The 72,089-nt window shown below is 43.0% G+C and overlaps 1 protein-coding gene across 1 annotated transcript; it reads left to right on the top strand.

Moving 5' to 3' along the window:
* Nucleotides 1-16,463: 16,463 nt before the first annotated feature.
* On the top strand, nt 16,464-70,315 carry DMC1 (DNA meiotic recombinase 1). The gene is made up of 14 exons (XM_033189605.1): nt 16,464-16,549; nt 18,356-18,439; nt 19,361-19,405; nt 20,249-20,395; nt 24,575-24,657; nt 32,669-32,721; nt 35,641-35,682; nt 38,015-38,087; nt 48,781-48,872; nt 49,899-49,972; nt 50,102-50,216; nt 51,199-51,259; nt 64,658-64,774; nt 69,563-70,315. Exons 2-14 carry the CDS (start codon nt 18,389-18,391, stop codon nt 69,630-69,632), a joined length of 1,023 nt encoding a protein of 340 aa, XP_033045496.1. The 5' UTR covers nt 16,464-16,549; nt 18,356-18,388; the 3' UTR covers nt 69,633-70,315.
* Nucleotides 70,316-72,089: the final 1,774 nt, after the last annotated feature.

Below are 72,089 nucleotides of genomic sequence, written 5' to 3'. Positions count from 1 at the left end.
ACAGTTCATCTCCAAATTATCCACTGGTTATATAAATCTCCCAGTTCATGCAGACACTTGACATAGTCTGTCAATTTCACCTTCATTTCTCAGCCTTCTCACCTGCTTCACCTGAGTGAATTTCTAAACTGTTCACATAATCCTGGGGATTCCCTTTTTCATTCTCTTGATCATAACTGGCTTTTTAATCTGTTTCTGTTGGTGTCTTTATGGTTCATCCACAGAGAGGCAGAGATCACTAAGATGTCAAAAGCAACACAGAAAAAGGAGGTATTCATCCTTAACGTCTCACCTTCCAGCTCATTTGAGTGAATCTTTGTCCAAGAATTGAGAGAAACTTTATAGGTAAAGCATGCACATGTTGTCTTATTTAATCTAAAATAGAAACAAGAAAACAAAAAAATAATACTGCAACTAGGGACACATTTTGTCAGTCCCAGTTCATGGGACAAGGAATATTAAAGTTCATTCCTACCATGGCCAAAGTCAGGATTTAAATGTAAATTAATTTTTTTAATTTAAAAAATTTATATTAGGCCAGGCACGGTGGCTCACACCTGTAATCCCAGCACTTTGGGAGGCTGAGGTGGGCAGGAGTTTGAAACCAGCCTAGCCAACATGGTGAAACCTTGTCTCTACACTAAAAATACAAAAATTAGCTGGGCGTTGTGGCAGGCGCCTGTAATCCCAGCTACTCGAGAGGCTAAGGCAGGAGAATTGTTTGAACCCAGGTGGCAGAGGTTGCAGTGAGCCAAGACTGTGCCATTGCTCTCTAGCCTGGGCAATAAGAGTGAAACTCCATCTCAAAAAAAATTTTTTTTAAATTAATTTTAACTAACTTAAAATTAATTTTTTCAGAGGCAGAATCTCAGTCTGTTGTCCAGGCTGGAATGTAGTGGCACAGTCATAGCTCACTGCAACCTCAAATTCCTGGGCTGAAGTGATCCTCCCACTGCAGCCTCCCAAGTAGCTAGGGCTACAGGTATGCCACCATGTCTGGCTAATTTTTTAAGAAATGTTTTGTACAGATGGGATCTCACTGTGTTGCCCAGGCTGGTCTCAAACTCCTGGCTTCAAGTAATCCTCCTGTCTTGTCCTTCCAAAGCACTGGGATTATAAGTGTGCCACCACACCTGGGCTTATTATTATTATTGTATAACATAATAATATAATAGTAATCATAGGTGATATCATTTATTGAGTACTTACTATGTGCTGAATGCTTTGCTAAGCCTGGTTTAGACATTATCTCAGTTAACCTCACTGGTGTCCCCGCAAGATGGATATTGTTACCCCCGTTTTCTCCTAGGAAGAAACTGGGGCATGGTGGGGATGATTAGGTATTTGCTAGATGTCTATTCTGTACCATCCCTGTGCTAGGCCCTGTGAATACGGAGATAAATACACAGTCCCTGACCTTATGGGGCTCACAATCTGGAAGAAAGAGAAGGATGTGTAAACCAGTAAATGCATTAATGCTCTGATAGAGATCTGCATGGAATCTGAGAAAAACCAAGACAGGTGAAGCCAGTGTGCCAGCAGCCCTTTGGGACAGAAGATATTTCACTGAGGGGCACAGGCACAGGGGTTGGTTTGCCAAAGGACCAGCAGCTGGGCTGAGGGGCTTAGGTTTTATCATTTGAGCTTCAAGGCACAAGGCAGTGACCTGGTCTGTGCTAGAACAGTTCACCTGTCACAGCCAAGAGGAAAGAAATGGTGCAGATGGCCGTTGGCCCAAACCAAGCAGCAGATAAGCAGATCTTGGGACATATAGCCCATCCCTCAGATACACATCTTCACTTGAATCCTGAGTAGAACTCTAGGTGACCCCCGTGGAGGCTATTACCCATGTAAAAGGGGATGAAGGAAAGGTAAGAGGGAAGGAGCTCAGGCTTTGGCATGAGAAAATTTGGGCCTTTGAATCCCTGCCCTGCTTCACCATATGGATGTGTGACTCAGCATAGTAGCTATGCAACTTGACCTTTCTGAACGTGCTTTCTTGACTGCAGAAAGGGAACGCCTATCTAGGAGGGTTGTTGTGAGGATTAGATGAGATAATTTAGGCAAAGTTCTTGGCACAGTACTTTTCATTTTGTAATTGCCACAAGCTGTTATTGTTATTGTTGTTATTGTTGTTATAAAGTGTACTCTTCTTGGCCGGGTGCGGTAGCTCACGCCTGTAATCCCAGCACTTTGGGAGGCGGTGTTCACAAAGAACCCTCAGGAGTTCAAGACCAGCCTGGCCAACGTGGCGAAACTCCATCTCTACTAAAATTACAAAAAAATTAGCCAGACGTGGTGGCAGGTGCCTGTAATCCCAGCTACTCGGGAGGCTGAGGCAGGAGAATCGCTTGAACCTGGGAGGTGGAGGATGCAGTGAGCTGAGATTGTACCATCGCACTCTAGCCTGGGTAACAAGAGTGAAACTCCGTCTCAAAAAAAAAAAAAAAAGTATAGTTTTCTGAAACCAGAACATGTTGAACATCTGCCAAGTACAAGGCACCATGTGGGACAGATAAGCAGAGCACTCTCTTGCCTTCCCTTTACTACCCCAGTCATCGTCAACTCTTCATTTGCAGTTTCTCTAGGAACCACACTTTCCTATTTCTGGACCTTTTGTCTGTGGCTGCTTCTGGACCTGAAAATGCCTTCTCCTCCCTCCTCTTTGTTAACTGCCAACATCACTAATTCCTGCTCTTCCTCCAGGACCCCGCTTAAATGTCCCCTCCTCTTGGGAGCCTTCCCTAATATACCAGGAGCAAGGCAGGCACAAGTGCTCCACTGCGTTATGCTCCAACAGCATTCTGTGCCATCCCATTATGGCATCAGTTACCATAGTAGATTGTAATTGTCTGTTTACCTATCCACTGCTACCATTAGCCCCCACACAGCAAGAAAGTCTCCTTGTTTGCTAAGCCCAGGGCAAACTGCATTTCTGTGTCTCAGGACCATTTGTTGCATAATTCTTCCCCATAATTTTCCGTTCTAATATTTACAAAGAGCACAGACAGGTTTTTTCATCTTTAACATCCTGAGAGGCCTACAGTTCTGAGTCCTCAGTAATTTCTGGAAAGGGTCCATGCAGGGATGATCTTGGACTGGGATTACAGGCTTGAGCCACCGCGCCCGGCCATGTGTGCAATTTCTCATATGTCAATTATACCTCAATAAAGCTTTGTTAAAAAACCAACAAGCCAGGCATGGTGGCTCACACCTGTAATCCCAGCACTTTGGGAGACCAAGGCAAGAGGATTGCTTGAGGCCAGGAGTTTGAGACCAAACAGGGCATGAGACCTTGCCTCTGCAAAAAATAATTCATCGGTTGTGGTAGTGCACATCTATAGTCCCAGCTACTAGGGAGGCTGAGGTGGGAGGATCGCTTGAGCCTGGAAGCTCAAGGCTGCCATGAGCTATGATTGTGCTACTGGACTCAGCCTGGGTGACAGAGCAAGACCATGTATGGGAAAAAAAAAAAAAAAAAAAACCTGGGCCAGGTGCAGTGGCTCACACCTGTAATCCCAGCACTTTGGGAGGCCAAGGCAAGGTGGGTGAGTTGCCTGAGACCAGGAGTTTGAGACCAGCCTGGCCAACATGGCGAAATCCTGTCTACCCAAAATACAAAAATTAGCCAAGCGTGGTGGTGCACACCTGGAATCCTAGCTATTCGGGAGGCTGAGACACGAGAATCACTTGAACTTGGGAGGCGGAGGTTACAGTGAGCTGAGATCGCACCACTGCACTCCTGCCTAGGTGACGGAGTGAGACTGTCTCAAAAAAAAAAAAAAAAAAAAGGGAAAGGAAAGGGGAAAGGAAGAAACTAATTGGATACTAGGGAACCACCTCATTATTTTGAAAACTGGTAAGTAAATTTAATAAGCATTTATCTTGCCATTCCCATATGAACTGTATTACCAGGTAACCAAGTAGTAGAGGAAGAGAAGCTTGTCTTTAGAAACAATCCGCCTAATAAATTCAGAAATAATGATAGACTTAAATTATCACCATTTTGCAACCCGCAATGAATTAATGGATGGATCTAGGTTGATCATCCATGGCTGCTTACATCACAAAAGACAAACAGCTATTAAATGCTTTCTGATGTTAGACCGTAAGACCACCTATCAAATAGTCTTACAAATAAGTAAACCTGAATGTGATCTGAACTCTAGATCCAACTACCATAACAGGAAATACAGAGGATGGGGACAGCATGGTAAATGGTAAATGACACCTAGGGGTACAATCAGCAAAATCCAGGCTATGGAAAACTCCAGGGCAAATGGCTTCATCTTTTTCAACAAATAAGTTTCAAAGGAAAAAGAGAGAGGAAATATATAGATTAAAAGACACTTGGCCGGGCACGGTGGCTCAAGCCTGTAATCCCAGCACTTTGGGAGGCCGAGACGGGTGGATCATGAGGTCAGGAGATCAAGACCATCCTGGTCTACACGGTGAAACCCCATCTCTACTAAAAAATACAAAAAACTAGCCGGGCGAGATGGCGGGCGCATGTAGTCCCAGCTACTCGGGAGGCTGAGGCAGGAGAATGGCATAAACCCAGGAAGGCGGAGCTTGCAGTGAGCCGAGATCGCGCCACTGCACTCCAGCCTGGGCGACAGAGCTAGACTCCGTCTCAAAAAAAAAAAAAGACACTTAAGGCGGGCGCGGTGGCTCAAGCCTATAATCCCAGCACTTTGGGAGGCCGAGACGGGCGGATCACGAGGTCAGGAGATCGAGACCATCCTGGCTAATACGATGAAAACCCGTCTCTACTAAAAAATACAAAAAACTAGCCGGGCGAGGTGGCGGGCGCCTGTAGTCCCAGCTACTTGGGAGGCTGAGGCAGGAGAATGGCGTAAACCCAGGGGGCGGAGCTTGCAGTGAGCTGAGATCCGGCCACTGCACTCCAGCCTGGGCGACAGAGCCAGACTCCGTCTCAAAAAAAAAAAAGAGACTTAAAAGAAGTAATCAGTTGCCAAGCATGATGGCCCATGCCTGTAATCCCAGCACTTTGGGAGGCCAAGGTGGAAGAACTCCTAGAGCCCAGGAGGTGAGACCAACCTGGGAAACATAGTGGGACCTCATCTCTACAAAAATAAAAAATAAAAATTAGCAGGGCAAGGTGGCATACGCCTGTAGTCCTAGCTACTTGGGAGGCTGAGGTGGGAGAATTGCCTGAGCCTGGGAGTTGGAGGGTTCAGTGAGCTATGATCATGCCACTGCACACTCCAGCCTAGGTGACAGAATGAGACCACATCTCTAAAAAAGAAGAAGAAGAAGACATCGATCAATTGCAACATGTGGACATTGTTTGGATCCCACTGAAACAAACTTACAATGTGGCATTTGAGCCTGCCACGGTGGCTCACGCCTGTAATCCAGCACTTTGGGAGGCCGAGACGGGTGGATCATGAGGTCAGGAGATCAAGACCATCCTGGTCTACACGGTGAAACCCCATCTCTACTAAAAAATACAAAAAACTAGCCGGGCGAGATGGCGGGCGCATGTAGTCCCAGCTACTCGGGAGGCTGAGGCAGGAGAATGGCATAAACCCAGGAAGGCGGAGCTTGCAGTGAGCCGAGATCGCGCCACTGCACTCCAGCCTGGGCGACAGAGCTAGACTCCGTCTCAAAAAAAAAAAAAGACACTTAAGGCCGGGCGCGGTGGCTCAAGCCTATAATCCCAGCACTTTGGGAGGCCGAGACGGGCGGATCACGAGGTCAGGAGATCGAGACCATCCTGGCTAATACGATGAAACCCCGTCTCTACTAAAAAATACAAAAAACTAGCCGGGCGAGGTGGCGGGCGCCTGTAGTCCCAGCTACTTGGGAGGCTGAGGCAGGAGAATGGCGTAAACCCAGGGGGCGGAGCTTGCAGTGAGCTGAGATCCGGCCACTGCACTCCAGCCTGGGCGACAGAGCCAGACTCCGTCTCAAAAAAAAAAAGAGACTTAAAAGAAGTCATCAGTTGCCAAGCATGATGGCCCATGCCTGTAATCCCAGCACTTTGGGAGGCCAAGGTGGAAGAACTCCTAGAGCCCAGGAGGTGAGACCAACCTGGGAAACATAGTGGGACCTCATCTCTACAAAAATAAAAAATAAAAATTAGCAGGGCAAGGTGGCATACGCCTGTAGTCCTAGCTACTTGGGAGGCTGAGGTGGGAGAATTGCCTGAGCCTGGGAGTTGGAGGGTTCAGTGAGCTATGATCATGCCACTGCACACTCCAGCCTAGGTGACAGAATGAGACCACATCTCTAAAAAAGAAGAAGAAGAAGACATCGATCAATTGCAACATGTGGACATTGTTTGGATCCCACTGAAACAAACTTACAATGTGGCATTTGAGCCTGCCACGGTGGCTCACGCCTGTAATCCCAGCACTTTGGGAGGCCGAGGTAGGTGGATCACGAGGTCAGGAGATCGGGACTATCCTGGCTAATCCAGTGAAACTTCGTCTCTACTAAAAAAAAAAAAAAAATTAGCTGGGCATGGTAGCAGGCACCTGTAGTCCCAGCTACTTAGGAGGCTGAGGCAGGAGTATGGCGTGAACCTGGGAGGTGGAGCTTGCAGTGAGCGGAGATTGTGCCACTGCACTCCAGCCTGGGTGACACAATGAGACTCCATCTCAAAAAAAATAAAATAAAATAAAATGTGGCATTTATGAGACAAATGGATATTTGAATCCTAAATATTTTATATATAAAGTTATTTTCGGTGTGATAATGGCATTATGGTTATATTTTTTAAAGAGTTATTACATTTCAGAGATATATACTGAAATATTCACAGATGGAATTATAAGATTGATGGAATTTGTACTCAGATAATATGAGAGAGAGAAAGTGGATGGAGGTATAGGTGAAACAAGATTGACCATATGGTGAAAATTGTTGAAGATGGGTGATGGGAATATTATACTGTTTTACTTTTGTGTATATTTGATATTATCCATAATTTTTAAAATTAAAGGCATTTACCATGGACACTTCTAAGCATATTTTACACACTGTTTTATTCTCGTCTCACTAAAGCCCTGTGAATGAGGTACAATTTACCCCATTTTCAAATTGAGGGTCTTCTTGTTTAAAGCACCATTACTCCTGGCTTGGGACTTCTGTTACACAATATTCTCCTAGTATTCTCTTTGCCCTCTCTCTTGCCCCTCCAATTAATTCTCCACACAGGAGCCCACATACTTCATGTGTATTAATCCATTTAATTCTCACAACTCAGTGTCAATACTATTCTTGGTTTTCAGATGATGAAACTAAGGCACAGAGAGGTTAGATAATATTTCCAAGACCACACAGCTAGTGAATGGCTGAAGTGTGCTGTACGTCTGGCTTAGTTGCTGCTCCTATGTGTACTTATGACAGGAAAATAAAGTCAAGATATGAATATACAGGCCTGCCATATAGTGGTTTAGCATGTCGGTTAAAAGCATGGACACTGGTGCCAGACTGTGAGCCTTGGGCAAGTTACTTAACCTCCTGGTGCCCCGGTTCCATCATGTAAATAGGGGTGATAATTGTTCCTGCCTCATGGTATCTGTGTGTGGAGTGGATGCATGAATCTGTGGGAGGCACTTAGAACAGTGCCTGACACATGGTAAGTGCAGCAGTTGTTGGCTATCGTGATCATTATTGGGTGTTCAACAAATACTCATTCTTTTTGGCCTCTCTCCTTTAATTTTGAAATTAAAATTCTCCAGCAGAACCACTTGCAGTTCCCCAAATAAGCCTCTGTGTTCCTTCTGCCTTTCCCGCCCTGCCCAATTGACAAATCCTCTCTGATCCAGCCCCAAATCCAGGGCCACCATCCCTGCAATCCCAGAGGGAGCTCTACTTGGTTCCCAGCTGCATGTCTAACCCCTTTTATCCTGCCTTGTGTGGGGATTATCTGTTTCTGCATTATCTTCTCTACTAGACTCATGGCTCCTTGAGGGCAGGTACCTGTCCTTATATCCATCAGAGTCATGGAACTGAGCAGTGTTGAATAATGCTGGTAAAATAAACTGTCATAGCAAGCCTCTCTTGGACAGGTATGTGCTAAAGTTAAAAAGTTTTTCAAATTTGGACTGAAAAACTGAGAAAGCCCAAAATGACTGTTATATATACATGTATATATGTGTATACATACTACATACAATCATGTGCCACGTAACAATGTTTCAGTCAACAGCTGATTTCAGTCAACAGCTGACTGAATATACCACGGTAGTCCCATAAGGTTATAATGGAGCTAAAAAATTCCTATCACCTAGCAACTCTTAGCCTTCATAATGTCATAGCATAACGCATTACTCACGTGTTTGTGGTGATGTTGGTGTGAACAAACGTACTGTGTTGCCTGCCAATCATATAAAATACAGTACACAATACTGGTGTAATGGTAATAAATGACTATTACTGGTTTATATTTTATTTAATTATTTAATTTTCAGTGTTCTTTGGGTATGGTTTATGTATTTACTATCTTACAGTTTTTATCATTATTTTAGAGCGTACTCCCACTTATTTAAAAAAAATGTTAACTGTAAAACAGCCTCAGGTAGGTCCTTCAGGAGGTATTACAGAAGAAGGCATTGTTATCATAGGTGATGACAGCTGCATGCATGTGATTACCCTAGAGACATTCCAGTGGGACAAAGATGTGGAGGTGGAAGACAGTGATATTGATGATCCTGACCCTGTGTAGGCCTAGGCTACTGTGTGTGTTTGTGTCTTCATCTTTAACTAAATAAATTTTAGGTTAAAAAAAAAAAAATTGGCCGGGCACAGTGGCTCATGTCTATAATCCCAGCACTTTGGAAGGCCAAGGCAGGTGGATCACTTGAGGTCAGAAGTTCAAGACCAGCCTGGCCAACATGGTGAAACCCTGTCTCTACTAAAAATACAAAAATTGGCCGGGCGTGGTAGCACACACCTGTAATCCCGGCTACTCGGGAGGCTGAAGCAGGAGAATTGCATGAAGTTGGGAGGTGGAGGTTGCAGTGAGCCGAGATAGTGCCACTGCACTCCAGCCTAGGTGACAAAGCAAGACTCCATCTCAAAAAAAAAAAAAAAAAGCCGGGCATGGTGACTCATGCCTATAATCCCAGCACTTTGGGAGGCTGAGGTGTGCAGATCACAAGGTCAGAAGATTGAGACCATCCTGGCTAACACGGTGAAACCCCGTCTCTACCAAAAATGCAAAAATTAGCTGGGCGTAGTGGCACACGCCTGTAATTCCAGCTACTCAGGAGGCTGAAGCAGGAGAATCACTTGAACCCAGGAGGCGGAGGTTGCAGTGAGCCGAGATGGCGCCACTGGATTCCAGCTTGGGCAAGAAGAGCGAAACTCCGTCTCAAAAAAAAAAAAAAGAAAAGAAAAAAAAAGAAACATTTTTAAAATAGAAAAAACTCAAAGAAAGAAAATATTGTTGTATAGTTGTACAATGTGTTTGTGTTTTAAGCTACTCCAAAAGAGTTTAAAAGAATTACAGTTTATAAAATAAAAAAGTTATAATAAGCTAAGGTTAATTTATTATTAAAGAAAAATATTTTGGTATAAATTTAGTGTAGCCTAAATGTACAATGCTTATAAAGTCTACAGTAGTGTATAGTAATGTCCTAGGTCTTCACACTCACTCACTGACTCACCCAGAGCAATTTCCAACTCCATTTATTATAAATGCCCATTTATTATAAGCTCCATTTATTGTAAGTGCCCTATGTAGTTGTACTGTTTTTATCTTTTATACTATGTTTATACTGTACCTTGTGTATGTTTAGATATGTTCAGATACACAAATATTTACCATAGTGTGATAGTTGCCTACATTATTCAGTACAGCAACATGCTCTACAGGCTTATAGCCTAGGAGCAATAGGCTATCCCATGTAGCCTAGGCCTGTAGTCAGGTATAGCACAGAGTATACTAGGTCTGTGTAAGTACACTCTATACTGTTCACACGATGACCAAGTCGCCCAGTAATGCATTTCTCAGAGCATATCCCCATTGTTAAGTGACACGTGACTGTGTGTGTATATATGTGTGTAAATATACACACATAATATATAGTATTTAATATGTAAAACTATATTTAACTTTTATGTGTATAACCCATAAAATATGTATAATACACATACATGTTTATATTTATGTATATATAAAATCCTTTTGGGTTTTGTCATTTGTTGTCTATCTTATACATGTATGTTATATATCAGTATATTAAAAGTTTATATAAATGGTTATTTATAAAAGAAGTTTAAGCTAAACCAGAAATTCATTTGTGCCTAGATATTTGTACTTCTTTAAATCTTGTTCCAGGTAATGTGTTCCTTTAAAGCCTGTATGTAAATGAAAATATTTACTATTTAATTTCTTTTTTTTTTTTTGAGATGGAGTCTCACTCTCTCGCCAATCTGGAGTGCAGTGGTGCGATCTTGGCTCACTGCAACCTCCCCCTCACGGGTTCAAGTGATTCTCCTGCCCCAGCCTCCTGAGTAGCTGGGACTGCAAATGCATGCCATTGCACCCAACAAGAAGTCAAGTTTTTGCCCTGACATTTCATTTATGTAGAACCTGGATAGATTTTTCTAGAACTTGCATGGAGTCTAATTTTTTCTCAGAACAGTACTCAAGTAGGTGAACAGAAATTGGTAGCATGTGAGCAAAAACAGGACATTTAGCCACCTGGCTGTGGTATATTGGATTATGGTTAAATAAACTATATTTATGAAATTTAAAAGGTGCAAGGGAAGAAAACATGATAAAAAAAAAAAAAGGGACAGACTAAGACTGAAGTGAGTATCTACTGTTAATCACGACACTTAGGTTAGAATGACCTGTTTATGCCTTTTTCTTCCGTACGTACAACAGAAAGCAAGATAGGTCACCAGCAGCTCTACTGGAGCCACCCATGAAAATTTGACCAGTGTTCGTGCTCTTGTCATGTCTGCTCAAACCAGCAAGGTCTGATTCAGAAATACGGCCTTAGCCAGGTACGGTGACTCACACCTGTAATCCCAGCACTTTGGGAGGCTGAGGCAGGCGGATTACTTGAGGTCGAGAGTTCCAAACCAGCCTGGCTAACATGGCAAAACCCTGTCTCTACTAAAAATACAGAAATTAGCTGGCATGGTGGCAGGCCCCTGTAATCCCAGCTACTCAGGAGGCTGAGGCAGGAGAATCACTTGAACCCAGAAGGCGGAGGTTGCAGTGAGCAGAAATGGCGCCACTGCACTCCAGCCTGGGTGACAGAGCAAGACTCCATCTCAAAAAAAAAAGAAAAGAAAAGAAAAGAAAAGAAAACGAAAAGAAAAGAAAAAGAAAAAAAATGGCCTTAATGTGTGCTTGTCATGTCTGCTCAAGTTGGACTAAGTTATCTTCCTTGAATAGATTATCCAAGGCATCCACTCAATGAAAGAAAAAAACTCTTTTTACATAAAATAAAAATTTAATTTTTTGGTTTTTTGTTTTTGTTTTTGAGATGGAGTCTCCCTCTGCTGCCAGGCTGGAGTACAGTAGCACGATCTCGGCTCACTGCAATCTCTGACTCCCTGGTTCAAGCAATTCTCCTGCCTCAGCCTCCCGAGTAGCTGGGATTACAGGCACGCTCCACCACACCCAGCTAATTTTTGTATTTTTAGTAAAGACGGGGTTTCACCATGTTTGCCAGGATGGTCTCGATCTCCTGACCTCATGATCCGCCTGCCCTGGCCTCCTAAAGTGCTGGGATTACATGCGTGAGCCACTGCAACTGGCCTAAAAAAAATTTTTTTAAAGGAATGACCTGTTTATGGGTCTGCCTCTCCCAAGCACTGTTGCTTTCCACAGCAGAGACTTAGTCACCTTTCTATCTGTGTGCTTAGCACAGTGCACACTATTTTTCCTTTAATGTATTTTTCACAATTCTGCTTATATAGTTCTTTGTATAAAATCTATCTTTCCTACTAGACTGTGAGGTCTGTGACAGCTGTGAAATAACCAATTCTTTCTTTGCCAGGACATGGAAACTAGTACAACCAAATATTTCCATGAGCTTTAAATATTTATCAATAGCCTTTAAATTGTCCTTTCAATCAATGATTATACATCCAGAAATCTACCCTAAGAAAAGGGATCCTCAGCCAGGTGCAGTGGCTCGTGCCTGTAATCCCAGCACTTTGGAAGGCCAATGTGAGAGGATTGCTTGAGCCCAGGAGTTCAAGACCAGCCTTGGCAACATAGTGAGACCCCATCTCTATTTTTTTATTATAAATAAATAAAAGTAATCCTAAAAAATAAATTATGCAAAAAGATGCTGACACTAATTAGTAATGTCCAATAATAGGGAAATTGTTAATAATACATTCAGTGAAATATTATGCAACCATTTAAAATTATGCTTAAGACATGGAAAAATGCTTACTAGGCAACTGAAAAAGTAGGATTAGAAATTACCTGCTCACACCTTTAATCCCAGCACTTTGGGAGGCCGAGGAGGGCAGATCATGAGGTCAGGAGATCGAGACCATCCTGGCCAACATGGTGAAACCCCATCTCTACTAAAAATACAAAAATTAGCTGGGCGTGGTGGCACGTGCCTGTAATCCCAGCTACTCAGGAGGCTGAGGCAGGAGAATCGCTTGAACTAGGGAGTCAGAGGTTGCAGTGAGCTGAGATCATGCCACTGCACTCCAGGCTGGTGACAGAGTGAGATTCCATCTCAAAAAAAAAAAAAAGTAGATATTCAAAAATACATACAACTTTTGCCTTTTATTTTGCTAATTGATGCATTGATGCTTCAAATAAAGATGGGAACTTTGGGTTTTGATTTTTTGGTTCATAATCTTACAGATTTTTTTTTTCTTTCTGCTTTTCTGGTTTTTTCTGTAAACCTATAGTAAGCCCCTTTAGGTTAATGCAAAATCCACACACTGCAGAATTAGTATCTTTCAGAATATTCCCTCTGCTGAGGCAAGAAACACAATATTTGAAATGTCTATGTAAACTAGAAGTGTAAGAAAAAACAGCATGACAAGATTGATAGAACTAGAATACTGAGGAAAAAAAGAGAAAGTTTGGCGAATGTAAGAGGTGTTTTACTAGTCAGTCATTCTACAAATAAGCATTGAGCTCCAGCTAAATGCACTCTCTTAAGTTAGTACTTGTTCCTTCTTATTACCTGACTAATGAATTACTCATGGGTGTCAGCCTCTAATGCCATGTTCCCCAGTTACCCACAAACTGAATAAGATGTCCCTCCCATGTGTTCCTATGGCACCCCATATGCCTTCTTGTAACTGGAGGTGAATAATGTAAGGCCCTAGGTTAAAATTTTAATTGACTCTTTACAAACAGCAGTCATTTTAAGCCTTTGTGTAGCCAGGGGAAGAGCCACTAAGAGGTACATGTCTCAGCAATAGGCTACAAGTACCTTATTCTTACAGGCAAATTATTTGAAAATGGAGATAAAGAAATGGAACACTGCTGGACACAGTGGCTCATGCCTGTAAGCCCAGCACTCTGGGAGGCTAAGACGGGAGGATCACTTGAGCCCAGAAGTTTGAGACCAGGGCAACATGGTGAAACCACATCTCTACAAAAAAAAAAAATACCAAAAAATTAGCTGGATATGGTGGCTTGTGCCTGTAGTGCCAGCTATTTGGGAGGCTGAGATGGGAGGATCGCTTGAGCCTGGGAGATTGAGGCTGCTGTGAGAGCCAAGATCTTACCACTGTACTCTAGCCTGGGTGACAGAGGCAGACCTTGACTCAAAAACAAAAAGCAAAACAAACAAATGTGTTTAAGGGGAATTCTACCCAGTGAAATTTGTACGTGATGAGCCTTCATTCTTTAGTTCTCTACTAGAGCATTTCTCAAATTCAAGCTCTTGAAATTTCAAGAATATGTATCAGCAAGCATCACTTTGTAGAAGCCCAACTATATGTGCTGGAATCCTGTGCCTCTATTTGGTTATAAGGTGACTGTCCACGGAGGGGCAGTAAAGTGTAATAGTTTAAAATTCAGGTCTTAACTATAATCCCACTGCCTATTTCTTTCTTAAAATATTATAAAAATGACACAAAATTTTAAAATTGTATAGAGAAATTGTGGACTTCCTGAAGGATTTGAAAAATTAGGCAAGCTATGTTATCCAGTTAATAATTGACACAAAAGCTCTGGTTTGCCATGGTCTATATTGTGGATAGGAAAGTACCATTTTGCCATGCAGGATATTTTTTTAAAAATATAAGCATACTTATCAATTTTTCTTTTCCTTTTTTTTTTTTTTTGAGACATCTCACTCTGTCTCCCAGGCTAGAGTGCAGTGGCACGATCTTGGCTCACTACAACCTCTGCCTCCGGGGTTCAAGCAGTTCTCCTGCCTTAGCCTCCCAAGTAGCTGGGATTACAGGTGTGTGCTACCATGCCCAGCTAATTTTTGTATTTTTAGTAGAGACAGAGATTCACCATCATGGCCAGGCTGGCCTCAAACTCCTGACCTCGTGATCCACCTGCCTTGGACTCCCAAAGTGCTGGGATTACAGGCGTGAGCCTCCGCACCCAGCCACTTACCAGTCTTTCATGGCTTCTGAGTTTTGTATCATACTTAAAAAGATGTTCCTTATTACAAAGTAATTTTGAATGTCCCATATTTTCTTCTAGTACTTTTATTATTTTATTGTTCAGATTTAATTTTTTGATCTGTCTGGAATTTATTTTGGTATAATGTGTAAAGTGTGGTTCCAATTTTATTTTTCTTCCAGATGGTTACCTAGTTGTTCTAACACTATTCACTGAATTCATCATTTCTCCACTGATTTGAAATGCCACCTTCATGATATTCAGAGTTTTTGTATGATATGAAAGACTAATTTTTTTTGGTTCTGATTTGAGTGGAAAGGTCTTCATGTGCACTTTTTAACTGCCCCAGAGTTTGTTGTTGTTTTAAACATTTTAAAAGTTGTCTCTAACCATCAATATGATACCCAAATAAGATCTTTCTCCTCCCTTCATGAATTTGTCATTACCCAGCTCATTTTAGTTTAAGTGTACTGCACACAACCTTCAAATATTATGAACATTTCTCTCTCCCAGCTGTCACTACACCAAACTACATATGTTATGTTTCCCTAAATCATCTTGCTGTGCTCTTTGCAGCTCTTCTGTAGACTGTTGATGTCTTCACCTAACGAGTTGCTCAAAAGTTCCCATAATTATTTAGGTGAGGCCTCAGAGTGAAAGCCTTTCATCACTATCCAGTTCCTTCCCCAAATGGGCATTCATTTCCATATAACAGGGACGGCTATGTTTGGGCGAGAATAACAGACTTGGAAGCACAATGGCAGTTATTTGTTGGATCTTGAAACGATCCACCTGTTGGGGGCGGGGGAGCGTCCTACACAAAAATGCCAACTGCTATTGTGGGAATGTTTTGCTATTTATTCCAGCAAAATGATTCAGACAGAAAAAACAAAAAAGGATCGCCCTGTACTAGGTCTTGAACCCAAAGAACTGTTTGCACAGAGATTCATCCAAGATACATCACAGCCTCCACCTCGGCAGCTGCTCTCTCAAATGTTTCCTGACTCTCCTCAAGTCAGTCTCCGCGTGAGGGGAGGAGGAGGACGCTGCCAGCGATGGCGCTGCTGGCACGAAGGCTGGCCTGCGACTTCTATTTAAAAGCTGAACCAAAATATACTTGGCGTCTGTGGTCTATTTAAAACTTCAAGTTAAGACAGAGAAAAAAATTACTCTCCATCCTGAATGGGTCTTGGGTATCTCAATCACAGACAAGAGTGGCAAATGGTGAGAGTCAGAAAGTGGGAAATTAGGAACGCTGAGGGAGCACGGCCAAACTCTGAAGCCAGGCATGAAAATCTGGAGGCGAAAGAGAAGCCATGGGCAGCGGCGGCGGAGGGAAAGGGGCCCGGATTCGACCTTCTAACCCAAGGCTCCATCTGTGACCCTCGCGACCAAGACCTATCGCCAACGTCAGCCACCTCTGCTCAGCGCCCCTCCCCCGACTCAAGGCGTCCTCCTCAGAACCCTCGCCTCAGAGTCCTCTGCCGGACTTTAGCGAGGTGCTCAGCTCGAGGGACGCCCCAGCTCAACGGTCTCCTCCCCTCAAGGCCCCGCTCCTCAGGGCGCTCCCTCCACAGCGCCCCTCCCTCACTCCCTCACCTCAGCGCGCCACGCGCCGGAGGCTTCTCTTCGTTTCCCGCCTCTCAGTCCTCGCCCCGCCCCCTCGTCCTGCGCCCTGCCCCGACCCTCCCCTCGCTACGCCCCCTCCAGGCCACGCCCTCTGGTTCCCCCAACTGTGAGCCCGCTCTTCCCCGCCCCTCCGTCTTCGCCCCGCCCCCCATAGCTCCCTTCCCCGCGTCGCCCACTGTGGGCCCGCCCGCTCCCCGTCCTTCCACCCTCACCCCGCCTCCTCATCCTGCGCCCCGCCCCGGCCCCTTGGTCCTCGCCCCGCCTTCCTCATTTGGCGCCAAACCCTGTGGTCAACGGCGCGCGGGTTTCCAGGCTCCGCGTTCTGGGCCCGAGTTAGAATCCTGTCAGCTGAGGACTGGAAAGGTCGGGCGGGGGCAGAGGGGCTTCACCTTGAAAATCTCGGGGAGACTGTGGGTACGAGGGGGGTAAGTGGCATAAACGGACAGCGTGCGAAGACTGAGCGGACGCTCGTTTTGAGAAGGCGCGCTTCCCTTTCTCGCTCTTTTTTTGGGGTTCCCGGGCTAGTGACTCTGAGCGTTCTGCTGCGACCCCTAGGGAGGAATTTTAGTGACCTTGAGGGATTTCCAACCTCCTTATTTTCAATCGAATCGGACCTAAGTCTAGAAGAGCCCGCCTCATCCTCCTGACCAGGGAATCCGATGTCAGGAAAATGTCCGGGGGCCGCACGGGGTCTGCCCAGGCCTCCTGCTGAGGGAGGCGTCGAGGGCGACCCGACCGCGTTGCTGCCCCCACCAGAGGGGACAGCTGGGTGGTCTTAAACCGGGGGATTGGGGAGCCCTACCTTCAAGCCAACCGTTCAGTCCATCGACGGCTCCTTGAGAGATGGGGGACAATCTTTTCATGTCATCACTGGGAGAAGAAATGGATATGTGTTTTTCTTCGATGGGGACAGTAAATGTGGAATTGGGGTACTCATAGCTAGCCATCTGAAGGACAGTGTCCCCGAAGATCCCATCCGAACGGTCTCGGTTGCTTTCCATCCTTTGGGGTTTGAGGTGCTGGGTGGTAGGACCCTGCTCCTGCCTTCCTGTTAATAGTTCGTTCCCTTTGTTCTAAGGTCCAACCCCTGACTTTGGTATCAAATGAGGAAATGGAATCGACCAAGAAAAATAATTATTTGTACCACATTTTATTGTAATAAACACAATCACGCCTTGTGGATTCCTGAGATTTCTCTTTGGGTCTACAATGCTAAAAACTTGAACTGCTTATCAGCCTTACTATAATATTATGATCCACCAATTTTTTTTTTTTTTTTTTTTGAGACTGAGCCTCTCACTGTCGCCCAGGCTGGAGTGCAGTGGCACAATCTCGGCTCACTGCAACCTCCGCCTCCCAGGTTCAAGCGATTCTCCTGCCTCAGCCTCCCAAGTAGATGGGATTACAGGCACCCAACAGCATGCCCGGCTATTTTTTTTTGTATTTTTAGTAGAGACGGGGTTTGGCCAGGCTGGTCTCGAACTCATGACCTTGTGATCTGCCCTTCTTGGCCTTCCAAAGTGCTGGGATTACAGGCGGTGAGCCGCCGCGCCCGGCCCACCATATTTTTAAATCTTAAAAAAAATCATGAAACTAGTAAATACTGTGAAAGAAAGTATAGCTAATGTTCTATGAAACAAAAAGGTAGGTGTTACAGGAGTACCCATTCATAATCAGCAGACAGGAAGGCATTCATCATAGATGAGAAAAATAAAATCCATTTATTGAGGACAAAGTTGGAGGTGCCAGGGAGGACACAAGGAAGAATGATATAATGTCAAGGTTCTTAGAGTTTTGTTGTTAAACAAGAAAGGTTAAAAGCAATAAGCAATTTTAAATAACATTTCAAGGCAGTAATAAAGTCATGATTAGCTGTGCAATGGAAACCAGATGATAAATGATCACTACTGGGGAAAGAGAAGAAACTAATCACCCCCCAATTTGCCCCTCAGGCACCTGTGTGCATGTGGGGACGCGCACACACACACATGCACGCACACACACACAAGAAATAATGTCACATGCCTCGCAGAAAGAAGATAGACTGGCCTAGTCTTTCCAAGTTAAATGCTTCTCTTATTGTCCTTCTAGTCCTTGGTGACTTTGAAATGAAATCAGAGGCCCCTGGACAAAGGACTACTTCTTACATAATATTTCTTATTTTCCCAGAAGTGATTATTTTTCTGTTGCTCACCTTTCAACATGAAGGAGGATCAAGTTGTGGCGGAAGAACCAGGATTCCAAGATGAAGAGGTATGACTAGAATGTTGAAAGATACATAGATATTCGGTCATTCCACAAAAATCAAGTTCCTTCTCTTTTAGCTACTATTTTTATTTTATTTTATTTTATTTTTTATTATTTTTTTTTTTTTTGAGACGGAGTCTTGCTCTGCCACCCAGGCTGGAGTGCAGTGGCCGGCTCTCAGCTCACCGCAAGCTCCGCCTCCCGGGTTCACGCCATTCTCCTGTCTCAGCCTCCCGAGTAGCTGGGACTACAGGCGCCCGCCTCGTCGCCCGGCTAGTTTTTTGTATTTTTTAGTAGAGATGGGGTTTCACCGTATTAGCCAGGATGGTCTCGATCTCCTGACCTCGTGATCCGCCCGTCTCGGCCTCCCAAAGTGCTGGGATTACAGGCTTGAGCCACCGCGCCCGGCCTAGCTACTATTTTTAGAAACTGAAAGTAGAAATAACACATAGTTATATATTGCAAATATGCAACAACTTGTTTGGCAAGGATGCTAAGATTAGCTACTTAGCAACTGGTATGAAAGTATTTTAATAACTTAACAGCTGGTATGGCCATACTGGTACCTGTATACACTGGTACCGAATAGCAGCCTGGTCCTAGAGGAAGGAGTTTAGGATCTGGAGGGGAAGAGAGTTGAGAAAACATATTTAAAATAGGTCAAATGTTGCTCCAGTCCTTTGGGTAAAGGTTTCAAAATTTTAGGGAGGACATGACAAAGGTAACTGGCTTCCCAGCCTTTTCAATGTTGGTGCTTCTTCTAAGTATGTGTTTGAAAAACAGTATTGATCCTTCCTCAATCTCTAGAGAAGTGGAATTTGAGGCATTTTGGAGTGACTCATAGTATTGAATTACCTCTTTAAAAGATGTGAAATAACTGGATATGAAGAATCAAAGCTTCGTTTTTTTCTGTTTCATCTCCTTTAGGAATCTTTGTTTCAAGGTATTGACCTGTTACAAAAACATGGAATTGTAAGTAGTTTTTCAATGCTGTGTTAAATTATCTGATTCAGGATTTCTCAGCATCAACCTTACAGACATTTGGGCCTGGATAATTCTTTGTTGCAAGGGGCCGTCCTGTACATTGTAGGGTGTTTGCAACATCCTTGGCCTCTACTTGCTCACTGCATGCCAGTAGCACCCCTGCAGCTATGACAATCAAAATGTCTCCAGACATTATCAAGTGTACCCAGAGGACAAAATTAAGTTCTATACGTCAGATGACTGGAATAAATGATGTTGGCAGAAATCCAGCCTTTGAATAATGAACTGGGTGGATTTCAACAGCAATCAGTTGATAGAACTGTGCTGACATTATCTGTTGTAGCCCTCACATTTAATCTCTTTCAGTGGTTTTAGAAAATAGAAGCAAGAGAAAATCCTGGTCCTTTGGTGATGTAGTTATTTGCATTCTTCAGGGGCAGAAGAAAAAAAAAGTCTTTAAAAATTTAAAAGAACATGTTGGTAATGAAGTTCTGTAGAAGGAAGGAGCTGAACTGAGGGGGTGAATGTGTGATAAATTTGTTAGCTTTTCCACCAACAGACTTTTCTTTTGAATTCCTTGTTACATTGCCATGGTCTCACTAACATTTGTGGGAAATCAGGGCGCAGTCAGAACATTTGGCAGCCTGCTGAGTATGTTCTACTCAGATATTTCCAGAACATTTGGCTACATGGTGGGTGGGTTCCACCTGGCAGCTTGTATAAAATTGGCATCATGGTGGAAGGAGATGGACACAGAAACACATGACATAGTATGGGAGCCTTTCAGGCTGGCATCTTAGCAATCTGCTGTGCCCATTCTTTAATTTACAGAACGTGGCTGACATTAAGAAACTGAAATCAGTAGGAATCTGTACCATCAAAGGTATACAGATGACAACAAGAAGAGCTCTATGCAATGTCAAAGGACTCTCAGAAGCCAAAGTAGACAAGATTAAAGAGGCAGCGAACAAATTAATTGTAAGCAAAATCCATTCTTTGCTGTTTTAGCTTAGAAGGGCCTTGTGAATCTGTATAGGCTTTCTCATGAAAACTAGAAATTATTGTGGGAACTGAGTTCCTGTAGATCACAATATGTTATACTCCCAATGTTAACTTTTTATCAATTAAGTTTCAAAGCAAGAGCAATTGATTTCTGAAAGATGAAGGTAGGGATTAAGAGACCTGGAACACTAATGAAGGTAATTATTTTTGCCAAAACTTTTTTGTCTCCCTTTATATTACTTTTTCTGGCTGTCTCTGCCTTTCCTTTCTCCTTTTTTTTTTTTTTTTTTTTTTTTTGAGACAGAGTCTTGCTCTGTCGCCAGGCCTGAGTGCAGTGGCGTGATCTCGGCTCACTGCAACCTCCACCTCTGGGGTTCAAGCAATTCTCCTGCCTCAGCCTCGTGAGTAGCTGGGACTACAGGCACGCACCACCACGCCCAGCTAATTTTTGTATTTTTAGTAGAGACGAGGTTTTACCATGTTGGCCAAGATGGTCTCAATCTCCTGACCTCGTGATCTGCCTGCCCCGGCCTCCCAAAGTGCTGGGGATTACAGGCGTGAGCCACCGTGCTTGGCCTTTATTTTTATTTTTTACCTTCCTCCTCCTTAATTTTGTCTTGTCTCCTCAAATATCATACCTATGGCTATTGTGAAGCACTCAGTACCAAAGAAGCTGCTCTCTCCTGGTATAGGAGATTGATATCTAGCCAATTGATAAGAGAGCATTGGGTTAGAAAAAGACCAATGGTGGTTGGGTCTACATATGTGCAGTTGAGATAGATATGAATGTGCTCACTGAAGCAGCTGAGCTAAGCTAACCCATACTGATGTAGGGCAGGTGAGCCCCCAAATTGGGGCTTAACCTGGGAGGGTTCTTGGCTTTGCCCAAAGGTGAGCCAGTGGTGTTGGACAGCCCAGTACATCACAGCAGAGATACTGCTCCTTGCAGAGCAGGGCTACCCCATAGGCAGTGGCCCAGAAGTAGCAGCTCAGAGGCAGTTTTGCCATTATAGTTATACCCACTTTTAATTACATGCAAATTAAGGGGCAGTTTATGCATAAATTTCTAGGAAAAGAGTGGTAATTTCTGGGCCATTGGGTCATTGCCATGGAAAGGGGCAGTAACTTCCAGGTGTTGCCATAGCAATGGTAAACTGACATGGCACATTGGTGGGCATGTCTTATGGAAAGCTGCTTCTGCCCTGGACCCTGTTTTAGCTAGTTCTCAATTTGGTCTGGTGTCTGAGCCCCACCTCTGGAGTCAAATCCCACCTCCTACCTTACTACTTTCTAGCAGGGCTCACTGGCTGTGAGGGGCCTTTGCAACTGCCAGGCTACCAGACAAAAGCATATATACCTTTGACCCAAGCTTTTACGTAGAGCTTTTGGGAACCACTAGAGGTACCAGCTCTTGAAATAGGAAAGCAAAGAAAGATAGTCACTAAGTCTTCCTCTTCATTTAATAGCAGGCCTCTCCATTTCTCTATTGATATATGAGGGTCTCATTCCCAGCGAGTCTGAGAAGCTCTCTTCACCAACAGCCATTTGGTTTCCTTCTTCAGAGGCGGTCAAGGCAGGAGAGTGATGCAACTGGCAGTGTGATCCTGAACTTGGAGAGGACCCATCTGTTGAATTACTCTGAACCCAGCTCAGTTGCTCTAGCTTCTGAGTACACTCAGGCAGTGTACCCACAAGTGAATTCCACAACTGCCAGGGTGTTTAAGAAAGCCCTGGAGCAGTACCCAGGGTTTGGGAAACTGCTCTATGACATTAGAGTTATTTTCTTTGGAAATTAAATCTTACTACCAAAGAAAATAACCTCTCTCCTTCTCAAGTACCCACTACTGCACCAAGAATCTTCTCCTTTCTTAGCTTAAACTATTTATCCTTTTTTATTTTTATTTTTTAAGAGAAGGGATTGGGCCAGGTAGAGCGGCTTATGCCTGTAATCCCAGCACTTTGGGAGGCCGAGGCAGGCGGATCATGAGGTCAGGAGTTCAAGACTAACATAGTGGTCAACATAGTGAAACCCTATCTCTACTAAAAATACAAAAATTAGTCGGGAAACATAGTGAAACCCCGTCTCTCCTAAAAGTGCAAAAATTAGCCGGGCATGATGGCAGTTGCCTGTAGTCCCAGCTACTTGGGAGGCTGAGACAGGAGAATTGCTTGAAACCGAGAGGCAGAGGTTGCATTGAGCCAAGATTGTACCACTACACTCCAGCCTGAGCGACACAGTGAGACTCTGTCCCAAAAAGAAAAAAAAAAGAGAGAGAGAGAAGGGTATCTCACTATGTTGCCCAGTCTGGGCTTGAACTCCTGGGTTCAAGTGAACCTCCTGCCTCTGCTTCTGAAGTACATGGGACTACAGGAATATGCCACTGTGCCCAGTTTTATTTATTCATTTATTCATTTATTTTTGAGACAAGGTCTCACTGTGTCACCCAGGCTGGAGTACAGTTTTTCTATTACAGTTCACTGAGGCCTTGACCTCCCAGGCTCAAGCAATCCTCCCACGTCAGCCTCCTGAGTAGCTGGGACTACAGGCACATGCTACCATGTCCAGCTAATTTTTTAAAATTTTTGTGGAGATGGGGTCTTGCTATGTTGCCCGGGCTGGTCTTGAACTGCTGGCCTCAAGCAGTTCCCGCCTCAGTGTCTCATAGTGCTGGGATTACAGGTGTGAACCACTGCACCCAGTTGTTTATTCTTAGAGATAGAGAAAGAGATTGAGAGAGAGAGACAGAAAGAGAGAGAGGAGAGAAAGGAAGGAAGTTAATTTCATAGTACAGTGGTTCTAAACATTGATGTGTATCAGAATCACCTGGTGTGGCTAATAAAGAAAACAAGCCCAGACTTGGCTCACTGAAGTAGGATAGGACCTGGGCTTGGCTGTCCCCATTCTCCTAGTTCTCCAAAGTTTGAGAACTACAGTCATAGTATAAAACAACCAAGAGGGACACCCATTAGACTACATTGGGACCTATTTTCACTAGTCCTCCACTGCATCAGCTGTACCTTTTTAATCAGTCAATAGGTAGTATATCTACCATGTGAAAAATATTGTCTCAAGAATAACGAAAACTGGAATTTCTGTGCCCCTTGAAACTTCTACAGCTGGAAAAAAATGATTCTGTTGAATGAAAAAAAAAAGTAAATTGTTAGTAAAATACCCTCTGCTTTATATCTCATTTGGCTGGGCATGGTGGCTCATGCCTGTAATCCCAGCACTTTAGGAGGCCAAGGCGGGTGGATCACCTGAGGTCAGGAGTTTGAGACTGTCCTGGCCAACATTGTGAAACCCCATCTCTACTAAAAATACAAAAAATTAGCCGGGCATGGTGGCAAGTGCCTGTAATCCCAGCTACTTGGGAGGCTGAGGCAGGAGAATCACTTGAACCTGGGAGGTGGTGGTTGTAGTGAGCTGAGATCGCACCATTGCACTCCAGCCTGGGCAACAAGAGTGAAACTCCGTCTCAAAAAAAAAAAAAATACATATATATATATATAACTTAAGGGCGGGTGCGGTGGCTCACGCCTGTAATCCCAGCACTTTGGGAGGCTCAGGTGGGTGGATCACCTGAGGTCACGAGTTCGAGACCAGCCTGGCCAACATGGTGAAACCCTGGCTCTACTAAAAATATAAAAATTAGCTGGGTGTGGTGGCAGGTGCCTGTAATCTCAGCTACTTGGGAGGCTGAGGCAGGAGAATTGCTTGAACCTGGGAGGCAGAGATTGCAGTGATCTAAGACAGTGCCACTGCACTCTAGCCTGGGCAATAGAGCGAGACTCAGTCCCCCCCGCCAAAAAAGAAAAAAATATATATATATATAAAATTTAATTTTCACAGCTACTCTTTGAAGAAACACTGTTATATCTGTTTGACCCAGAAGAGGAAGCTGAAGTACAGCAAGATTAAGTAGTTTACTCCATATCATACAACTAATAACTATTAGAGACATGATTTGAACCTAGAAAGGGCAGCTCTAAAGCCTGTGTTCCTAACCATAATCTTGTACTGCCTTCAAGGACAAGTGAACTGCAGCTTATACCAAATGATATCTTAATAATTGAGTATATCATTTTGGGCAACATTTGAAAATAAAACCATCATCTTTAAACCCTTTTTGAACATTTCGTTTTATCTTTCTGTAGGAACCAGGATTCTTGACTGCATTTGAGTATAGTGAAAAGAGGAAAATGGTTTTCCATATCACCACCGGGAGCCAGGAATTTGAGTGTGTATCTTACATTTTTTATAACCACTAAGCATAGTCTTTGGAATACCATGTTTCTTTTCCTCTTTCTGGTTATTTCTACTATAAGTAGTAGAAGTAGCTTCTTCATTTGAAGTTTGGGTGTGTGTGTGTGTGTGTGTGTGTTTTCTAAATGCTATCAAAAAATTCCAGACTGCTTGGAGGAGCAAGATTAAATGTCTTACAAGAAATTCAGACCCAAAATCTAGTTTCTGAATCAGCCAATATTAATCTCAAACCACTTTTAAAAATCAGTTTAACTTTTCATTTACTTTCCTTCTCCATTGATGAAGGAGGTTTCATTGCAAATTTTGATTTTACTCAAAAAGCAGTTGTTAGATTAAATATTTCAGAAATAATGCAGAGTTATTTTTGCTCTTCTGCAGAAGAAGTTTTAACATCCCTTTTTATTTACTGTTTTATGATTCCCAAGACATATCATCATCTTCTCAATGCAAGTTTACTAAAATGTGGGGTTTTTCTCCCTCCCCTACTAGAAAGAATTAGCGTTTCATATGTTATAGCAGTGCCCAAGAGCAATTAGAACAAAAGCAGTATTTCCTCTAAGTATTCGTCAAAACCCTGGACTCACAAGATACATTAAGAAAAAAAGGATTTCATAGTCAAATATACCTCCACTTGAATATCTGATTGATAGCTCAGACTTCACAGGTCCAAAAATCAAACTTCTGACCTTTGCCCCAAATCTGCTTCTCCCAAAGCCTCCCTCATCTTAGATCTATCCCTTTCCTGATCCTCTGACCTAAAACCTGGGTGTTATTCTTGACATCTTTTTTCTCTCACACATCCTAACTCTAACCCATTAACAAATCATGTCTGTTCTACTCTCAAAATATATTTAGTCAGAACAAACCTCTCAGTTTCCTCAACAAATAAATTACAAGGAGGAAAAAAGAGATGGAGTCAGGGAGAAAACCTATAGATTAAAGAGATTTAAAAGACATATCACCTGGCCGGGTGCAGTTGGTGACACCTGTAATCCCAGCACCTTGGGAGGCCAAGGCTGGAGGTGGGGAGGGGATCTCTTGAGATCATCCTAGCAACAAAGTGAGACCTTGTCTCTACAAAAAGAAAAAAAAAGTGCACACCTGTAATTCTAGCTACTCAGGAGTCTTAGATGGAAGGCTTGCTTGAGCCCAGGAGGTAGAGGTTGAGGCTCTAGTAAGCCATGATCTTGCCAGTGCACTCTAGCCTGGGTGATGCACAGAGAAACCTTGTCTGGAAAAAAAAAAAATTAAGGAATTACTAAATTTTTAAGTGTGATAGGGGGAATATGGTTGTTAAAGATGAGAGTCTTCATCTCTTAGGGATACATACTGAAATATTTATAAAGAAATGATATGTTACTTAGTATATGCTTAAAATAATATGGGAAGGGAGGTAAATGGTTAGCGGTCTATATGAAAAAAGATTTACCCTGAGTTCATAGTTGACAATTGTTGAAGCTGAGTGATAGACATGATGGTTCATTATATTGTTTTTGTCTACATTTGTTTATGCTTAATATTTTCTATAATAAAAGATTAATATATAATATATATTATTTTATGTGTATATGTGTGTGTGTACACAGAGAGAGTGAGAATATAATTCAACTATTTCTTACCACCTCTACTGTTACCTCACTGGACTAAACTACCACCTATTAATACCTCCCCTGGATTATTATAATAACCTCTAATTAACCTCCCTCCTTGAGACCTTGCTCCTACTGTTTTTTTTAATTCACAAAAGAGCCAGACTGGTCATTTTAAAACATGCAGTGGCTCATAACACCCTAATGATTCCCCATCTCACTCAGAAAAAACGCCGAAGTCCTCTCCAATCTCTAATATTTCACTTTTCTAGTTTTCTACGTACCAGCCATAGTGACCTCTTTGCTATTCCCAGAACATGTCAGATACATTCCTGCATCAGGGCCTTTGCACTTTGTGTTGCCTCTGCCTACCATACTCTTTCCTCTTAGATCTACATGGCTTGCTGTCATCTCTTTCAGGTCTTTGCAAAAATGTCCACGTCTCAATGAGAACTTCTCTGATCACTTTATTTGACAATATAACCTCCTCACTTTCATACTCTGTCTTCCTTATCCCCTTCCTGGCCTTATTTTTATCCATACCATTTAATAACATCTGACGTACCACATATTTTACATATTTGTGTTTATTTTTTATTTTTTATTTAATTATTTTTTTTGAGATGGAGTCTTGCTCTGTCACCCAGGCTGGAGTGCAGTGGTGCAGTCTCAGCTCACTGCAACCTCTGCTGCCCAGGTTCAAGCGATTCTCCTGCCTCAGCCTCCTGAGTAGCTGAGATTACAGGTGCCCACCACCATGCCCGGCCAATTTTTGTAGTTTTAGTAGAGACAGGGTTTCAGCATCTTGGCCAGGCTGGTCTTAAACTCCTGATCCCGTGATCCACCCGCTTCAGCTTCCTAAAGTGCTGGGATTACAGGTGTGAGCTAACGGCGCCTGGCCTATTCGTGTTTATTATCTCATCTCCCACTAGATTGTAAACTTCGTGAGAGAAAAAATTTCTGTCTCTTTTGTTCTCTACTTTATCCCAAGTGCACAAAACAGTCTCTGGCATAAACTAGGTGTGCAATAAATATTTGTGGAATGACTAAATGAATGCATAAACAAATAGTGAATAAGTTTGAGAAGTACTGTATACGATATATTCTTCTTGAAGATTCACAGTGCACACTAGCCTGTGAAATCCTGCAGTGATACAAAACAGCTGTTTGGGCAGGGCACGATGGCCCACGCCTGTAATCTCAGCACTTCAGGAGGCCAAGATGGGCAAATCATCTTAGGTCAGGAGTTCTAGACTAGCCTGGCCAACATGGTGAAACCCTGTCTCTACTAAAAATACAAAAAAAAATGGCCAGGCGCAGTGGCTCACACCTTTAATCCCAGCAGTTTGGGAGGCCGAGGCGGGTGGATCACCTGAGGTCAGGAGTTCGAGACCAGCCTGATCAACATGGAGAAACCCCGTCTCTACTAAAAATACAAAAAATTAGCCAGGCGTGGTGGTGCATGCCTGTAATCCCAGCTGCTCGGGAGGCTAAGGCAGGAGAATCGCTTGAAACCAGGAGGCAGAGGTTGTGGTGAGCCAAGACTGCACCATTGCACTCTAGTCTGGGCAACAAGAGCGAAACTCCGTCTCAAAAAAAAAAAAAAAAATGAAAATTAGCCAAGCGTGGTGGCATGTGCCTATGGTTGCAGCTACTCGGGAGGCTGAGGCAGGAAAATCGCTTGAACCCGGGAGAAGGAGATTGTAGTGAGCCAAGATCATGCCACTGCACTCCAGCCTGGGCAATAGAGTGAGACTCAGTCTCAAAAAGAAAAAGAAAACATCTGTTTAACCCAGCATCGTCCCAGACTTTTAAAATCACAGACCCTTTTTTCAAGTAAAGTTAAGGAATAGTCTTGGGGAAATCCTACCCCTAGGCAAATTGGTCAAAATGAGGTTGATCAACAAAACACTTGATTCAAATGACAACTTGATTTTCTCTAGCCACTCTACCACATGGTGGTCTAAGAACCACTGGGCTAAAGAAATAATTACTGTCATTGTGAGTTTTCTGGTGCCCTTGATGTTTGCTCTTGAGAACAGAAAAGATCATTCAGGAGCTAGGTTTTTTTGGTTGTATGTTTGTTTTTGAGACAGAGTCTTGCTCTGTCGCCCAGGCTGGAGTGCAGTGGTGTGATCGTGGCTCACTGCAACCTCTGCCTCCCGGGTTCAAGCGATTCTTCTGCCTCAGCCTCCTGAGTAGCTGGGACTACAGGCGTGTGCCACCACACCCGGCTAATTTTTGTATTTTTAGTAGAGACAGAGTTTCACCATGTTGGCCAGGCAGGCCTCGAACTCCTGACCCAGATGATCCACCCACCTTGGCCTCCCAAACTACTGGGATTATAGGTGTAAGCCACCAGGCCCAGCCAGGAGCTAGGTTTTTAAAAATTAATACTTAATTAATTAAAATATTACACATTTTTCCTTAAGCTTTAAGTCCCTTTATAAATCTATCACATTTTAAGGGAGCTTTTATAACAAGATTACCTAAATTATCTTAGACATTTTAATTATGTTCATACATTTAGTGTATTGTATTTTCTCTAAGAACTTTATTTGTCGGCCAGGTGTGGTTGCTCACGCCTGTAATCCCAGCACTTTGGGAGGCTGAGGCAGGTGGATCACAAGGTCAGGAGTTCAAGACCAGCCTGGCCAAGATGGCAAAACCCCGTCTCTACTAAAAATACAAAAATCAGCCGGGCGTGGTGGTGGGCGCCTGTAATCTCAGCTATTCGGGAGGCTGATGTAGAGAATTGCTTGAAACCAGGAGGCAGAGGTTGTGGTGAGCCAAGATTGCGCCACTGCACTCCAGCCTGGGCCACAGAGCGAGACTATGTCTCAAAAGAAAAAAGGAAAAAAAGAAGAACTTTGTCTAATTATTATTATTTTTTTTTTCTGAGGCGGAGTCTCGCTCTGTCACCCAGCCTGGAGTGCAGTGGCCAGATCTCAGCTCACTGCAAGCTCTGCCTCCCGGGTTCACGCCATTCTCCTGCCTCAGCCTCCCGAGTAGCTGGGACTACAGGTGCTCGCCACCTCGCCCAGCTAGTTTTTTGTATTTTTTTTTTTAGTAGAGACGGGGTTTCACCGGGTTAGCCAGGATGGTCTTGATCTCCTGACCTCGTGATCCGCCCGTCTCCGCCTCCCAAAGTGCTGGGATTACAGGCTTGAGCCACCGTGCCCGGCACTTTGTCTAATTATTAACAGCCAAATCTTCCCAATTACCTAAATATCTTTTGTAACTCAAATAAATTTAGAAGTATAGTGAGTTGTAGGCACCATTAAACGTTCAAATACTGTTTATAAAATTAGTTATCCACTTGAAAATTGCAGGAATGTACCATTGAATCAGTCAGAGGCCAATCCATTACAAAAAGGTCAAATTATCTTAAATGTTAAAAGTTCTCAAATAGCAAATATGCACAGGTTATTACCAAATTTATTTATTTATTTATATTCTATTTTATTTTTTGAGACAAGGTCTCACTCTGTTACCCAGGCTAAAATGCAGTGGCTCCATCACGACTCACTGCAGCCTTGACCTCTCTGGGCTCAGTGAGGTCTCCCACTTCAGTTTCCTGAGTAGCTGGGACTGCAAGCGCAGGCCACCATGCCTGGCTAATTTTTGTATTTTTTGTAGAGACTGGATTTCGCCATGTTATCCAGGCTGGTCTTGAACTCCCAGGCTCAAGCGATCCACCTGCCTCGGCCTCCCAAAGTGCTGAGATTACAGACGTGAGTCACCATGCCCATATTGCCAAATTTAATATGAAAATAGTAATCTGTGGGTTTGATTTGTGTCTCTATTTTTAAATCTCCCTATATTTAAAATACACTATTTCTTTTTTTTTTTTTTTTTTTTTTTTGAGACCGAGTCTTGCTCTGTTGCCCGGGCTGGAGTGCAGTGGCCGGATCTCAGCTCACTGCAAGCTCCGCCTCCCGGGTTTATGCCATTCTCCTGCCTCAGGCTCCCGAGTAGCTGGGACTACAGACGCCCGCCACCTTGCCCGGCTAGTTTTTTGTATTTTTTAGTGGAGACGGGGTTTCACCGTGTTCGCCAGGATGGTCTCGATCTCCTGACCTCGTGATCCACCCGTCTCGGCCTCCCAAAGTGCTGGGATTACAGGCTTGAGCCACCATGCCCGGCAAAAAACACTATTTCTATACTTAATTCTAATTTTTCCTGAGTCTCAAAAAGGAAACAATTGTATTGTCCCAAATAATTTGGGGTATCCTCACAGGTAAATTTTGGGGTTACCTTTTCAGCTGATTGAGATTACTTATCAACAAGAAATTTTGTCTGGGATTTTCCAGAGCTTTTCCATAGCTTTCCAGGGTAATTTTTCTCAATAGTTGCTAGCCCCACCACCATGGCACATGTTTACCTAGGTAATAAACCTGCACATCTGGCACATGTACCCCTGAATTTAAAATAAAAGTTGAAGAAAAAAAAATAGTTGCTGGGCCTGTGAGATCTCCAAGTGTATTCCCTCCAAATGGGTTGATTGCTTAGCCCATGTCCTTTAGATTTAAGTTGTGCAGGTCACTATCTAGATTTTTCTTTTCCTCACTGAAGTCTGCAGCCCTCACTAAATTTGTGGATAACTTCCAACATTGTTTAAATTTACATTTAAATTGCTCTCTTAAACTATGTAAATATAAATCTATTGGATTATCTATATATCTTAAATTTCTGTCTGACCTGTGATCATATCCCAAAAAGTCATGCTAATAGAAACTACGTACAAGGTTTTTAAAGTGCCCCTACCAGGTCTTAGCACAATTAACACAATTGATATGTGTTGCATTTAATGAATGAATGTGATCATGACTTAAATTTAGGCCTTTTCATATTCAGAACTTTAAATGCACTACAATATTGGGTTACCAATTAAATATATGCTGTCAAAATCTGACAGTTATTCTTCTAACTGCTAGCATTACCTACAATATCTTTGAACATTTACTATTCTGACAGGTTCTCCATAAAATTTGGTTTATGTGAGATAACCTGACCATAATGACAATCACTGGATTTTCCTAATATCTGTTTTTCATATGTTTTCCAGTATATTAAAAATTGAAGCTGGGCATGATGGCTCATGTCTATAATCCCAGTACTTTGGAAGGCCAAGGTGGGCAGATCTCTTGAGCCTCAGGAGTTTGAGACCAGCCTGGGCAACATAGCAAGACCCCAGCCATACAAAAAATAAAAAATTAGCCCTGTATCAGGCTACAGAACAAGATCTTGTCTCAAAAAAGAAAAAGAAAAAATATTGAAAATTCAATTGAGCCGGGCGCGGTGGCTCAAGCCTGTAATCCCAGCACTTTGGGAGGCCGAGACGGGTGGATCACAAGGTCAGGAGATCGAGACCATCCTGGCGAACACAGTGAAACCCCGTCTCTACTAAAAATACAAAAAAAACTAGCCGGGCGAGGTGGCGGGCGCCTGTAGTCCCAGCTACTTGGGAGGCTGAGACAGGAGAATGGCGAGAACCCGCGAGGCGGAGCTTGCAGTGAGCTGAGATCCGGCCACTACACTCCAGCCTGGGCGACAGAGCAAGACTCCGCCTCAAAAAAAAAAAAAAAAAAAAAAAAAAAAATTCAATTGACTTTAGAAACATAGTTACAGCACAATATTAAATACCCAATTAATAACTAAAATGAGCCAGACATGGTGGCTTATGCCTGTAATCCCAGCACTTTGGGAGGCCAAGGCAGGCGGATCACCTGAGGTCAGGAGTTCGAGACCAACCTGGCCAATATGGTGAAACCCGTTTCTCCTAAAAATACAAAAATTAGCCAGGCGTGGTGGCAGGCACCTGTAATCCCAGCTACTTGTAAGGCTGAGGCAGGAGAATCTCTTGAACCTGGTAGGCGGAGGCTGCAGTGAGCCAAGATCATGCCACTGCACTCCAGCCTTGGTGACAGAGCAAGACTCCGTCTCAAAAAATAATAGTAATAATAAATAATAATAATAACTAAGATGATCTGTAACTCAATTCGATTCTAAACACTAGTAAGACACAAGGCCTTGCTAACACATTTACTATTTTTTAATTTTTTTCTTAAAAGAATTTTTTAATTATTATTTTTTAAGCCTACAGCATGCAGTATTCCCAGGCCCCATTCACTATTGAAGTAAGAACAATAGGGTTTATCATTTGTTTCGCTGATCCACTTGCCCATACACAATAGAACCTGTGATCTGAGCAAGTGGCATGCTATTTGTTCAGCCAAGAATTGCTGTTCATGTTCTGTAGATAGATAGGTAGATGATAGAATAGATAGATAGATAGATAGATAGATAGGAAGGATACTAATGATATGAATACTTTCTCCTCCCTTAATATTTCTATTTCTGTTCCTGTTACTAATGCTTTCTTTCTATTTCCAGTAAGTTACTAGGAGGTGGAATTGAAAGCATGGCAATTACAGAGGCTTTTGGAGGTAGGTAGAACCATAATATTTTGTTAAATGAAATTTTATACAGACACACACATCTGTGTGTATACATACACATATAATTAAATAAACAACCAATAATAAATTGTAACTATTTTGGAAATTATAAAATCTCAATTATCATAATATGAGATCATTCTGTAGTGCAACGAAAATATATACCAACCTTAACAGATGGTTCTTATCGACACTTTTCATCTTTTGTGATTCCTATAGAAGACAATAGATTTTTTTTTTTTTTTGAGATGGAGTCTCGCTCTGTCGCCCAGGCCCAGGCTGGAGTACAGTGGTGCGATCTTGGCTCACTGCAAGCTCCGCCTCCCAGGTTCACGCCATTCTCCTGCCTTAGCCTCCCGAGTAGCTGGGACTACAGGTGCCCACCACCACACCTGGTTAATTTTTTTGTGTTTTTAGTAGAGATGGGGTTTCACTGTGTTAGTCAGGATGGTCTTGATCTCCTGACCTCGTGATCCACCCACCTCGGCCTCCCAAAGTGCTGGGATTACAGGCATGAGCCACTGAGCCGATAATAGATTTTTTTCACTTATTTGTTCAAAAGGTAATTGAATAATGAGGCTGATTTTATTTATAGGCAATAATGTTCCATGAACATAGAGACTAGATTCTCTCTTCCCTGATTATATCCTCTATTTTTTTAAAAAAAATAATAGATACAGGGTCTCGTTATGTTGCCCAAGATGCTCTTGAACTCCTGGACTCAAGCATTCCTCCCACCTTGAGCTCCCAAAGTACTGGGATTACAGGCGTGAGCCACTGCACCTATCCTATCGTCTATTTTTTTTTTTTTTTGAGACGGAGTCTCACTCTGCCGCCCAGGCTGGAGTGCAATGGCCCGATCTCAGCTCACTGCAAGCTCCGCCTCCCGGGTTCACGCCATTCTCCTGCCTCAGCCTCCCGAGTAGCTGGGACTACAGGCGCCCGCCACGTCGCCCAGCTAGTTTTTTGTATTTTCAGTAGAGACGGGGTTTCACCGTGTTAGCCAGGATGGTCTCGATCTCCTGACCTCGTGATCCGCCCATCTCGGCCTCCCAAAGTGCTGGGATTACAGGCTTGAGCCACCGCGCCCGGCCTCGTCTATTTTTAAAAAACAATTCACGGCCGGGCGGGGTGGCTCAAGCCTGTAATCCCAGCACTTTGGGAGGCTGAGATGGGCGGATCACGAGGTCAGGAGATCGAGACCATCCTGGCTAACACGGTGAAACCCCGTCTCTACTGAAAATACAAAAAACTAGCCGGGCGAGGTGGCGGGCACCTGTAGTCCCAGCTACTCGGGAGGCTGAGGCAGGAGAATGGCGTGAACCCGGGAGGCGGAGCTTGCAGTGAGCTGAGGTCTGGCCACTGCACTCCAGCCTGGGCGACAGAGCGAGACTCCGTCTCAAAAAAAAAAAAAAAAAAGCAATTCACACATAGCTACATTGTGTGTCACATCTGGGAATTCTGGTATTTGCTGTCCTTGGATAAGTAAATCTGTTTTTTGTTGTTTTTTTCTGTTGACTTGGGCACTAAATCTGGTTTTCATTATTTCTGTTGACTCAGTCTTAGTGGCTTACCTTCTTCTGTATTTATTGGTGTTTCTGAGCTTATTGTTTGATTTTAATCTATGAGAGTTCAATGGACCTTGGATTGGTAAGCAGGAAAGTTTTCCTCCGGAAAGAATTTGCTTTTGCTGGTAACTAGGGGATGGCACCAATTTGAGACTACTTCAGCTCCCCTTTGAGGACCTCAGTTCAGTAGGGGAGCCCCAGGCTTTCTTTCCTGTGGTAGGGTATTTAATTTAATTTTATTTATTTATTTATTTGGAGATGGAGTCTTGCTCTGTCTCCCAGGCTGGAGTGCAGTGGTGCCATTTTGACTCACTGCAACCTCTGCCTCCTGGGTTCAAGCAATCCTGCCTCAGCTTCCTCAGTAGCTGGGATTACAGGCACCTGCCACCATGCCTGGCTAATTTTTTTTTTTTTTTTTTTTTTTTTGAGGTGGAGTCTCGCTCTGTCGCCCAGGCTGGAGTGCAGTGGCCTGATCTCGGCTCACTGCAACCTCTGCCTCCTAGGTTCAAGCAATTCTCCTGCCTCAGCCTCCCAAGTAGCTGGGACTACGGGTGCACGCCACCACACCCAGGTAATTATTTATGTTTTACTAGAGATGGTGTTTTACCATGTTGCCCAGGCTGGTCTCAAACTCCTGAGTTCATGCAGTCTGCCTGCCTTGGCCTCCCAAAGTGCTAGGATTACAGGCATGAGCCACCATGCCCAGCTAATTGTTTTATATTTGGTAGAGATGGGGTTTGCCAGGCTGGTCTCGAATTCCTGACCCCAAGTGATCCATTCATCTCATCCTCCCAAAGTGCTGGGATTACAGGTGTGAGTCACTGCACTTTACCCCATGTGGTAGGGTCTTAAACTTTCATTTATACAACTAAGGAAAACTTCGTTTAAATTAATTTATATTAAACAAATACAGGCTCATGCCTGTAATCCCAGCACTTTGGGAGGCTGAGGTGGGGGGATCACCTGAGTTCAGGAGTTTGAGACCAGCCTGGCCAATATGGTGAAACCCCATCTCTACTAAAAATACCAAAACTAGCCAGGCATGGTGGCAGGCACCTGTAATCCCAGCTACTCAGGAGGCTGAGTCACGAGAATCGCTTGAACACGGGAGGCGGAGGTTGCAGTGAGCCAAGATCATGCCACTGCACTCCAGCCTGAGTGACAGAGCGAGACTCTGTCTCAAAAAAAATAAAAAATAACACCCGAGATACTTTATAAGTAAGATGTGTCAGTTGGAAAAGAAAAAGAAAACAGTAATACTCTGAGGCCATGTTTTATTCTTTATGAAAATATCTAGAAATTACGCATTTTTTAAATCTTTTTTTTCTGTATTTCACAGAATTTCGTACTGGAAAAACCCAGCTCTCTCATACCCTCTGTGGTAAGGATATATAACAACAATAACAATAATAATCATAGCTATTATTTATCAAACATCTACTATGTGCCTGATACTCTAAATAATCTCATATAATCTGAACATACTTGCAAGGAAACTAAAACACAGGCAGATTAAGTAAAGTGCCCGTGGTTATACAGCTGGTCTTTGAATGTGTGATCCTTGGGGTGATGTATGTGCTACACTGTGAACACCTGAGTAGAAATAGAGAGAAGTTGAATGGGTATATGAATGTGTTGGTGAGGAGTCCACTGTCTCAATTTTTCCCATTCCATCTTTTCTATATCTTTTTTAGAAGAGTGACACAAAATCTATTGAGTCCTAGAATCTTTCACTTTCCATGGTGTAAAGTTGGCCCTAAGAGAAACTTAAAAACAAAATTGTTTTAAACAAAATAACCAAAGATATCTCCTTTTCCACAAATACACTACTGTGCATTTCTTTGGGCTATGGAGAAGGAACTTGGCAAAGTGGTTAAGAAAGGAGTTCTGGAATCAAAATGCCTGACTTCAATCTTGGTTCTATCACTAGTAGCTGTGTGACCTTGGGCAAGTTGCTCTACTTCTCTAATTTCCCCCACCAATAAAATTCAAATAATGATAGTGCCAAATCTTAGGATTGTTTTGAAAAGTAAATGAAATAATGTATATACCTGGTATAAACTAGCTCCTTAATGTTAACTACTACTACATAAAAAGTGATTGCACTTGAGCATGGTATCTCACACCTGTAATCCCATCACTTTGGGAGGCCAAGGCAGGAGGATCTCCCGAAGTCAGGAGTTTGAGGCTGAGGCAGTAGGATCTCCCAAAGTCAGGAGTTTGAGACCAGCCTGGTCAACATGGTGAAACCTCGTCTCTACCAAAAAATACAAAAATTAGCTGGGCCTGGTTGCACGTGCCTGTAATCCCAGCTACTGGGGAGGCTGAACTGGGAGAATCACTTGAACCTGGGAGATGGAGGGTGCAGTGGGCCAGGATCATGCCACTGCATTCCAGCCTGGGTGACAAAGTGAGACCTGTCTCAAAAAAAAGAAAAAGTAAATGCATTTTTAAAATTTGACATACATTAATTGAAAGGTAACTTAAATTAGTTATATAGCATAAATTATATTTGTGACTATTTTTTTTTTTTTTTTTTTTTTTGAGACGGAGTCTCCCTCTGTCACCCAGGCTGGAGTGCAGTGGCGTGATCTTGGCTCACTGCAACCTCCGCCTCCCGGGTTCAAGCGATTCTCCTGCCTTAGCCTCCTGAGTAACTGGGATTACAGGCATGCACCACCATACCCGGCTTTTTAAAATTTTTTTTGCATTTTCAGTAGAGACGGGGTTTCACCATGCCTATTTGTGACTATTTCTTTCTTTCTTTCTTTCTTTTTTTTGAGACAGAGTCTTGCTCTGTCACCCAGGCTAGAGTGCGGTGGCATGATCTCAGCTCACTGCAACCTCTGCCTCCCGGGTTCAAGCAATTCTCCTGCCCCAGCCTCCAGAGTAGCAGGGATTACAGGCATGCACCACCACACCCGGCTAATTTTTGTATTTTTAGTAGAGACAGGGTTTCACCACGTTGGTCAGGCTGGTCTCGAACCCTTGACCTCAAATGATCCACCCACCTTGGCCTCCCAAAGTGCTGGGATTACAGTCACGAGCCATCATGCCCGGCCATATTTGTGACTATTTCTTATAGAAAGAAAGTTAGGAGGCCGGACATGGTGGCTCAAGCCTGTAATACTAGCACTTTGGGAGGCAAAGGTGGGCAGATCACAACAAGGTCAGCAGATTGAGACCATACTGGCCAGCATGGTGAAACCCCATCTCTACTAAAAGTATAAAAATTAGCTGGGCGTGGCAGCACATACCTGTAGTCCCAGCTGCTTGGGAAGCTGAGGCAGGAGAATTGCTTGTACCCGGGAGGCGGAGATTGCAGTGAGCTGAGATTGCGCCATTGCACTCCAACCTGGCAACAGAGCTAGACTCCATCTCAAAAAAAAAAAAAGAAAAGAAAAGAAAAAGAAGAAAAGAAATAGTAATATTTAAATTATATTTCCATTCTTTGGGAGAACTTTCACGAATATCTTCCATTGTGAAAGAGTGTAAAATTATTTGTGGAATTACGGCTATGCTGGCAGAATACTTATAATTTCACCACTGGTTAAGTAATATGAAAATATAACATGTTGTTTAGAAATGAAAGGATCATGACTCTTTGTAAAATGTACTAAAGAGCTGCAACAGCAGATTCCATGTGTATTTATATAGTCATTTGTACAAAGTTTATTCACTCCTATTAATATAAATTTTTAATTGCTTCCTAGTGACAGCTCAACTTCCAGGAGCTGGTGGCTACCCAGGAGGAAAGATTATCTTCATTGATACAGAAAATACTTTGTAACCTTTTTATTTAAAGTTGCTAACATAATATTGTGATATAGGAATGTTACCACTAAAGAGTTTGTCTGCGATATACCATCTTTGTAGTCATCCGGTAAACCAGTAGTAATGAGACAAACCAAAGGGAAAACAATTACTGGTTAATTAAGTTCTCAAATCACTTTTTATTTAATGAGGTTTCACTTCTTCATATGGGTTTATGAGACAAAACAAATACATGAGAGGAAATTATATCATCTTCATTTTGAATTCTCTTACTTCTCTAAAGATTTTGCTGAATAGTTAGAAGTTTTTTTGTTTTTTTTTTTTTTTGTTTTTTTTTTTTTGAGATGTAGTCTCTCTCTGTCGCCTAGGCTGGAGTCCAGTGGGGCGATCTCGGCTCACTGCAACCTCCATCTCTCGGGTTTAAGCAATTCTCCTGCCTCAGCCTACCGAGTAGCTGGGATTACAGGTATGTGCCACCACACCTGGCTATTTTTTTGTATTTTTAGTAGAGATGGGGTTTTGCCATGTTGGCCAGGCTGGTCTGGAACCCCTGACCTCAGGTGATTTGCCCACCTTGGCCTCGCACAATGCTGGGATTACAGGGGTGAGCCACTGCGCCCGGCTGAAAGATTATTGACTCACTGAAAGTCATGGTCCCAAATGAAGGGAAAGATATGAAGAGGGTGAAAGTTCATAAGGAAAACAGGCAGAACCTGTTTGGGTTACAGAAAGAATTTCAGTTTAATTAAAGTGTAAGGTATTCCAGGATATGGGCTAGAAAGATGATTGGGATCTTAGACATGAAAGACTTTGAAACAAGATGGTGGGTGTAAATTGGATACTTTACCAATATTCTAGGGAAGTAATGAGAACGTGATCTAGGTTGGAAGTGGTAAGAATAAAAAGAAAAGTAAAAGAAGTATTAGCGAGGAAAATTGATAGGACTCGATGGCTATAGGTGGTAGACAAAGGAAAGAGAGGTTTGAGAAATTGCTCAGGTTTTTTGTCTAGATACTGGGAGAATAGTTATGCAATGCTAACAATAGAACTGGAAAGATCATGTTTCAGAGGAAAGGTGATGTTTCATTTTAATATACTAATTTTGCTTTTTTTTTTTTTTTTTGAGACAGAGTGTTTCTCCATCACCCAGGCTGAAATGCAGTGGTGCAGTCTCAACTCACTGCAACCTCAGCTTCCCAAGTAGCTAAGTTTACAAATGTGTACCACCGCACCTGGCTAATTTTTGTATTTTTAGTAGAGATGGAGTTTCGCCATGTTAGCCAGGATGGTTTAGAACTCCTGACCAAAAGTGATCCACCCACCTTGGCCTCCCAAAGTGCTGGAATTACAGGTGTGAGCCATCATGCCGGGCCTAATTTTTTTTCTTTTTTTAAGACAAGGTCTTGCTCTGTTGCCCAGACTGGAGTGCAGTGGCCCAATTACACTCACCGCAGACTCGAACTCCCAGGGTCAAGTGATCCTCCCACTTCAGCCTTCTAAGTAGCTGGAACTACAGACACACACCACCACGCCTGGCTAATTTTTTTTTTTTTTTTTTTTTTTTTGAGGCAGAGTCTCGCTCTGTCGCCCAGACTGGAGTGCAGTGGTGCAGTCTCGGCTCACTGCAAGCTCCGCCTCCCGGGTTCACGCCATTCTCCTGCCTCAGTCTCCCGAGTAGCTGGGACTACAGGCGCCCGCCACCTCGCCCGGCTAGTTTTTTGTATTTTTAGTAGAGACGGGGTTTCACCATGTTAGCCAGGATGGTCTCGATCTCCTGACCTCGTGATCCGCCCGTCTCGGCCTCCCAAAGTGCTGGGATTACAGGCTTGAGCCACCGCGCCAGGCCTAATTTTTTTTTTAATCTTTTGTAGGGACCAGGTTTCACCAGGTTGCCCAGGGTGATCTCCAACTCTGGGCTCAAGCGATCTGCCTACCTTGGCCTCCCAAAGTACTGAGATTACAGGCATGAGCCACTGCACCCAGCCTTCATTTTAATGTATTGAATATGATGTACATGAGGATATCCAGATGGCAGATGGAAATACTGAATTCAGCTTGAGAAAGGGATAGGCCCAGAGATATGGACAAATTAACCAAGTGGGAAAGAGAACTTATAGAGAGAGAAGAGAGGAGAATGGAGAACATAACTTTGAGGTATGTTTATATTTAGGAAGAGGACTAAAATGAGGAACCCAGAGACAGGAAGTAGAAGGAAATCTGATTGTAAAAGTCAAGCAAAAGGAAAGTTTCAAGACAAAAAGAGTTGTCAGCAATGTTACACACACATGGATTTTAAGGATACAGCCTGAGAAAGATCACTGAATAACTCAATTTAGAAAATATTGTCCTTCTTGACCTATTATAGAATTTACTATCTAAAATACTCACTTTGAAAACAAAACAGAGAACTGTTTGCAGAAGTCCCTTTTCAGAAATGCCAGGAATGAGAAGACTGTGAAAGAGCCTTTTAACTTGGGGAAGGAGGGTGAAATGCTGTATAGGGCTTTAACAGGGGGCTCAGCTGGAGTTCAGCTGGTTTCAGAAACAATTGATTAAGGATGATTCTCCTCTCAGAGAGGAAAGAATTGTTCTTGCAGAGTAGCAGCCAGTTTGGGCAATTTGGATTTTTTTTTTTTTTTCCAAGACGGAGTTTTACTCTTGTTGCCCAGGCCAATGGCACGATCTTGGCTCACTGCAACCTCCACCTCCCGGGTTCAAGCAATTCTCCTGCCTCAGCCTCCCGAGTAGCTGCGATTACAGGTGCACACCACCATGCCCGGCTAATTTTGTATTTTTAGTAGAGACAGGGTGTCTCCATGTTGGTCAGGCTGGTATAGAACTCCCGACTTCAGGTGATCCGCCCACCTCAGTCTCCCAAAGTGCTGGGATTACAGGTGTGAGCCACCACACCCGGCCTGCAATTGGATTTTATTAAGAACAATAGGAATAGTTAGGAGTTAAGTCATATGCAACAGAGAGTGGAGAAGAACAGCTGGATGAGGGTACAGGGCACTGTGGCAAGGGCCATATTGGAATGTTCTCATTCTTTGGGTGTCTCATACTTACACTCCTGTCTCTTGATATTTTTCTTTTTATATGTTTATATTTTGCCTCCTTAATTATGTTTTAAATTTACCTAGGGCATAGGTTGTCTTAGGACTCCTTATATCCTCCATAATGCTTTACCTTGGTAATTGGTTAATATGGTAATTAATTCCATATGATAATTGGTTAATAAATATTTATAAATGATCTGAACTTCCCTTCAGCATAAGCCCAAGTTTTTTCATTTTAAATTGTTTTGTTTTGTTTTGTTTTTGAGACAGGGACTTGCTCTGTCACCCAGGCTGGAGTGCAGTGACGTGATCATGGATCACTGCTGCCCTCGACATCCAGGACTCAAGTGATACTCCCACCTCAGCCTCCCAAGTAACTGGGACTACAGGCATGTGCCACCATGCCCAGCTAATTTTTATATCTTTTTGGTAGAGACAGGGTCTCACCAGGTTGCCCAGGTTGGTCTCCAACTCCTGAGCTCTAGTGATCCTCTCACCTGGGCTTCCCAAAGTGCTGGGATTACAGGCATAACCCACCATGCCTGGTTTTGTTTTTCCCTGTCTTTTTTATAAAAGCCATATTAACTGGCGTGAGATGATGTTTCATTGTAGTTTTTTTTTTTTTTTGAGACGGAGTCTTGCTCTGTTGCCCGGGCTGGAGTGCAGTGGCCGGATCTCAGCTCACTACAAGCTCCGCCTCCCGGGTTTACGCCATTCTCCTGCCTCAGCCTCCTGAGTAGCTGGGACTACAGGCGCCCACCACCTCGCCTGGCTAGTTTTTTGTATTTTTTTAGTAGAGACAGGGTTTCACCATGTTAGCCAGGATGGTCTCGATCTCCTGAGCTCATGATCTGCCTGTCTAGGCCCCCCAAAGTGCTGGGATTACAGGCTTGAGCCACCGTGCCTGGCCTTCATTGTAGTTTTGATTTGCATTTCTCTGATGATCAATGACATTGAGCACCTTTTCATATAGCTATTTGCCGTTTGTATGTCTTCTGTGAACCCAGAAAATCTGAGACAGGTGTCAGATAGTTTAGAAAATTTATTTTGTAGCCGGTTGCAGTGGCTCACACCTGTAATCCCAGCACTTTGGGAGGCCAAGGTGGGCAGATCACAAGGTCAGGAGATTGAGACCATCCTGGCCACCATGGTGAAACCTTGTCTCTACTAAAATACAAAAAAAAAAAAAAAAAATTAGCCGGACATGGTGGCACGTGCCTGTAGTCCCAGCTACTTAGGAGGCCGAGGCAGGATTTTGGAATCGCTTGATCCCAGGACGGGGAGGTTGCAGTGAGCCGAGATTGTGCCACTGGACTTCAGCCTGGCGACAGAGCAAGAATCCGTCTCAAAAAAAAAAAAAAAAAGAAAGTTTATTTTGCCAAGGTTGAGGATGCACCCATGACACAACCTCAGGAAGTCCTGACGACATGTGCCCGAGGTCGTTGGGGCACAGCTTGGTTCTACACATTTTAGGGAGACATGAGACATCTATCAGTATATGTAAGAAGAACAATGGTTCAGTCTGGAAAGGTGGGACAACTTGAAGCAAAGACAGGAAGACTCTAAGCAAAGCAGGGAGTGGGCTTCCAGGTCACAGATAGATGAGACACAAATGGTTGCATTCTTTTGAGTTTCTGATTAGCCTTTCCAAAGGAGGCAATCAGATATGCATCCATCTCAGTGAGCAGAGGAGTGACTTTGAATAGAATGAAAGGCAGATTTGCCATAAGCAGTTTCCAATTTGAGTTTTCCTTAGTGATTTTGGGGACCCAAGTTATTTTCCTTTCACACTTCTTTTGAGAAATGCTTTTCAGATATTTTGCCCATTTTAAAATAAGATTATTAAATTTTTTTCCCTATAGAGAGTTGTTTAAACTTTTTATATATTCTGGTTATTAATCCCTTGTCAGATGGATAGTTTGGAAATATTTTCTCAGCAAGGCAATTTTACTTCTATAAAAGGGTGTGACTCACTGATGAAGCAATGGTGAGAGCACACCTGAACAAGGGAGGGGAAGGAGTTTTTATCCCTGACTCAGGTAGCCCCTACTGCTGTGTCATTCCCCTGTTGGCTAAGATTGGACTGCACAGTCTAAGCGAATTCCGATTAGCTATTGTTTTTTTGTTGTTGTTGCTGTTTTGAGACGGAGTCTCACTCTGTCGCCCAGGCTGGAGTGCAGTGGCGCGATCTCCACTCGCTGCAAGCTCCGCCTCCCGGGTTCACGCCATTCTCCTGCCTCAGCCTCCCATGTAGCTGGGACTACAGGCGCCTGCCATCATGCCTGGCTAATTTTTGTATTTTTAGTAGAGACAGGGTTTCACTGTGTTAGCCAGGATGGTCTCGATCTCCTGACCTCGTGATCTGCCTGTCTCGGCCTCCCAAAGTGCTGGGATTACAGGCATGAGCCACTGCGCCTGGCCCCGATCGGCTATTTTAAAGAGAGCAGGGGTACGAATCGGAGTGGTGGAGTGAGTAGTTTGGCGGGAAGGATGGTTAGGAACAGGTGACTAAAGGTGACTCACGCCAGAGCAGGTGACCAGGGGTGACTCAGGACAGAGCAGGTGACCAGGAGTGACTCAGGATGGAACAGATGACCAGGGGAACAGATGTGAACTACTGATTAGAACTGGTGGAAAAGGTTGTTTACTGAAAGTAGGAGCAAGAAAGCGAGAAGAACAAGGAGGTTAAACTTTAAAATGGAGAACAAAGAACAGGGGAGCTGAACATACTGATATATTGGTTCCTTGGAGAGGATCTCAAAGCTCATTGTACTTAACAATTTACAGGCTAAAACCTTTCAAGAGGAATTTATTATATCCACAGTTGCCGGTGCTTGTGTAGTATTACTCAAGAAATCTTTTGGCCAGGCGCGGTGGCTCACGCCTGTAATCCCAGCACTTTGGGAGGCCAAGGTGGGCGGATCACAAGGTCAGGAGATCGAGACCACAGTGAAACCTCGTCTCTACTAAAAATACAAAAAAAAAAAAATGAGCCAGGTGCGGTGGCGGGCGCCTGTAGTCCCAACTACTCAGGTGGCCGAGGCAGGAGAATGGCGTGATCCCGGGAGGCGGAGCTTGCAGTGAGCCAAGATCACGCCACTGCACTCCAGCCTGGGGGACAGAGTGAGACTCCGTCTCAAAAAAAAAAAAAAAAAAGAAATCTTTTTTACCCAGTCCAATGTCCTATAGAGTTTCCCCAATGCTTCTTTTAGTAGTTTCATAGTTCAAGGTCTTAGATTTAAGTCTTTAATCCATTTTTATTTGATTTTTGTATATGATGAGAGATAGAGGTCTAATTTCATTCATCTACATATGGATATCCCATTTTCCCAGCACCATTTACTGAAGAGACTGTCCTTTCTCCAATGTTATTGGCACCTTTGTCGAAAATGAGTTCACTGTAGGTGTGTGGATTTGTTTCTGGGTGTTATCTTCTGTTCCATTGGTCTATGTGTCCGTTTTTATGCCCATACCAGGCTGTTTTGGATACTATAGCTCTATAGTATAATTTGAAGTCAAGTTATGTGATTCCTTTAGTTTTGTTCTTTTTGCTCAAGATAGCTTTGGCTATTCTGGGTCTTTTGCAATTCCATATAAATTTTAGGATTGTTTTTCTGTTTCTCTGAAGAATGTCATTGGTATTTTGATAGGAATTGCATTGACTCTGTAGATTGCTTTGCGTAGTATGGACATTTTAACAGTATTGATTCTTCCAACTCATGAACATGGAATATCTTTCTGGTTTCTGTGTGTCCTCTTTAATTTGTTTCATCAATGTTTTATAGTTTTCATTGTAGAGATCCTTCATTTATTTGGTTAAGTTAATTTCTAGGTATTTATTTTATTCGTAGCTATTGTAAATGGGATTAATTTTTAAATTTCTTTTTCAGATTGTTCCCTGTTGGTATTTAGAAATGCTACTGATTTTTGTATGTTGATTTTGTATCCTACAACTTTACTGAATTTATCAGTTCTAACAGTTTTTTGGTGAAGTCTGGATTTTTCCAAATATAAGATCTTATTATCGGCAAACAAGGATAATTTGACTTCCTCCTTTTCGATCTGGATGCCTTTTATTATTTCTCTTGTCTGATTGCTCTAGCTAGGACTTCAAGTACTATGTTGAATAACAATGGTGAGAGTGGGCATACTTGTTCCAGATCTTAGAGGAAAGACTTTCAGTTTTTTCCCATCCAGTATGATACTAGCTTTGGGTCTGTTGTATATGGCTTTTATGTTGGGTTATGTTCCTTCTATGCCCAATTTTTTGAGGTTTTTTTTCTTATCATATAGGAATGTTGAATTTTATCAAATGCTTTTTTCAGCATCAATTGAAATGATCATATGTTTTTTGTCCATTCTGTTGATATGATATATCACATTGATTTGTGTATGTTGAACCATCCTTGCATTCCTGAGATGAATCCCAATTGGTCATGATGAATGATCTGTTTAATGTGTTGTTGAATTGGTTTGCTAGTATTTTGCTGAGGATTTAAGCCCAATTTTTATAGCCCTGTTCACATTGTTCCCAGACCAAACCGAGGATCAGGCTGCTTATTCTTGTGGCCCAATGATGAGATGCAGATGAACTGGGAAAGGAGAGAGTTTTTGTTTCTGTAACTGTTTACAGGAAGAAGACCTGGAAAATAACATCAGACCAACTCAAAATTACAAAGTCTTCCAGAGTTTATATACCTTCTCAGCTATATGTTTACTTGTGAGTGTGCATTCATCTAAAGACATAAATCACTTTGGGAGGCTGAGGTGGGCGGATCACTTGAAGTCAGGAGTTCAAGACCATCCTGGCCAACATAGCGAAACCTTGTCTCTACTAAAAATACAAAAATTAGCCAGGCATTTGGCACACACCTGTAGTCCCAGCTAGTCAGGATGCTGAGGCAAGAGAATCACTTGAACCTGAGAGGCAGAGGTTGCAGTGAGCCGAGATTGCGCCACTAGACTCCAGCCTGAGCAACAGAGCAAGACTCCATCTCAAAAAAATAAAATAAAATTTGTAAAAAAGATATAAGTGATTAACTTATTTTAATCTATAACTAAGATCTGAATCCTAAAGATCTTCCCCTGGAGCCTCAGTAAATTTACTTAATCTAAATGGGTCCAGGTGCTGGAGTGATTACCCTTATCTTGTCTTCTGCTAAATCATGGAGTTTTGGGGAGTTCCTTCAGACTCTCAATAACTTGTTGTGGAGACCTGGGGAGTTCTTCAGACCCCCGATAAAACTCATTTAATTCTAAACAGGTACTGTTAAGAATTCCTTCGTTATCTTGTCATGCTTCAAGGCCCAGGAAAGGCCTGGGCAAAACTCTTGGTGGGCTTTTGTTACACTGCAGCCTTTGTATAAGGGCACTTTCAACTTTTAATATTTAACTTAACCACTCAGTCAGTGCTGAAACAGTTGTTATGGAGGCCTGCATTAGTAAGACCTGGCCTGCCACAACATAGTATCTGGGATTTGTAGAAGCTGACATGATAAAAATGTTTTTATTGACTCTTCCTATTCCCTGTCTTTAACTTGTCCACCAAAAACATCTACTGGGTATACTCAATAGCAATGGAAGATTTTTGTGGCTGTTACCAAAGCTCTAACAACAAGAACATATCTAGTGCATTAGGCTATAAATAACTGGGAAATCCTAACGACAATTCAACTAAACATTTATTAAATTAATTGTAAACATCACAAATAAGATTATAAATAGTCCTTGATTTACAGTTACTTATACTAGGATCAGTGTTATGTAAACTCTGTAAACAAAGTGAAATTAGGTCACAAACATGCATTTAACTTTACCTCATTTTACTTCAGACATATTGTTGGGATCACCAAAGACCTAAAAAAAAAAAATGTTTATTACTCCTTTATAGTTTATAGATATAAGTGATTATTAGCTTCTTCCAAAATACCTTTGCAGATGCACTTAGTTTGCTTCCCTATGAATTTGCTAATTTCAGAAAGCTAACAACTCCTGGCTAGGCATGGTGGCTCATGCCTGTAATCCTAGCACTTTGGAAGGCCGAGGCAGGCAGATCGCTTGAGGTCAGGAGTTCGAAACCAGCCTGGCCAACATAGTGAAACCCCGTCTCCTAACTCCTAGCTAACAAAAATTAGCTAGATATGATGGCTCGCTCCTGTAATCACAGCTACTTAGGAGACTGAAGGAGGAGAATTGCTTGAACCCAAGAGGCAGAGGTTACCGTGAGCCGAGATCATGCTACTGCACTCCAGCCTGGGCAACAGAGTGAGACTTCATCTCAAAACAAACAAAAAAAAACTAACAACTCCTTTAGAAGAAAGTAGATTTTAAATTCTGTATACTTTCCAGGTAAGATTTGAAAAGAAAAAGAAAACCTATGCAAACAAAAAACCTTTGGTCGATATTTCTCTTCTGGACCCTTGAAAGTTACCTTTTTGACCCTTTGGTTCGTGTAGTCACATTTATCATTTAACAACACATGATTGATGATATAATAAACTATTTCATATTGAGCAAATGAGGGTTTTGAAGAGAGTGAATTAATTCACTTTGCAGTTACTGAATTATAATTTAGTGATATTATCTATTATAGGTCTATTATCTGTTGTAGATCTGAGAACAAAAAGACTCACAGAGCTTAGTTTCCAGTTTTTCTCTTGTAACTGATTTGCTGCATAAGCTCAAGTCATTTGCCTAATCTCTGTTTGCCAATGTCCTATGTTGTAAAATGTAAAATAGGACATTAAAACTAGCTTCCGGCCGGGCGCGGTGGCTCAAGCCTGTAATCCCAGCACTTTGGGAGGCCGAGACGGGCGGATCACGAGGTCAGGAGATCGAGACCATCCTGGCTAATACGGTGAAACCCCATCTCTACTAAAAAAATACAAAAAACTAGCCGGGCGAGGTGGCAGGCGCCTGTAGTCCCAGCTACTCCGGAGGCTGAGGCAGGAGAATGGCGTGAACCCGGGAGGCGGAGCTTGCAGTGAGCTGAGATCTGGCCACTGCACTCCAGCCTGGGTGGCAGAGCCAGACTCTGTCTCAAAAAAAAAAAAAAAAAAAAACCTAGCTTCCAAGGTTATTGTAAAGATTTGAGGCCGGGCGCGGTGGCTCAAGCCTGTAATCCCAGCACTTTGGGAGGCCGAGACGGGTGGATCACGAGGTCGGGAGATTGAGACCATCCTGGCTAACACGGTGAAACCCTATCTTTTCTAAAAAAATACAAAAAACTAGCCGGGCGATGTGGCGGGGGCCTGTAGTCCCAGTTACTCGGGAGGCTGAGGCAGGAGAATGGCGTAAACCCAAGAGGCAGAGCTTGCAGTGAGCTGAGATCTGGCCACTGCACTCCAGCCTGGGCGACAGAGCGAGACTCCGTCTCAAAAAAAAAAAAAAAAAGATTTGATCACTTAATAGTTAAATTCATTACTGCCCCACACTTCTATGACCATTATCACTACCTATGGTAAGTTGAGGCACTTATGAAAAAACAAATCTTGTATAGACTGTAAATGGTTGCCAGCATCCTCTAGAATACCTTCACAGGTACATTGTTTGGCTTCTCTGTTAATTTGTGTAAGATACTCTGTTTTGTAGTGGTTGTCTAAGCTTTTTTATAATTGATTTATTGGATCCTTAATCTTGGCATACTCCAGCCGTCCAGATCGTCTTCGGGACATTGCTGATCGCTTCAATGTAGACCATGAAGCAGTACTGGACAACGTACTTTATGCACGTGCATATACTAGTAAGAGCCCCATGCAGTTGGATGCTTGGGTCAATGTAAGGTTGGCAGCACTGATTTACTACTTGAGTGATACAACATTTTGATACTTTTTTTCTATTTTAATTTTCTCTAATTTACTCAGTCTATAAATGTTATCATCTGGTAGGTCCTTAGATAATAAAATGCCCTCAAATTATTTATTATTCTTAGTCTTTGAAATGAAGAGTAACATTCTTTTTGGATAATGTAGCATTTGGTATATATCCTAAGGCAGAATATGCAATAATTTTTTTTTTTTTTTTTTGAGATGGAGTCTCGCTCTGTCACTCAGGCTGGAGGGCAGTGGTGCAATCTCAGCTCACTGCAACCTCCACTTCCCGGCTTCAAGCGATTCTCCTACCTTAGCCTCCCAAGTCGCTGGGATTACAGGCACGTGCCACCACACCCAGCTAATTTTTGTATATTATATATATATTTTAAATGAGACAGAGTCTCGCTGTGTCGCCCAGGCTGGAGCATAGTGGTGCAATCTCTGCTCACTGCAGCCTCAGCCTCCCAGGTTCAAACGATTCTCCTGCCTCAGCCTCCCGAGTAGCTGGGATCACTGGCGCCCACCACCATGCCCAGCTAATTTTTGTATTTTTCTTTTTTTAGTAGAGACAGGGTTTCACCACGTTGCCAGGCTAGTCTTGAACTCCTGACCTAATGATCCGCCTGTCTCGGTTTCCCAAAGTGCTGGGATTACAGGTATAAGCCACCGCGCCCAGCCTAATTTTCGTATTTTTTTAGTAGAGTCAGGGTTTCACCATGTTGGCCAGGCTGGTCTCGAACTCCTGACCTCAAGAAATCCACCCGCCTCGGCCTCCCAAAGTGTTGGGATTACAGGCGTGAGCCACCATGCCAGGCTGCGATAATATTTAATAAAGTAATAAATAATTAAGAGAATCCTTCAAGGACTTTCTTTTGCCTGGCTCCCAAGAATATGAATGATCTTAGCCTCTGCTTCTTTCAACTTTTATAACATTTTCTCACTGCATTTCCCACCAGGTGAACATCAGATGGAGCTACTTGATTATGTAGCAGCAAAGTTCCATGAAGAAGCTGGCATCTTCAGACTATTGGTACAAGCTTTTAAATACTGCTTTCACAGAGCTATTTAGCATAATATTTTTATTCTATTGATCTCTATTCAAATAACGTCTTCCTTCAATTTCCAAATGCATGTTTATTTTTACCTTAATCCTTTGTAGATTATCGATTCAATAATGGCGCTTTTTCGAGTGGATTTCAGTGGCCGTGGAGAGTTGGCCGAACGGCAGCAAAAATTGGCCCAGATGTTGTCACGACTCCAAAAAATCTCAGAAGGTATATCTTTAAAATAAAATGGCATCTGTGACTACGTTTGTCAAGTGTACTTTGCAGAGAAGCTTGGAATATAATGTCAGGAGGCAGTGGTTTTTTTCTTTCTTTCTTTTTTTTTTTTTTTTTTTTTTAAATTACCTTCATGAGAATACAACTCTTTTTTTTTTTTTTTTTCTTTTTAAGGCGGTGTCTCGCACTGTTGCCCAGGCTGGAGTGCAGTGGCACGATCTCAGCACACTGCAACTTCCGCCTTCCAGGTTCAAGCGATTCTTCCTCCTTAGCGTCCTGAGTAGTTGGGATTATAGGTGCCTGCCACCATGTCTGGGTAGAGACGGGGTTTCACCATGTTGGCCAGGCTGGTCTCAAACTCCTGACCTCATGATCTGCCCTCCTCAACCTCCCAAAGTGCTGAGATTACAGGCGTGAGCCACTGCGCCCGGCTTTACAACTGTTTTCTTAAACCAAAAATATTTATTCTAACCTTAATAATAATAATAACAATAATAATAATAACAAATAATTTTTGTTGTCAATGAAAAATAGGAATATGATGTTATTTATAAAATAAATTCATGATGCAGTATTTCTAAACTCTGAAATCTAAACAATGAACTTTTAAATATTTATATTGCCTTTCTTGGCTCGCGCCTGTAATCCCAGCACTTTGGGAGCCCGAGGTGAGTGGATCACTTGAGGTTGGGAGTTCAGGAGTTCGAGACCAGCCTGACTAACATGGAGAAACCCCGTCTCTACTAAAAAATATAAAATTAGCCTGGTGTAGTGGCTTATGCCTCTAATCCCAGCTACTCGGGAGGCTGAAGCAGGAGAATCACTTGAACCTGGGAGGCGGAGGTTGTGGTGAGTGGTGAGCCGAGATCACGCCATTGCACTCCAGCCTAGGCAACAAGAGTGAAACTCTGTCTCAAAATATATATATATATATATCGCCTTTCTCATAGTTTTAAAATTTTATCTCTTGATACAGAATATAATGTGGCTGTTTTTGTGACCAATCAAATGACTGCCGATCCAGGAGCAACTATGACGTAAGCCCCAATATTCTACTTTTTATTTCACAGAGGTTAACATAAAGAGGGATAGAGTGTAAAACAGAAAATAATTTCAAGGCTGGGCGCAGTGGCTCATGCCTGTGATCCCAGCACTTTAGCAGGCTGAGGCAGGCAGATCACGGGGTCAGGAGATTGAGACCAGCCTGACTAACATAATGAAACCCCGTCTCTACTAAAAATACAAAAATTAGCCGGGTGTGGTGGCGCACACCTGTAATCCCAGCTACTCAGGAGGCTGAGGCAGAAGAATCACTTGAACGTGGGAGGCAGAGGTTGCAGTGAGCCAAGATCGTGCCATTGAACTCCTATCTGGGCAACAGAGCAAGACTCCATCTCAAAAAAAAAAAGAAAGAAAGAAAAGAATTTCAAAATCATTAGTCTTTATGTGGACACAAATATATCACAAATCACTTTATTGCCGGGCGCAGGGGCTCACGCCTGTAATCCCAACACTTTGGGAGGCCGAGATGGGTGGATTACCTGAGGTCAGGAGTTCAAGACCAGCCTGGCCAACATGGTGAAGTCTCATCTCTACTAAAAATACAAAAATTAGCTGGGCATGGTGGCGTGCACCTGTGAATCCCAGCTACTCGGGAGGCTGAGGTGGGAGAATCACCTGAACCCAGGAGGCAGAGGTTGCAGTGAGCCAAGATCACACCATTACACCCCAGCTTGGGCAACAAGAGCAAAACTCCATCTCAAAAAAAAAAAAAAAATCACTATATTGCACAGCGTATATTACTTCATAATTGTAAATATCACTTGATATCCAGAATCTATTTTTCTCTAGTTCTTTATAGAATAAAGCCATACTTTAACCATTTTCAGCAGTACTTTGGGCTTCTCTTTGGTCTAGGCCTAAAGGGGTATAGGAGGATGATAAGAAATAGATCCTAGGGAAATAAAAACTAATATTGCAGCTTATCAGTGCAATAAAAACCATTCATAAAAACAAAAAAGTCATCTTTCTACAGGATATACATGAGATATATTTATCAGAGGCCCTATGGGAGAAGTCTCGTGTTTGAAGAAAAAGAATTTCAGTTCACACTAGGCATATTCAGAATTTGTTGAAGTGTTGTGCACATGACATAACTATTGATGGCTCTGAAACACGGCAGTGAATAGAAAGACACAGAGGCCGGGCGTGGTGGCTCAAGCTTGTAATCCCAGCACTTTGGGAGTCTGAGGCGGGCGGATCACGAGGTCAGAAGATCGAGACCATCCTGGCTAACATGGTGAAACTCTGTCTCTACTTAAAAAATACAAAAAACTAGCCGGGCGAGGTGGCAGGCGCCTGTAGTCACAGCTATTCGGGAGGCTGAGGCAGGAGAATGGCGTGAACCCGGGAGACGGAGCTTGCAGTGAACCGAGATAGTGCCACTGCACTCCAGCCTGAGCAACAGAGCGAGACTCTGTCTCAAAAAAAAAAAAATGAAAAGAAAAAAAAAAGAAAGACACAGAGAGCTAAAGTAGCATAATAAAAATAGAAAAATCAAAGAAAGGTTTGTTGCCACCATAACAAATTTTGAGCATTATGTGTCTGAATAGCAATCAAAATAATCCTAAATTCACACCACTGCACTCCAGCCTGGGAGACAGAGCGAAACTGTCTCAAACAAAGCAAAACAAATCTAAATTCATGATAATGCCTTTAAAAAAATTTTTTTTTCTTTTTCTTTTTTCTTTTTTTTTTTTATGAGACAAAGTTTCACTCTGTCACCCAAGCTGCAATGCAGTGGCACCATCTCTGCTCACTGCAACCTCTGCCTCCCAGGCTCAGGTGATGCTCCTGCCTCAGCCTCCCTAGTAGCTGGAGGGTCACCACGCCTGGCTAATTTTTTAATTTTTTTTTTTTTTTTTTTTTTGAGTCGGAGTCTTACTCTGTCGCCCAGGCTGGAGTGCAGTGGCCGGATCCCAGCTCACTGCAAGCTCCGCCTCCCGGGTTCACGCCATTCTCCTGCCTCAGCCTCCCAAGTAGCTGGGACTACAGGCGCCCGCCATCTCGCCCACCTAGTTTTTTTTTTTTTGTATTTTTTTTAGTAGAGACGGGGTTTCACTGTGTTAGCCAGGATGGTCTCGATCTCCTGACCTTGTGATCCACCCGTCTTGGCCTCCCAAAGTGCTGGGATTACAGGCTTGAGCCACCGCACCTGGCCAATTTTTTAATTTTTAATAGAGACAGGGTTTCACCATGTTGGCCAGGCTGGTCTCGAACTCCTGACCTCAGGTGATTCACCCACCTCAGCCTCCCAAAGTGTTAGGATTACAGGTGTGAGCCACCACACCCAGCCTGTATATGTATTTTTTGTTGAGTCATTTGAGAAGTTTCTTCTGAACCACGGAAAATTATTCGCAGACATCATGACACTTCACCTCTTAATACTTAAGCATATCTCTTCTAAGAATGATGTTCTTCTACATAGCCACAATACAATTATCACATTCAGAAATTCTAACATTGGCATAATAATGTTATCTAATATACAATTGTATTCAAGTGTCTCCAATTGCCCCAATAATGTCCTTTATAGTAGTTGGGGTTTTTTTGTTTTGCATTCAATTCAGGATCAATTAAAGAACATGCACTGCATGTAACTGTCATGTCTCTTTAGTCTCCTTTAATCAGAACACCTCTTCAACCTTTGTTAGACTTTTATGGCACTGACATTTTTGTAGAACACAGGCTAACTGTTTTGCAATGTCCCTCAATTTGAAGTTGATTTTTTTCTTCATTGTTTAAAATGTTAAACATTTTGACAGGAAAACTACATAAGCAATATTAAGCCCTTCTCAGTATATCATATCAGGAGGCACATGATGGCAGTTTGTCCCATTATTAGTGATGTTAATTCTGATCATATGATTAAAATGATATTCACATGAGGTCTCCATTGTAAAATTACAAAAATTCCCTTTTGCATTTAATTAGTAATTTGTGGGGTGATAATTTAAGACTGTGTAAATATCTTTCTCTGCAATCAGCTTTCATGTATTTATATTAGCATCCATTGAAGATTCTTGCCTAAATTAATTAGAATAAATTAATTATTACTCTGATGGTTGCAATACAAAGTGCTATTACTTTAAAATAGAAGCAATACATCGTGTGGTAGCAGATTAAATGAATCATTGACATATATATATAAAAAGATGTTTGATATGCTGGAGTAAATTCTGTAAATTGTATTGAAATGAATGTGTCTCTCTTTAGGCATTTTCCAAACTTACCCTTAACCTTTTGCTTAATCTTTTGCAGTTTGATATCTATCTATCACTTTTCAAGGCCCTTTTTTTTTTTTTTTTTTTTGAGACAGAGTCTCGCTCTGTCACTCAGGCTGGAGTGCAATGGCGCGATCTCGGCTCATTGCAAGCTCCGCCTCCCGAGTTCACGCCATTCTCTCACCTCAGCCTCCCTAGTAGCTGGAACTACAGGCGCCCGCCACCACGCCCGGCTAATTTTGTTTTTGTGTTTTTAGTAGAGACGGGGTTTCACTGAGTTAGCCAGGATAGTCTCAATCTCCTGACCTCGTGATCCGTCCGCCTTAGCCTCCCAAAGTGCTGGGATTACAAGCATGAGCCACCGCGCTTGGCCTCAAGACCCTTTTATAAGTATTTTCTACTTAGTTACAAGAGATTCCTATGAAAAATATTAACTAGGCCGGGCGCGGTGGCTCAAGCCTGTAATCCCAGCACTTTGGGAGGCCGAGATGGGCGGATCACGAGGTCAGGAGATCGAGACCATCCTGGCTAACACGGTGAAACCCCGTCTCTACTAAAAAAATACAAAAAAATTAGCCGGGCGAGGTGGCGGGCGCCTGTAGTCCCAGCTACTTGGGAGGCTGAGGCAGGAGAATGGCGTGAACCCGGGAGGCGGAGCTTGCAGTGAGCTGAGATCCGGCCACAGCACTCCAGCCTGGGCGGCAGAGCGAGACTCCGTCTCAAAAAAAAAAAAAAAAGAAAAATATTAACTACTCAAATGGTATTAAGCAAGTTAAAAAGATTGAGGAGGGGAAATCAATCATTTATTCACTCAATGAATATTTATTGAAAATCTGATATGTAACAATATTCTGAGAATTCACTAGTGAACAAAAAAGACAAAAATCCTGGCCTCGGCCAAGCATGGTGGCTCACACCTGTAATCCCAGCATTTTGGGAGGCTGAGGCAGAAGGATTGCTTGAGTCCAGGAGCCTGGGCAACATAGAGAGACCTTATCTCTACAAAAAATTTAAAAATTAGCCAAGCATGGTGGCAAATGCCAGTAGTCCTAGCTACTTGCTAGGAGGCTGAGGCAGGAGGATTGCTTGAACCTGGGAGGTCAAGGCTGCAGTGAGCCATGTTTGCACCACGACACTCCAGCCTGGGCAAGAGAGTGAAAAGCTGTCTCAAAAAAAAAAAAAAATTATTGTGGCTGGGTGCGGTGGCTCACTCCTGTAATCCAGCACTTTGGGAGACCAAGGCAGGTGGATCACGAGGTCAGGAGATCAAGACCAGCCTGGCCAACACGGCAAAACCCCGTCTCTACTAAAAATATAAAACTTAGCTGGGTGTAAAGACACGTGCCTGTAATCCCAGCTACTCAGGAGGCTGAGGCAGAAGAATTGTTTGAACCCGGGAGGGGAGATTGCAGTGAGCTGAGATCTCACTCCTGTACTTCAGCCTGGGTGACAGAGTGAGACTCTGTCTCAAAAAAAAAAAAAAAAAAGCAAGAAGGAAAATAAATGATGTCCATTCAACTCAAAAGTTTAGTCTAGGTAAGTCACACATTGTCTATAGTGTCTATAGTATAGTAGTTGAGTGGTTAAGGCAATCATCTGTTTTATAGGGTGACTTTCATACACAGGACATGAAGTGCTTTACAAAGAGAATAATTTTAAACTGAAGAGAAATGGAAGATTTTTAAGGCTGACTTTAAAAAGAGAAAATGACTCATTGGCTCAGAGGGAGGAAGTGGGTTGCATTCAAATAAAACAGTACAAGTTAAAGAGCAATGTTCTTTCTTCAGGTGTCAGGAGGGAGCATTGAAGAGGCCAAAACTGTCACTCTAGAGTTAGAAGGCAAAGGAAATCAGTGGAAATTAGATCATTTTTCTTATATTTGTAGAAAGTTTCAAAAAGAGTAAAACAATTTTGAATTAATTCCAATAAGACAATGAAAGAAATGGAGAGGTGACAGATAATTGAAGAGGGAGTTGGAATTGGGAGCAGACTGAAAATGAAGAAGCTAAGTAAAGTGCTAGACAAAGTAACAAAGGCTAGTATTTTTACTGGGTAAGTCAACTGTGAAACATCGTCTCCTCCACCTAGCTGAATTGTTAGGAAACAAGGTTCACTATAATTGGTATGTTAATAAAGTATATTAAATTACAACAATACAAATTAAATGCTTGTCTTTATATAAAGCATAAAAGTTGCCACAGCTAAATGGGGAAAAAAAGGACAATTTTAAACTAAAAGATTGTAAATGCTATTAGGAAACCTCCCATAAAGAAAATATCTTTGTTTCTCAGTGTTTAGAAACTCCAAGCTGCAGCTCCTCTGGGGCCTGTCAGGGAAATATCACTATAATTGGTATGAGTCCACAAGTACCCTGACAGTAATTGAGGCTTATATACCATGTATTATACTTGATCGCACATCGTATTAAAAAGGAACGAAGTTATAGAGGCAAGGAGCTGCCATACAATACAGCAAGAGGAGTAGCTCCTAGATGAGGCTTACAAATACAGACTTTAGAACTGTAATGATCTAGTTGATGAAGACTTGGAGATAAAAAGTCAAAATATCAGCCCATAAAGTCTCACAATGGGGCAAATAACAAGATGAACAACAAATAAGACTGTGATGTTGCCACCTACTTCATTTGTGTATTTGTATTAGGAAAACAAAAAATCACCTTAGAACATTGGCAGTCTTATAAATGTACAGTCAGTTTATTCTCTTAAGGATGTCACCTTCTTTTTGTTTGTTTGTTGTCGCCCAGGCTGGAGTGCAGTGGCATGATCTTGGCTCACTGCAACCTCCGCCTCCCAGGTTCAAGAGATTCTCCTGCCTCAGCCTCCTGAGTAACTGGGATTACAGGAGCACTCCACCACACCTGGCTAATTTTTGTATTTTTAGTAGAGACAGGGTTTCACCATGTTGTCCAGGCTAGTCTTGAACTCCTGATCTCAGGTGATCCGCCTGCCTCAGCCTCCCAAAGTGCTGGGATTACAGGTGTGAGCCACCACACCCATCCTAAGGATGTCACCTTCTGATCCAACATCATTAGCATAAATTAAGAGGCAATATGATTAGAGAAAAAACATTAAACCAGGGTCACTAGCATGGTGACCTTGTACAAGTGATTTGAACTATTGGAACTTCATTTTTCTCCCTCTCAAAATTAATTTGTATTTATTGATTACTTACCATGTGCCAGGTGCTTTTATGCATCATCTTATCTAATTATCATGTGACCCAATGTAACTCACAGCCTCCTTGGACCTCCCTGTTGTTTTTGTGAAGCCAATCTCAGTATGTTGTTGAATCCCTCCCCATCTCACCTCCCCAACAAAAAAAGAACCCAGAATTCCATCTTTAAAATGTTGAAAAAAGTATATATTTTTCTGCATATTTTAGAAGAAAACAGAGGGGAGAATTACTTAACGAAACTTCTTAAGCATGTCCTTTTTTTTTTTTTTTTTTTTTTTTGAGACGGAGTCTCGCTCTGTCGCCCAGGCTGGAGTGCAGTGGCCGGATCTCAGCTCACTGCAAGCTCCGCCTCCCGGGTTTACGCCATTCTCTCGCCTCAGCCTCCCGAGTAGCTGGGACTACAGGCGCCCGCCATCTCGCCCGGCTAATTTTTTGTATATTTTAGTAGAGACGGGGTTTCACCGTGTTAGCCAGGATGGTCTCGATCTCCCGACCTCGTGATCCGCCCGTCTCGGCCTCCCAAAGTGCTGGGATTACAGGCTTGAGCCACCGCGCCCGGCCTTTTTTTTTTTTAACCATCTCTTCTCTTTCCTCAAAATTCTTCTCCTTTGGCGGTACTCCCCTTTCCCCCATCTTCCCAAAATCTCAAAGCCTCCCCTGCCAGGCATGGCTCACAACTGTAATCCCAGCACTTTGGGAGGCTGAGGCAGGTGGATCACCTGAGGTCAGGAGTTCGACACAAGCCTGGCCAGCATGGCGAAACTGCATCTTTACTAAAAATACAAAAATTAACCTGGTGTGGTGGCGGGTTCCTGTAATCCAGCTACTTGGGAGGCTAAGGCAGGGAGAATTGCTTGAACCCAGGAGGTGGAGGTTGCAGTGAGCCGAGATCCTGCCACTGCACTCTAGCCTGGGTGACAAAGCAAGGCTCCATCTCAAAAAAAGCCTCCTCATTCTTGGGCAAGTTCAATCTTTCTCTCCTCAATGGACCACTTCTGGAAAATGCCATCTGTAACCTCACTCCTTAGCAAGTAAAAAGCACCAGGAGTACTTGTTGTCCCTCAAGCTTGCCCTTGCTCATGCCCCTCAAGATCCACACTCCAATCAGTATTAAGGTAGGCATGATGATTATTCCTAATTTATAAAGATGGAAACAGAGGCTCGGAACACTTAGTGCTTGCCCAATCCCAGAATTTAAAAATGTGGGAGACAGAATTTGAACCCAGGTATCTTTGACATCAAAGTTAATGCTACTTGAACCTCACTGTACCATCCTCCCCATCCTATACCATAACTCTATATGTTTCATGACTCCAGCATCCTAATTTGACATTGCCAGGTCAGGCTGCTTTGGGTCTTACCCTCAACAATGTAATATGCCATATCCTGTTCAACCAGAGGGGGAGAAATGAAATATTCTCATCCCCTCTTTATTACTAATATCCACCTCCATCTCTTCCTCCTCCTCGCCATACTCCCCAGTTCCCTGACAAAAGGAAGAGAGAAGAAGAGCAGAAAATATAAAAGAAGAGGAAATAAGATGATAGGCTCAAGGAGGGTTGTAGGTGGTTTTCTGAAGCTGTTTTTGCTTGGTCAGAAATAGAAGAAAATTAAGGCCGGGTGCGGTGGCTCAAGCCTGTAATCCCAGCACTTTGGGAGGCCGAGACGGGTGGATCACGAGGTCAGGAGATCGAGACCATCCTGGTCTACACGGTGAAACCCCGTCTCTACTAAAAAATACAAAAAACTAGCCGGGCGAGATGGCGGGCGCCTGTAGTCCCAGCTACTCTGGAGGCTGAGGCAGGAGAATGGCGTAAACCCAGGAGGCGGAGCTTGCAGTGAGCCGAGATCGCGCCACTGCACTCCAGCCTGGGCGACAGAGCTAGACTCCGTCTCAAAAAAAAAAAAAAAAAAAAAAAAGAAATAGAAGAAAATTAAAGCCCTGTAAAAGAATGTGGAATGCTATTACACTTTCTTGTACTTCACCTCAAGACTTGGTTATAACTGCTGTAATAGTCAGGAAGTTCAAAGAAACTTAAAGAAAAGTTTCCTGGTCTACTTTTCACTGACAGAGTGACTGTTTAGTTAAATAATAGTTATCCTATGTATTATTTTGGTTTTGTTTAGTTTAGTTTAATTTTTGAGACAGGGTCTCTGTTGCCCAGGCTGGAGTGCAGTGGCATGATCTTAGCTCACTGAAGCCTTGGACTCCCAGGCTCAAGCGATCCTCCCACCTCAGCCTCCAAGACAGCACAGAACCAGGCACATGCCACCACACCGAGCTCATTTTTTGTATTTTTTGTAGAGACAGGGTTTCACCCTGTTGCCAGCCTAGTCTCAAACTCGTGGGCCTCCAAGGGATCAAACAAGCGATCTGCCCACCTTGGCCTCCCAATGTGCTGGGATTACAAGTGTGAGCCACTGTGCCCAGCCAATAATTATCTTTTATCGAGGATCTCTTATGTGCCAAGATTGCCGTAAGGATAGAACAAATATATGTAAGTGAACAAGTACAGTTCCTGGCACATAGGAGGCTTTTATGTATACTATTCAAGATTCAGGCCGGGCGCAGTGGCTCACACCTGTAATCCCAGCACTTTGGGAGGCTAAGGCGGGCGGATCATTTAAGGACAGGAGTTTGAGACCATCCTGGCCAACATGGTGAAACTCCATATCCTAAAAATACAAAAAAATTAGCTCAGTGTGGTGGCACACACCTGCAGTCCCAGCTACTCAGGAGGCTGAGGCAGGAGAATCACTTCAGCCTGGGTGGTGGAGGTTGCAATGAGCCGAGATCGTGACACTGCACTCTAGCCTGGGTGACAGAGTGAGACTCTGTCTCAAAAAAAAAAAAAAAGATTCAATATATCTTGAATCCTCACAATGCCCTAAGAGGTAAAGTCTTTTTATTCTCATTTTATAGTGAAAGAAACTGAGGTTCATAAAGGTAGCCCAGGGTAATATAGGTAATAAATGTTTAAGTCAGGATTAGGAAAGCATGTAAATAATTGTAGTCATTGGACTTATGCCTTACCCGAATTATTTCATTTTATTTTACAACTATTACAGTCATTATCCCCCATTAAAAATGAAGAAATGAGGGCATGGTGACTCACACCTGTAATCCCAGCACTTTGGGAGGCTCAGGCAGGCGGATCACCTGAGGTCAGGAGTTCGAGACCAGCCTGACTAACATGGCAAAATCCCAGCTACTTGGGAGGCCTGAGCCTGGGAGGCAGAGTTTGCAGTGAACTGAGATTGTGCCACTGCACTCCAGCTGGGTGACACAGCAAGACTCCGTCTCAAAGAAAAAAAAAAAAAAAGGAGGAGGTCCAGTGCAGTGGCTCACACCTCTCATCCCAACACTTTGGGAGGCCGAGGTGGGTGGATCACTTGAGGTCAGGAGTTCAAGACCAGCCTGGCCAACATGGTGAATCTTTGTCTCTACTGAAAACACAAAAATTAGCCCGGTGTAATGGCAGGCGCCTGTAGTCCCAGCTACTCCAGAGGCTGAGGCAGAAGAATCGCTTGAACTCGGGAGGCGGAGGCTGCAGTGAGCTGAGATCCTGGCACTGAACTCTAGCCTGGGCGGCAGAGAAAGATGCCATCTAAAAAAAAATAATAACAAAAGAAGAAACAGAGATTTAGAATGGTTAAACAATTTTCTTCAAGTCATATGGCTAAAAAGCCAGAATTTGAACCCAGGTCTAACCCCAGAGCTCATACAACACACAGTATATCAAGACTGCTTCTGCCTGGGGAATGGCTGGTATGCTGTCACCTGAGAGGTTTTGCAGGGATGTATCCATTTTTCCAGTGAATCGACCATAGTCCAGAGCCCTCAGCCTTGCAGGCAGAGGTTTGATTTGGTCAGCCTACTAAGAACCAATCTGTTTCTTGGGGGCAGACACACATTAATCAAGCTCATGAGACTGAATGAAGAACCAGGGGGCCAGTTTATTGATAATGAAAATGTAACTACATTCGAGATTCATGTGACCAGCACATTCTCTCCCTGTAAGTAGACCTCAATAGGAATCCAAATTTTGATCTGAAATTATTTACTAGATATGGAATTCAAGCAAAGGGAAAAATTTGATGACTTAGAAGAATGTCTGCCACATAGCAAGGACTCAGTAAATCTTAGTTATTATTATTATTAATACCCATGTACACCAGAGAAAGGGTTATGAATTTCCTAGACTTACACAAAAATTTTTGTATGTGCGTATATGTGTATATATATATCCACATATATATATGGATATATGTGGATATATATTTGGGGGGGTGGAATGTTTTTTTTTTTTTTTTTTTTTTTTGAGGCGGAGTCTCGCTCTGTCGCCCAGGCTGGAGTGCAGTGGCGCAATCTCGGCTCACTGCAAGCTCCGCCTCCCGGGTTCACGCCATTCTCCTGCCTCAGCCTCCCAAGTAGCTGGGACTACAGGCGCCCGCCACCTCGCCCGGCTAGTTTTTTGTATTTTTAGTAGAGACGGGGTTTCACCATGTTAGCCAGGATGGTCTCGATCTCCTGACCTCGTGATCCGCCCGTCTCGGCCTCCCAAAGTGCTGGGATTACAGGCTTGAGCCACCGCGCCCGGCCAGGTTTTTATTAAATTATCAAAGTGTTAGTGACCTACAAGAAAGGTTAAGAGCCATAAATTTGGCCAGGCGTGGTTGTGGCTCATGCCTGTAATCCCAGCACTTTGGGAGGCTGAGGCGGGCAGATCATGAGGTCAGGTAGTTGAAGACCAGCCTGACTAACGTGGTGAAAGCTCATCTCTACTAAAAATACAAAAATTAGCCGGGCGTGGTGGCATGCGCCTGTAATCTACTACTAGCTACTCAGGAGGCTAAGCCAGGAGAATCACTTGAACCCGGGAGGTGGAGATTGCAGTGAGCCGCGATCACGGCACTGCACTCCAGCCTGGGCAACAGAGCAAGACTCCGTCTCAAAAAAAAAAAAAAATCCATAAATTTGACACAAAATCCCGAACACCTTAGGGGAACAAACAAAATTTGTTTGTTTTCCTTTCTTTTTAACCTATGGATTATATCAAACAAACAAAATTTGAATTGGCTTGATATTCTCCTGGAGCTAAGGCTGCTATGTCACAGCCTATTTTGATTAAGTATAACTTCTTAGTTTATGAATCATTTGTTAGACTTTTTTATCCCCATAATATCTTTCTTTTTCTTTTTTTTTCTTTTATTTTGTGTATTTTATTTTATTTTTGAGACAGGGTCTTGCTCTGTCACCCAGGCTGGAGTGACTGGAGTGCAGTGGCACAATTACGACTCACTGCAGCCTCAACTTCCTGGACTCGAGAGATCTTCCTGCGTCAGCCTCCTGAGTAGCCAGGACTACAGGCATGCACCACCCTGCCCAGCTAATTTTTGTATTTTTTGTAGAGATGGGGTTTTACCATGTTGTCCAGACTGGTCTTGAACTCCTGGGCTCAAGGGATCCACCTGCCGCAGTCTCCCAAAGGGCTGGGATTACAGGCGTGAGCCACTGTGCCCAGCCTCATTCCTATATGTTCTCTTTGCCCTTTTGCAAATGCTATAATTTATTTCCCCATTTGGGTGATTCAAAATCATCTCCTTTTGGAAATAGTGTTCTTAACATTCAGGCTCTTCACCTACAGTAATGACAAGCAATTGTCTCTATTCTTTTTTGCATATCGGGTACCACACTAGTAACAGCGAACAATAGTTTGCTAAGAAGAAAAATCATGACTGCACATCTAGAAGCTCTAGCTTCCCAGTCTTGTCTAGGTTATCTATAATGGCATGGGAGGCATGGTGCTTCAACTGGGGGAATCTATCTTCTTTTATATTTGCCTCTGTCAGAACACTCTTCAAAAGTTTCCTGAATTACAGTTTTGAAGATATGACACAAATCTGTGTCCAAGAAGGACCTAGACTAGGGAGTCCCAAATTGTCATCTCTGTATTCATTCCACAATATTTATGGAGTACCCTGTATATTATAGGCACTTTTCCAGGCACTGGAGTTTCAAAGATGAACAGAGATTTAAAGTATAGTTGGGGAATAAGACCCATACATTTAAAATTACCATGTAGTGTGCTTTATTTTTTATTTATTTATTTATTTTTTTGAGACGGAGTCTTGCTTTTGTTACCCAGGCTGGAGTGCAATGGTGCGATCTCGGCTCACCACAACCTCCACCTCCGAGGTTCAAGCGATTCTCCTGCCTCATCCTCCTGAGTAGCTGGGATTACAGGCATGTGCCACCACACCCAGCTAATTTTGTATTTTTGGTAGAGACAGGGTTTCTCCATCTTGGTGAAGCTGATCTTGAACTCCCAACCTCAGGTGATCCGCCCACCTCGGCCTCCCAAAGTGGTGGGGTTACAGGCGTGAGCCACCTCGCCCGGCCAGTAATCTCATTCTTAAAAGTCAGGCTGGGCGTGGTGGCTCGCGCTTATAACCCCAGCACTTTGGGAGACCGAGGCGGGCAGATCACGAGGTCAGGAGTTCAAGACCAGCCTGGCCAACACAGTGAAACCTTGGCTCTACTAAAAATGCAAAAAATTAGCTGGGCGTGGTGGTGGGCGCCTGTAATCCTAGCTACCTGGGAGGCTGAGGCAGGAGAATTGCTTGAACCCAGGAGACGGAGGTTGCAGTGAGCGAGAGCACACCACTGCACTCCAGCCTGGGCGACAGAGCTAGACTCAGTCTCAAAAAAAAAGAAAAAAGTCAAACAAAATATAAATTATTTATCATAGGAATCTCAGAAGCCTAGACTAGGTGGGGTATATAGCAGCTCCAAAACTCACCCCACTCCTTAGTTTATGAACAAGCCTCTGCTTGTTTAGAATATACACTTACTCCAACTCCTGACATCCACCACAGAAAAATTGCCTTGTAATTGCAGATATTGCCATATATATTCCATATGATGAAACCTGAAAAGGTATTTTATTAATTCAGCTTTCAGGCAGATCCCAAAAAACCCATTGGGGGACACATTCTGGCTCATGCTTCAACAACAAGAATAAGCTTGCGAAAAGGAAGAGGAGAGCTCAGAATTGCCAAGATTTATGATAGGTAAATTTTTTTTATTCTTTGTGTGTGTGTGTGTGGTGTGTGTGTGTGTGTGTGTAGAGACAGGGTTTTGCCATGTTGCCCAAACTGGTCTCAAACTCCTAGGCTCAAGCAATTCTCCCACCTTGGCCACCCAAAGTGCTGGGACTATAGGTGTGAGCCACTGCAAGGCTGTAATTATTACTGGCAGATGCTGTGTGTTTGAATTTCCTTATAAAAAAATTATTCAATTTATTGGGGAGTCCCTACTGTGTGCTAGGTACTAGGGATTGAGGAATTCTATTGACACGTTGACTTGCTCCCTGACCTTTCAAAGCATACACCTAGATAATGAAATCGTCAATTCCAATTAAAGTGTAGTAAGTGCAAGGTAAGTATCAAGTATTTTTGCCAAGTTAACTCCATTTGTTTTTCAGATTTCAGTTTAAACATAACTTTCTCAGGGAACCTTTCCCTAACCCTTACAGTCTAGGTTACTCAGTATATTATACGCTATATTGTTTCTCAGCACTTTATGGGTTTAATTAAGAATTACAGATTTTGGCCTGGCACAGTGGCTCACACCTGTAATCCTAGCACTTTGGGAGGCCAAGGTGGGCAGATCACCTGAGGCCAGGAGTTCGACACCAGCCTGGCCAACATGATGGAACACTGTCTCTACTAAAACTACAAAAATTAGCTGGACGTGGTGGCAGGTGCCTGTAATCCCAACTACTCAGTAGGCTGAGGCAGGAGAATTGCTTGAACCCGGGAGGCGGAGGTTGCAGTGAGCCGAGATCGTAGCACTGCACTCCAGCCTGGGCAACAGAGCAAAACTCTGTCTTAAAAAAATACAAAATACAAAATTTAAAAAAATAAAGAATTACAGATTTAATAATTTTTTTTTTTTTTTTCGAGAGGGAGTCTCGCTCTGTCACCCAGGCTGGAGTGCAGTGGCCGCATCTCAGCTCACTGCAAGCTCTGCCTCCCAGGTTCACGCCATTCTCCTGCCTCAGCCTCCCAAGTAGCTGGGACTACAGGCGCCTGCTACCTCGCCCGGCTAGTTTTTTGTATTTTTTTAGTGGAGACGGGGTTTCACCATGTTAGCCAGGATGGTCTCGATCTCCTGACCTCGTGATCTGCTCGTCTCAGCCTCCCAAAGTGCTGGGATTACAGGCTTGAGCCACCGTGCCCGGCCAGATTTAATAAATTTTTACAGAGAAAAACTACTACATGTTAGCTGTTCTAGGTTCTTGGGATAAAGCAGTGAACAAAACAAAAAGACTAGTTCATGCCCTCAAGGAACTTACTTTCATTTTATTGGTAATGATTTGTATAACATATGTCATCCCCTCTAGACAGTAATCCTAAGGGTTTGCTTCCTCACCGGGGTATTCCCAGTTCCTGGGACATGGTAGATGTGTCATATTTGTGACTGACTGATCAACCCCAAGCCACAAAGCAAAGATTTGCAGTAACTCTACCCTAGAGAGGGAAAAACTGCTCCCTAAAGATCAGATGAGCTCTTAATCTGGTGTTTGCTATGAATCACAGTAGTACTTCTTATGTATTATTATTGAATAAATATTAAATAATCAGTTCCCCCATCTATCTAAGATGGTTTTTGTTCCGACCATTTTGTTTTTCACCATCTGTCTCTGTTGAAGATTATAATACATAAATGCTACATTTGTGTTGTTGTTGTTGTTGTTGTTTTGTTTGTTTGTTTGTTTGGAGACGGAGTCTCGCTCTGTCGCCCAGGCCGGAGTGCAGTGGTGCGATCTCAGCTCACTGCAAGCTCTGCCTCCTGGTTCATGCCATTCTCCTGCATCAGCCTCCCAAGTAGCTGGGACTACAGGCGCCCACCACCACGCCCAGCTAATTTTTTTTGCATTTTTAGTAGAGACGGGGTCTCACTGTGTTAGCCAGGATAGTCTTGATCTCTTGACCTCGTGATCTGCCCGCCTCAGCCTCCCAAAGTGCTGGGATTACAGGTATGAGCCACCGCGCCCGGCCTGTTGTTGATTTTGTTTTTGAGAAGGAGTTTCGCTCTTGTTGCCCAGACTGGAGTGCAATGGAGTGATCTTGGCTCACTGCAGTAGATTCTCCTGCCTCAGCCTTCCGAATAGCTGGAATTGCAGGCATGCACTACCACGCCCACTAATTTTGTATTTTTAGTAGAGACGGGGTTTCTCCATGTTGGTCAGGCTGGTCTCAAACTCCCGACCTCTGGTGATTCTCCCACCTTGGCCTCCCAAAGTGCTGGGATTACAGGCATGAGCCACCGCACCCAGCCCATAAATGCTATGTTTTTTGTTTTTTGAGACAGAGTCTTGCTCTGTAGCCCAGGCTGGAGTGCATTGGCGCAGTCTCTGCTCACTGCAAGCTCCGCCTCCCGTGTTCATGCTATTCTCCTGCCTCAGTCTCCCCAGTAGCTGGGATTACAGGCTCCCACTACCAAAATGCTGTTTTATGGAGCTTTGGCAAGCTCTAAAAATTTGTGACAAATGTACTTCATCGGGCCAGGTGCAATGGCTCATGCCTGTAATCTCAGCACTTTGGGAGGCCGATGCAGGTGGATCACCTGAGGTCAGGAGCTCAAGACCGGCCTGGCCAACACGGCGAAACCCCGTCTCTATTAAAAATACAAAAATTAGCCGGGCATGGTGGTGGGTGCCTGTAATCCCAGCTACTCAGGAGGCTGAGGCGGGAGAATCGCTTGAACCCAATAGGGGGAAGTTACAGTGAGCCAAGATTGTGCCACTGCACTCCAGCCTGGGCAACAGAGACTTTGTCTCAAAAAACACCCCAAAAAACAAATGTACTTCGTCGAACTAAATGGTTTCATCTAGTCATATGTCTTAGCTCACCTGTTAGACATCTTAAAAGTAAAGATTGTGTCTCTTTTGTACAATCTATAGGGTCTAGTACCTGCTAAAGTATAATTTTTTAAAAAATTAAAAACTTGATTTTCTTGCAAATAAATATAAAATGAACATGTATCAAAGATTTTATTCAACCCTTGAATTAAGGAGGAAACCCGTGATTCAAATGAACATTGTAGTCAATCAAAGGAATACTGAAATAATTTTTTTTTTTTTTTTTTTTTTTTTAGATGGAGTCTCCCTCTTTTGCCCAGGCTACAGTGCAGTGGCACGATCTCGGCTCACTGCAACCTCTGCCTCCTGGGTTCAAGCAATTCTTCTGCCTCAGCCTCCTGAGTAACTGGGATCACAGGCACCCACCACCATGCCTAGCTAATTTTTGTATTTTTAATAGAGAGGGGATTTCACCATGTTGGCCAGGCTGGTCTTGAACTCCTGATGTCAACTGATCCACCCACCTCAGCCTCCCAAAGTGCTGGGATTACAGGTGTGAGCCACCACACCCAGCCTATTATTTTAAAGAGACAGTTTAACAACCACCTGACCATCACCTGATGGTTGTATTACATTCCTGGTGGGGTAGGGGGCTCTCCTTCCCTGCTCATGTCTGCCTAACTACCTACTCTAACAAAATGAAATATAAATTGATGAAAAATGAGTCAATATCTATAGGAAAATAATCAATTGCATTCCACTTTACACGATTTACATCTCTCTGGACAAAATAATTTGCACTACTCATAGTTCTCTACAACTTATGGAGTTATAAAATAGATCAAAGACAATGGAAGGCATACAGCCCTCACAGAATTGGATAACATGGGGGCCGAGCGCGGTGGCTCACACCTGTAATCCCCCAGCACTTTGGGAGGCCAAGGCAGCTAGGTCAGGAGTTCGAAACCAGGCTGACCACATGGTGAAACCCCGTCTCTACTAAAAATACAAAAATTTGCCAGGTGTGGTGGTGGGCCCCTGTAGTCCCAGCTCCTCAGGAGGCTGAGGCAGGAGAATTGCTTAAACCCGTGAGGCGGAGGTTGCAATGAGCCAAGATTGTGCCACTGCACTCCAGCCTGGGTGACAGAGAGAGACTCTGTCTCAAAAAAAAAAAAAAAAAAATTGGATAACCTGGGAGGATGTGCTAGACAACCTATGTTTCCACAGAAGATACTCAGTAATCTTTTAATTTATTTCAAATTCTTTTACAGTTTGCTCCTACATTAGTCTAGCCATGAGAAAGGTACATACCCCTATAGAATCAGATAAACCCCTAAGGGGCTGCTATACAATGCCTGACACTATACTAAAAGAATACCCAGTTGGCCAGACGCAGTGGCTTACGCCTGTAATCCCAGCACTTTGGGAGGCTGAGACAGGCAGATCGCCTGAGGTCAGGAGTTCGAGACCAGCCTGGTCAACATGGTGAAACCCCATCTCTACTAAAAATACGAAAATTAGGTGGGCGTGGTGGCAGGTGCCTGTAATCCCAGCTACTCGGGAGGCTGAGGCAGGAGAATTGTTTGAACCCAGGAAGCAGAGGTTGTAGTGAGCTGAGATCTCGCCATTGCACTCCAGCCTGGGGGACAAGAGCAAGACTTCATCTCAAAAAAAAAAAAAAAAAAAAAAAAAATTAAAATAAATAAATAAATAAACGCCCAGTTATCCTTTCACCTGTTTCCAAATTTGGGGTAATTTTTCTTGACATTCAGAACATTCAGACATTCAGAACTATATATATAGAAGTTGCTCAATAAATGTTTGTGAGGGTTAATAATACTTGTGGGTAAATTCTGTAGGCCACATTTGGTTGTACCAACTCTCAGATGTCTCTGGAGACTCAGACTGATGGGAGCATAATGCCTGTGACTTGAATATAGTATTTATAGAAATAGAGCTTTTTATAAACTTCTGTTCCCTTCTATTCTGTTAGTCCTGAGATGCCTGAAAATGAAGCCACCTTCGCAATAACTGCTGGAGGAATTGGGGATGCCAAGGAGTAGGTGGTGAATTGATGCAAATCGCTTCTTAGTGCTTATTAGGAACTGAAGAAATGGAAAAGCAGTCTCCAATTTCACATCTTGAAATAGAGGTTTTTTCCCGCATGTTACTAAAGGAAAGTCAGCAAAAGATATTTAAATCTTATATTTATCTTAAAAGCCCTTGATTTGTGATAACTATACATTGTATGTAAATTCAGGGATATGTATATATGTGTGTGTGCGTGCGTGTGTGTGTATACCTCACATATATAGTAGATATATGTACCTATTGAAATTCTCTCATTCTGTGTATGTATATATACCTATGGAAAACTAGTTGTTGGGAAAGGGGTACGTGATGCCCTCCCTTTCACTTTTCAAAGTGAGCCACTAAGCAGATGCAAAGTCTAAGAGTTCAGAAATGCCCCATTCTCCTAAGGACTTTGCCTTCACCATTTTTCTAGGGTATAGTGCCACTGACTTACAGAGCTGGATGTTTTTCCATAAGAAAAAAGCTCTTTCTATTTATAATGCCAAACTGCATATTCACCTTTATAGCAACAGAAAACAAACATTAAAGTAAGCCAAATTTTAAATCATTTGACTTTGACAAGCAGAAATTACTTTTTAAAAATGTATTTATGGCTGGGCGTGGTGGCTTACACCTGTAATCCCATCACTTTGGGAGGCCGAGGCAGGTGGATCACTTGAGGTCAAGAGTTCAAGACCAGCCTGGCCAACGTGGAGAAACCCCGTCTCTACTAAAAATACAAAAATTAGCCAAGCGCAGTGGCATGTGCCTGTAATCCCAGCTACTCTGCAGGCTGAGGTAAGAGAATCACTTGAACCTGGGAGGCAGAGATTGCGGCAAGCCAAGATGGTGCCACTGCACTCTAGCCTAGGTGACAAGAGTGAGACTCCGTCTCAAAAATATATATTTTTTAATGTTAAAATTAATTTGAATGTAAAATTTCCGATTACAAGTCTTAGAAATGTGTAAAAGATATTTTTTTGATTGTTAAACAAAAAAAAAATCTTGTTTTCAAAATGCATGTGTGGTGAAAATATGTAAAAATTAAAATACTAATGATAATATACAATGAAAAGTTTTATAGACTTCAATCTTTATAGACTTTAATGTTGCATTAACTTACATGAAAATTCCAGGGCTGAGTGTGGTGGCTCACACCTATAATCCCAGCACTTTGGGAGGCCAAGGAGAATGAATTGCTTGAGCCCAGGAGTTTGAACATCAGCCTGGGCAATATGGCAAAACCCCATCTCTACAAAAAATGCAAAAAAATTATCCAGGCATGGTGGTGTGTGCCTGTGGTCCCAGCTACTCAGGAAGCTGAAGTGGGAGGATCGCTGGAGCCCGGGAGGCAGAGGTTGCATTGAGCCAAGATAGAGCCACTGCATTCCAGCCTGGGTCACAGAGTGACACCCTGTCTCAAAAAAAAAAAAGAAGAAAATTCAAGTATTCAAAGTACCATTTGTTACAAAAGGTATTTGATTATTCATGAAATTATTCAGTCACTAATTATTACTAATGTTAGGTGCTAAAGAATAAACAAGGAACATGTGGTTCCTACTCATAAAGAATGTGTACACTAGTTAAGAGAAAAGACTAATATTTAGGAAAACAAGAGAGCAAATGGTTATATCATTAATTCATAAGCAATGTAATCTTGGATTGACCCTTAAAGAAAGTAAAATTCTGCTGGGTGCGGTAGCTCACACCTATAATCCCAGCACTTTGAGAGGCCAAGGTGGGTGGATCACTTGAGGTCAGAAATTCGAGACCAGGCTGGCCAACATAGTGAAACCCCATCTCCACTAAAAATATGAAATTAGCCGGGCGTGGTGACACACGTCTGTAATCCCAGCTACTCAGGAGGCTGAGGCAGGAAAATCGCATGAACCCGGGAGGCGGAGGTTGCAGTGAGCTGAGATTGTGCCACTGCACTCCAGCCTGGGCGACAGAGCGAGTCTCCGTCTCAAAAAATAAATAAATAAGTAAAATTCTAAAAATGGGAGAGGAAAGGTTAAGCTGAGAGACTGCATGTGGAAAGGTATAGGAACTGGGATATGGAAAGAAAACGGGAGACTAACTTGGCAAGCAGAAATTGTTCACAATGCAGGATACTGGGAAATAAGAGCTTTTTTTCTTCCTTTTACCTTTTGAAAATCACAGAAGCTACTTCCCTGAATAAGCAGAGATAAAGTCATCTAGGAGCAGATTTTCTGCCTTCTGCAAAATCACTTAAATGGCTTATTTTCGTATGCAAATATAAAGGCATACTTTTGTCCTAGGGAAAGGAAGGCTTTGTTACTTGATTCATTGTGTATATTTTAAATTTTCTGTGTATGCTGTTTTAACAATTTTTTTTTTTTTTTTGAGACAGAGTTTCACTCTTGTTGCCCACGCTGGAGTGCAATGGCGCAATCTCGGCTCACTGCAACCTCCTCCTCCCGGGT

The sequence above is a fragment of the Trachypithecus francoisi genome, unplaced genomic scaffold, assembly GCF_009764315.1.
Source record: "Trachypithecus francoisi isolate TF-2019V2 unplaced genomic scaffold, Tfra_2.0 Contig01580, whole genome shotgun sequence".
NCBI classification, from domain to species: Eukaryota; Metazoa; Chordata; class Mammalia; order Primates; family Cercopithecidae; genus Trachypithecus; species Trachypithecus francoisi.
This window is presented reverse-complemented; position numbering and strand designations above follow the sequence as displayed.

What these genes read in the sequence shown, in the direction of transcription:
- DMC1 (XM_033189605.1), top strand. Translation starts at nt 18,389, where the DNA reads ATGAAGGAGGATCAAGTTGTGGCGGAAGAACCAGGATTCCAAGATGAA. An exon ending in ATTGATACAGAAAATACTTT is followed by an intron (nt 38,088 to 48,780) that starts GTAACCTTTTTA and finishes GGCATACTCCAG; the next exon opens with CCGTCCAGATCGTCTTCGGG. An exon ending in ACTCCAAAAAATCTCAGAAG is followed by an intron (nt 50,217 to 51,198) that starts GTATATCTTTAA and finishes CTCTTGATACAG; the next exon opens with AATATAATGTGGCTGTTTTT.